The sequence below is a fragment of the Mauremys reevesii genome, linkage group 1 (genome assembly GCF_016161935.1).
Source record: "Mauremys reevesii isolate NIE-2019 linkage group 1, ASM1616193v1, whole genome shotgun sequence".
Taxonomy (NCBI): domain Eukaryota; kingdom Metazoa; phylum Chordata; order Testudines; family Geoemydidae; genus Mauremys; species Mauremys reevesii.
The window spans coordinates 71,668,941-71,741,029 of NC_052623.1; the positions used below are offsets into that span (position 1 = coordinate 71,668,941).

General features: G+C 42.6%; 1 long non-coding RNA gene across 1 annotated transcript; it reads right to left on the bottom strand.

Moving 5' to 3' along the window:
- Nucleotides 1-18,122: 18,122 nt before the first annotated feature.
- On the bottom strand, nucleotides 18,123-34,175 carry LOC120395359. The gene is made up of 3 exons (XR_005592617.1): nucleotides 34,086-34,175; nucleotides 26,398-26,525; nucleotides 18,123-18,390 (listed from the first exon to the last, which is right to left on the bottom strand). It is a non-coding gene; the product is annotated as an uncharacterized LOC120395359 (long non-coding RNA).
- Between the last annotated feature and the right edge of the window lie 37,914 nt (nucleotides 34,176-72,089).

Genomic DNA, 72,089 nt, shown 5'->3' on the forward strand with positions numbered 1-72,089 from the left:
AGTCTACTTTGAAATGGATTTTAATTCCATTTCTATTTTTTAATTTCATACATTCAAAATCCTGAACAGAAATAACAGGACAGCCATCCCTGGCAATACTGGCTTCTGGGGATATAGAGGGAGGGATAAACAGATACAAACACATTTACAAAGTGTTATAAACACACTGACTTTTGCAAGTGGTAACTATCAATAGGCAATGATGAGTTCCTTAAAACAAGTGCAGTGTATCTAAAAGTGAAACTATCAGAAGTGACACATTTCAGCATTAAAGATGCAAGGAAATCTGTATCAGTTGACTTCAGTTTGTAACTTATTGAATAAGGTGTCGGAAAGGTAACTTGACCAGCTATATGTGCTGGCATCAGATCTGTACAATTCAATCAAAGCTCTGCAAAGAAGTGTCTGCAAATATTTATTCAAGGATAGAAGTAAATTTGTTTTTTCACCATGTTTATCCACGTATTCGGCCAGATTCAGCAGTACTCTCTGGTTGCTGTAGCAAGGCAAGGCAGCCTAATAAAGCCAGTTTAACTGCCTGGTTAAGCCAAGCTACATGTGCTTTAACTGAGTGCTTGTGTACTGCAAAGCAGCTGGAGCACTGTGTGAATGGGGCCAATAGAGTTCAAATTTCTGTGTTTATTCTGGGAAACAAGGTTACTGACAGAAATTAGAGCTGGGCAAATAACCTATTTTTTTGTTTGCTGGCAGTTCTGAACCATCCCCTTGCCCCCCAAAATACCCATATCTGGCAAATCAAAAATATTAACAAAAAGTGAATTTCAGGTCAAACAAAACATTTAGTTCAACCCAAAATGTTTTGTTTCTAGGCATTTTTAAAGGGCTCGATTCACAACACATCCAGAGGAGGTGTCCCCACCATCACATTTAGCTCAGGATATGGGAAACCCTTAAATACTCACTCTGGAGCAGAACCTTTGTAATTACTAGAAACTTGAATGTAACAGTTCTATTCTTTGAATCAAACATTGCGTGTTTGAGCAAAACAGCCTGAATTTCAAATATTCAGAATGAACTGTTCACACCCCAACCAACAGAATGAGAATTGTTCTTGGGAATTATCTGCCTAGGAATTTCACATAAAAAATTGAGTTCTATAGACAGAAAAAGATGCAAAATGCATCATCTGGTAAATCATGTGTTATGCCTTATTTGTCCAGGAGTGCCGGTAACCTGTACACAAGGGCCACAGTTTGGGGACAATGTAATCAAACATTTTACTGCAAACACAATTCTAGTTATTGTATTTTGTAGCAACAGGAGCCCATTCATCATGTGAGTTAGAATGTCAATAAGTGGGCATATGAAAAAAGTTCAAAAGAAAGTGGTCAATAAACAGAATGAAAAACAAAACTTGCTGCTTCTCTAAAGTAGCAGGAGTACTAGCAAGTTAGATATTTTAATTTTAGTAAAGAGGAAGTTAATAGCATATGCTGAGGTAATCAGCTCTAACATACAAAACTCTTAAGGAAGCATGCATATCAACTTATTATGGAGACCTACTGTGATAAAGCGGTAACAAGCAGAAAGATATCTGCAAAGTTGTTGGCTTTATTTAAGTATGAGGTGGTTATAAACATTTCTAACTGCAAATGAAAGAAGGCCACTGACCCAGATGGGTTGCATTGGGGGGGGGAAAAAGAAAAAAAAAAGGATGTAAAGCTCTGCTGTACACATACTGATGCCAGTGCAGCCCACAATGCCTCACAATTAGAGCTGGGTGAAAATTTTCAGATAAATAATTTATTCAATGAAAAGTGCAGTTGTGGTCAACTTGAAATGGTTTGTCACTTTGACACAAATTTTGCAAATATTTTCTGCCCAAGTTTGTTGGGACTTAGGCACCATTTATAAAATAGCAGCAGCAATTACTCTAGCTGTCCATTTGATAGCTTGTAGCCCAATGGTTATGGCACTCACCTGGACCAGGGTTTAATTTCCCTAACTACTTCATTATAAAGTCAGACTCACTTTCTCTCTCTGGCCCAATGACTGTTAATGTATTTTAAACAAAGTGGAACAGCTTCAAGAGGAAAGCTTGAGAGAGCTCCCACCCCAGAATACATTGTAGCTTGCGGGCTAGGCCAGTCACCTGTGAGATTCAAGTTAATCTCCCTTGTCCATTTAATTATTTATTCTCAGTGGAACAGCTTCAACAGACAGACATACCATGCTATCCCATAACCCAGTGGCTAGGGCACTCTTTTGTACTCTGGGAGACCCACGTTCAAATCCCTGTTCCACAGTAGGCAGAGGGGGGACTTGAACCTGGGTCTCCCAGATCCCAGGTAAGAGCTCTAACCCCTGGGATAAAAATGATAAAGGTGGGGCAGAAACCCACACCTGTCATTTTATGAATGTAACCTTTTGTTTCCTTTGCCTACCTGTGAAGAAGTGTATCGACCAAAATGTTTAATTCAACAGGAAACTAATTTTTGTTGACTTTTTTGATTCACCAATATTTTTTCAGAATCGGTTCAACCTGAACGAGAGAGGTTTTTTTTCTTTTTGGAATTGCCAGCAGACCTATTTTCCCAGCTCTACTCATGAGCTTCCCCAGTAGTCTCTCACACACATTGCACAAGAGATGGGAACAGAATACAACTCTGCATGAATCTGCATAAGGGAGATTTTTGGGTACTAGATGAACAATCAACCCCAAATCACCCTCTGATAACTTCCTAAAATGAAAGAAGAGAACTAGAGCAGTGTGATCCCATCCACCCTGCCAGAGTCTGTAGGTAAGTTAACCTCCTGGTCAATTATAGCAAAATGCTGCAGATATGGAACTAATCTGGCTCCACTTGATTTTACCAACTATGAAGGGCATCAATCCAACTTACAAGCAGTAGCCAGAAGCACCCCCAAGTACATTTGATACCTTAGTGAGCAAAAGCAGATGAAATTCAACTCAGAACAATGTTGTATTAGTCACCGCTAGACTCAGAGCTACTCCAGAGAAGTATCCAATCCAGTCCAAAACAGATTGATGTTATCTGTACAAAGGGAGGAGGGGAAGGGATAGCTCAGTGGCTTGAGCATTGGCCTGCTAAACCCAGGGTTGTGAACTCAATCTTTGAGGGGGCCACTTAGAGATCTGGGGCAAAAATCAGTACATGGTCCTGCTAGTGAAGGCAGGGGGCTAGACTCAATGACCTTTCAGTTCTATGAGATAGGAATATCTCCACATATTATATTTGTATGGAAAACTCCTGGAAGCAAGAAACATTCAGTTAAGCTTCCAGGAAATGATGGCCTGGATTCAGCAAGGTATCCACCAGCCAGCACATGTCTTCTGGATGAAACTTCATGGATGATATTATGAAGTAAGAGAAAAGACACACTTCTTTTCATAGATGACAGTTATGTCACTTGCATTAATAAATGTACCATATAAAATTTCTAAAGATCCTTGAAATAATTCCTCAAAGCCAGTACGTAATAGTCATGATATCTTTGAAAGGAGGCTCTGCCCACCTTATTTTGCCATAAATGACCTCCTGGAAGACTGCCACCAAAGGCCCTGTGCTAAGGGTCAGCCCATGTTTCTGTCAGCAAAAATCATGGTGAAAACCCTGCTACATGTTGTCATCTGCCACCACGAGGTCAGAATTTTAAAAGGCACTTGCATCACTTTAAACTTTTAAAAAAATATAACAAAACCAACTGCAAAAGGAAACTCCATGTGCATTCGTGCTGAGCAAATGTATTGATCGCTTTCTGGGAAGAAATACTTTAGTAGGTTGTAAAACCTTGCTAATACTGGGCAATAAATAAAATGTTGGGATTGTTGGGGGTTTTAAGTGGATGATATTAGATCAGTATATTCTGGAGTAGAGATGTGAAATAGCTCGGGTCACTTGCTTCCTAAAGGAACATTAACTGGCCTTCATATGGTAGTCTGGTGATCAATAGTTCAATTCTCAAAGTTTCATTTAAGCTCTCAGTAATATGTAATGTGATATTATCCAATTCATGTCTCATGCTTTATCAGTAAAAATAAAGGCCAGACCCTCAGCTGGTGTAAACTGGCATAGTTCCATTGACTTCAGTGGAACTATGCCAATGTATACTAGCTGAGGTCTATTGTATCTGCTTCCCAAGTTCTTTCAGTGAGAATAGATTCCAATGCAACAGAGATGCTGAGAATACAAGGAGAACCAAGTGGATGCTATAGAAAACAGCTGGTCTAGAAGTGAGCTGAAATATATATTGTTTCTAGGGCTGTCAATTAATCACAGTTAATGCGTGCAATTAACGCAAAACAAATTAACTAGGTTAAAAAAATAGTCACGATTAATACCAGTTTTAATTGCACTGTTAAACAATAATAGAATACCAATTTACATTTATTATAAATATTTTTGGATGTTTTTCTACAATTTCAAATATATTGATTTCAATTACAACACAGAATACAAAGTGTACAGCACGCCCTTTATATTATTTTATTACAAATATCTGCACTATAAAAAAGAAGTAGTATTTTCAGTTTACCTCATACAAGTCCACTCAGTCCTACTTCTTGTTCAGCCAAATACTAAGACATAAGAACATAACATTAGAATGTAAGAATGGCCATATTGGGTCAGACTAAAAGTCCATCTAGCCCAGTATCCTGTCTTCCGCCAGGGGTCAATGCCAGGTGCTTCAGAGGGAATGAACAGAACAGGTAATTATCAAATGATCCATCCCCTGTCATCCATTCCTAGCTTTGAGCAAACAAGACTAACAAGTTTATTTACATTTATAGGAGATAATGCTGCCTGCTTCTTATTTACAATGGCCATGAAAGTGAAAGCATGGCCCGGTTGTAGCCAGTGTTCCAAGGTATCTAGATGCTAGATATGCTAAACATTTGCATGTCCCTTCAAAGTTTGTAGACTCTAAAGTTTTACTATTATTTTGTTTTTGAATGCAGTTATGTAAAAAAATATACATGTATAAGTTGCACTTTCACGATATAGATTCCACTATAGTACTTGTATGAAGTAAATTGAAAAAATACTATTGATTTTGTAGAAGCAGCAAAGAATCCTGTGGCACCTTATAGACTAACAGACGTTTTGCAGCATGAGCTTTCGTGGGTGAATACCCACTTCTTCGGATGCAAGCCACTTCTTCGGCTTGCATCCGAAGAAGTGGGTATTCACCCACGAAAGCTCATGCTGCAAAACGTCTGTTAGTCTATAAGGTGCCACAGGATTCTTTGCTGCTTCTACAGAACCAGACTAACACGGTGTCATAAGTAGTTAGTTAAGGGTTAAGTTCTACCTGTAAAGGGTTAACACAGACCTGGTGAAACACCTGACCAAAGGACCAATCAGGGAAGAGAATTTGAAAATCCCAGAGAGCGGGAACTTGGGTCTCTGTGTTCTTTGTTCTGTGTTCTTAGCCGTCTGGAACTACACCAGCCCAGACGCTTAACCAAGTCTGCTCATCTTTCTGAACTAATTTCTTCTATTCAAGCTAGTGAGTATTAGAAGTACTGGGTAATTTCATATAAGAATCCTGTGTCTGCAATTCTGTGTGTTTGTATTGATTATTCGTAATTTTGCCTGTATTGTTTGTACTGAGGAAAAGGGAGAAATTTCTCCAGGGATTAATAAGATTAGACCCTATGAATGTCTATCTTGGATTCATAGAGATTGTGTATTTTTTTCTTTTTTTTATTCTTTTAATAAACTCTTTTAGGTTCAGGACTTGGTTAAGTTCCTTACCTGTGGATTCAGGGGAAGGAAGCTAGGCGTCACTCTGTGGAGACAAGGGTTGTCTCCAAGCAGAGAAAGCAGGGAAGGGAGAGGGAAGTGAAAGGAATCTTTCTCCCTCTGTGATTTGATCTGTGCTTCCCCAGGAAAGTCTCTGGAAGGAGGAGGGGGGAACAGAGGGGTGTCTCGATTCACCGAATCAATCGAGTGGTGGCAGCGAAAAGGAAACCTACCCTAAGGGTTAGGGTGGGGGGAGAATACATGCGGGTCCCCATCTTTGAACCCAAAAGCTCAAAGTGGGGGTGAGACCCTATGACACATGGCTACCCCTCTGATATTGATTTTGTTTATATTTTACAGTGCAAATATTTGTAATAAAAAATAGTAATATAAAGGAAGCACTGTACACTTTCTATTCTGTGTTGTAATTGAAATCAATATATTTGAAAATGGAAAAACATCCCAAACTATTTATAATAAATTTGTTAATATTCTATTATTAACAGTGCAATTAAAACTTCGATTAATCTCAACTATCTTTTTAATCTCGCAGTTAATTGCAATTATTTTAATCGTTTGACAGCCCTAACTGTTTCTTCAAGCCATGTGAGTTCTATATCTTTTTATTATTATTATTTATTTATATTTTATTGTTTTTCCCCCCGAAAAATAAGGGGAGCAAAAAAAGACAGAAAGGAAAGGACAGGAAAGGAAAGAAGGCAGGGAAGGAAAAGGAGAACAACATTTCATTCTCCATCCACTACATATTAATCAAAGATTTCTAAAAAAGTCAAACCAAATATTTTCAAATTTGCCTGAGGTCTCTCTTTGAAATGTTACCCCTTCTTTTGCTTCCAGATCAACCAAGTTGATGTGCCAAGCTTCCCTGGAGTCATTCTGCTCTTCCATCTAAGCAATATAAGTCACTTGGTTACTCTAGAAAACTAAACTTTCCATGAGTTGGAGAGTTGGCAAGATGGTGGGATATATCCCAAAACACAGTTCTACTCTCTGTGTATGGAGCTTGTCGATCTAATATCTTAAGTTAGCAAGGGTCCATAGTTTCTCCAGGAAGGGGGCCAGAGCATACACCTCACCAAGAGCTTTGATTTCCACTGCTAGGGAGTCTAATTTAGCATTTTTTAAAGGATGTGTATCCAATAATATGCCCATGAATAAATGTCTTGGTGATTTCCCACAGAACTACAGAAGGCGGGGCTGTCAGAGCATTAGTCTTATAAAAACTCAAGCTTCTGTTGTATATACGCTATACATGCAGAATCAGAGAGTAAGAATGTACAAAGTTGCCAAGTAGGTAGGTAGGGTGTATCCAACAAGAGCCAAAGACATTAGCGTGATCTGACATGGCAATTTTTCAATCAATATGACAATCTACTACATTTTCAGTTAATTCATGGCTTACTAAAAAGTACTCTAGATGAGAGAAGCTGGAGAGTCCTGTAGAAAAGAAAGTTTAATCCCTGGCTCTCGGACAACACAACCTCCAAATAGCATGCAGACTCAACTCTCCCTATAAGCTTGGAATACCTATCTTGTGTTGGAATTCCTATGGAAGGAGGGCGCTCACCTGTTCAAAACAGGATCACATACATCATTAATGTCACCAGCAATAACAAGGGAGGAATTCTCATGTCACTCAGGTCAGCAAAAAAGGCATGAAAAAAAATCAGGATTGTCACAATTAGGGGCACAGACATTAGCAAAAACAACTAAGTTCTCAGCTTCAGTCTTGATGATAACATCATTAACTGTCCTAGTATCCATAATCTTCATATTACATTTTTTGTGCAATAGGATCGCTATGCCCCTTGCTTTTGAATTATAACATATATGGGCTACTGCCTTAACCCAGTCTCTGAAGTTTAGCAGCCTCAGTCTCTGTCAAGTGTGTCTCCTGGAGCATGGCCCCTTTAATCTTATCTCTTTTCAGTACTGAATATTTTTTCTGTTTTAATTGGATTATTTAATCCCTTCACATTCCCAGAGGCACACCTGATTGTCAGGAGCACTGGTTACTAGCAAAAGAACATTCAAGAATGTTGAATACAGTTAACTACCAACAAGCAAGAAGTACAGTGTCACATTTGTTCAGATACCCTTTGCCAGTCCTCCCCTACACAGCATCCTAAAGGCGAGGGAACTATGGATTTAGGTGAATTGCCAAGATCACCCATCATAATTCCAGAACTCCAACAGTTCAGGGCCAAGATACTCCTTTCCAGTGGACCGTGATAAAAGGTTAACAATGGGAAGAAAACGAAAACAGCTATGGGAAGAAAAAGGGAACATATATATTTTGAGAAAGGAAATAATAAAAATCAACAAACTAAATAATAACTAACAATTTATAATACAATATTTCAGGAGGGGTAGACAGGCTGATCTCTACCTTCAGGCCAAGTACCTCACCCCTATCCTGACTCATATAACAATATCCTTTCATCATGGTTGACCTCACAAAGGAAATAATCTCCCCTCTAAAAATAAGCCCAAGATTCAATAATAACATTCAGATTCGAGTCCTGCAGTCAGGCTACTGGAAGGTAAGTAATCTAATACTTGCATTGGTCAGCCCACTGATATTCCAAGCATGATCAGTAACGGCCCACATATTTGAGGATTTAAGCAACAATATATGAGGAGGATCTGTTAAGAGAGAGGGTTCAACAGATATACAATGAAGCCCCCAAAGCCCAACTATAACATGTGATTAAAAAAAAAGAAACAAGAACTAGATCCAGCAAATAGGTTGATGTCTAAATAGTATAGTGAGTCTAACTCATAGTGACCCTAACTCATAAGTCCATTTGGAGTTCGTTGAATTCAGTGTTTGCATCTGTGATTGGGGTATACAAACCTCACACTGGACCAGAAGGGATTAAAAGACAGAGCTTGCTCCAACTGGAAAAAGGATTGAAAAGGGAGCAACCCAGCTCAGAACGGAGGAGATGAGAGAGGAGGACAGACCTACCTTGACAAAGGCACCCAAGAAGCCTCCCTGAGGAAACTGGACTATATACTGAGACCAGCTGGGACTGATGGCTTGGTTTCCTTTTCTTTTTCTTTTCATCTTGGACCAGCAGCTGAGAGAGAAAAGCAGGTGGTAGGATGTTGGGGGTTTGTTTTGCTGTGGGTGGTGGTGTTTTGGGTTGGTTTGTGTTTCCTAGATTTACAGGATTTAGGTGAGAAGCCTATGACTGATACAGAGGCAGCAGTTGTAGTGACCCAAGCAGTGGAAGACACAATGAAGATGACTGGACATGGAAGCTGCAGCATGTACATGATCCTGGAGGGGGTACCTGAAAAGAGTTTTGTCTGCATGAAGTGCCGCCTGATAGAGCTGATGGAAGATAAGATCCAAGGACTGGAGATGCAGGTGGAAACTCTGGTCGAGTTTAGAAAGGGGTTCGAGCGGATGATGGAGCAAAGACATGATGAGGCCAAAGGGAAAAGCTCAGACTTGCAGATGAAGCAGGACCAAAGAATTCTGAGGGGAGACTGCTGGGTGAGGAAAGTGGACGGTGGAAGCATGTGACTAAGCGAACCAGGCAGAGGAAAAGGCGGGCTAGTGAAGGAGCAATAGAGCTCAGGAAAAGGTTTGTGGAGTTGGAAAATGAAGAAGGGGCACAGCAGGTGGTCACTGAAGGTGAGAGGGCAAGGGAGAAGAGAAGAGCAGCTAGCCCTATGAGGAGAGGGGAAGAGTCAATGGAGATGACACCAAACATGAGCCCCCAGAGGATATGGGAAGGGTTGCGGAGGATTGCAAGGGTGAATAGGAATCGAGAGGACTTGCAGCCAGAGGGAACAGGGAATAGACTGGAGAATCACACCGTCACCAGGAAAAGGCAGGTCTACATGACTGGGGACTCCTTACTGAGAAGAATATACAGGCCTGTAACCAGAGCTGATCCAGAGAACAAAAGGGTGTGCTGTCTGCCGGGTGCTAAGATACGGGATGTGGACCTGAGGCGGAAGAGGATCCTAATGGGAGCAGGAAAGAATCTGCTGATTGTCCTTCATGTGGGAACACATGATATGGCTAGATTCTCACTGGAACGTATCAAGGGAGACTATGCCAGGCTGGGGAAGACGCTTAAGGAAATCGAGGCTCAGGTGATCTTCAGTGGGATTCTGCCTGTTCCTAGAGAAGGGCAACAAAGGAGTGACAAGATTATGATGATCAAGAGATGGCTCAGGCAGTGGTGCTATAAGGAGGGCTTTGGGATGTATGGCCACTGGGAGGCATTCATGGACTGTTCTCTCGGGATGGACTTCACCTGAGTAGGGAGGGAAATAGACTTCTAGGATGGAGGCTGGCACAGCTGATTAAGAGCGCTTTAAACTAGGAATTGCGGGGAGTTGGTTGGGAGATGTCCAGGTAATCGCCACACCAGATTTTAACATTGAGAGGAAAGAAAATGAAGCAAGAAAGGATACTGTCGTGGGTAGGAGAATGGACATACGGAGGAAGGGTACTGTAGATACAATTCTAATAGGTGATACTGGCGGTAGAACGTCTGGGCCTAATTGGGTAAAGAATGTGAGTGAAGCCAAACAGCAAGAAATAAGATGTTTGTACACCAATGCAAGGAGCCTACGTAACAAAATGGAGGAACTAGAGTTACTGGTGCAGGAAGTGAAACCGGATATTATAGGGATAACAGAAACATGGTGGAATCGTAGTCATGACTGGAGTACAGGTATTGAAGGGTATGTGCTGTTTAGGAAAGACAGAAATAAAGGAAAAGGTGGTGGAGTAGCATTGTATATCAATGATGAGGTAGACTGTAAAGAAATAAGGACGGATGGAATGGATAAGACAGAGTCTGTCTGGGCAAAAATCGCATTGGGGAAGAAAGCTACTAGAGCCTCCCCTGAGATAGTGCTTGGAGTGTGCTATAGACCGCCGGGATCTGATTTGGAAATGGATAGAGATCTTTTTAATGTTTTTAATGAAGTAAATACTAATGGGAATTGTGTGATCATGGGAGATTTTAACTTCCCAGATATAGACTGGAGGACATGAGCTAGTAAGGGCTCAGATTTTCCTAGATGTGATAGCTGATGGATTCCTTCACCAAGTAGTTGCTGAACCAACAAGAGAGGATGCCATTTTAAATTTGGTTTTGGTGAGTAATGAGGACCTCATAGAAGAAATGGTTGTAGGGGACAACCTGGGTTTGAGTGATCATGAGCTAATTCAGTTTAAACTAAATGGAAGGATAAACAAAAATAGATCTGTGACTAAGGTTTTTCATTTAAAAAGGGCTAACTTTAAAGAATTAAGGAAATTAGTTAGGGAAGTGGATTGGACTGAAGAACTTGGGAATCTAAAGGTGGAGGAAGCCTGGAATTACTTCAAGTCAAAGTTGCAGAAACTATCAGAAGCCTGCATCCCAAGAAAGGGGAAAAAAATCATAGGCAGGAGTTGTAGACCAAGCTGGATGAGCAAGCATCTCAGAGAGGTGATTAAGAAAAAGCAGAAAGCCTACAAGGAATGGAAGATGGGAGTGATCAGCAAGGAAAATTACCTTATTGAGATCAGAACATGTAGGGATAAAGCTAGAAAGGTCAAAAGCCATGTAGAGTTGGACCTTGCAAAGGGAATTAAAACCAATAGTAAAAGGTTCTATCAGGGCCGCCCAGAGGATTCAGGGGGCCTGGGGTCTTCAGCAGTGGAGGGCCCTCGCCGCCGAATTGCCGACGAAGACCCGGCACTTTGGCAGTGGGTCCCAGGGTGGAAAGACCTCCCCTGCCGTCGAATTGCCACTGAAGACCCGGAGCGGAAGAAGCTCTGGGGGCCCGGGCCCTGCGAGAGTTTTCCGGGGCCCCAGGAGCTAGTAAAGGATCCCGCTCCAGGGGCCCCTGCGGGGCCTGGTGCAAATTGCCCCACTTGCTCCCCCCTCTGGGCGGCCCTGGGTTCTATAGCCATATAAATAAGAAGAAAACAAAAAAAGAAGTGGGACTGCTAAACACTGAGGATGGAGTGGAGGTTAAGGATAATCTAGGCATGGCCCAATATCTAAATAAATACTTTGCCTCAGTCTTTAATAAGGGTAATGAGGAGCTTAGGGATAATGGAAGGATGACAAATGGGAATGAGGATATGGAGGTAGATATTACCACATCCGAGGTAGAAACCAAACTCAAACAGCTTAATGGGATGAAATCAGGGGGCCCAGATAATCTTCATCCAAGAATATTAAAGGAACTGGCACATGAAATTGCAAGCCCATTAGCAAGAATTTTTAATGAATCTGTAAACTCAGGGGTTGTACCGTATGACTGGAGAATTGCTAACGTAGTTCCTATCTTTAAGAAAGGGAAAAAAAGTGATCCAGGCAAGTACAGACCTGTCAGTTTGACATATGTAGTATGTAAGGTCGTGGAAAAAATGTTGAAGGAAAAAGTAGTCAAGGACATGGAGGCCAATGGTAACTGGGACAAAATTCAACATGGTTTTACAAAAGGTAGATCATGCCAAACCAACCTGATCTCCTTCTTTGAGAAAGTAACAGATTTTTTAGGCAAAGGAAATGCAGTGGATCTAATTTACCTCAATTTCAGTAAGGCATTTCATATGGTTCCACATGGAGAATTATTAGCTAAATTGGAAAACATGGTGATCAATATGAAAATTGAAAGGTGGATAAGGAACTGGTTAAAGGGGAGACTACAATGGGTCATAATGAAAGGTGAATTGTCAGGCTGGAAGGAGGTTACTAGTGGAGTTCCTCAGGGATCGGTTTGGGGACCAATCTTATTTAATCTTTTTATTACTCACCTTGGCACAAAAAGTGGGAATGTGCTAATAAAGTTTGTGGATGACACAAAGCTGGGAGGTATTGCCAATACAGAGAAGGACCGGGATATCATACAGGAAGATCTGGATGACCTTGTAAGCTGGAGTAATAGTAATAGGATGAAATGTAATAGTGAAAAGTGCAAGGTCATGCATTTGGGGATTAATAACAAGAACTATTGTTACAAGCTAGGGAGGCATCAGTTAGAAGTAACAGAGGAGGAGAAGGACCTCGGAGTATTGGTTGATCAAAGGATGACTATGAGCCATCAATGTGATATGGCTGTGAAAAAAGCTAATGTGGTCTTGGGATGCATCAGGCGAGGTATTTCCAGTAGAGATAAGGACGTGTGAGTACCATTATACAAGGCACTGGTGAGACCTCATCTGGAATACTGTGTGCAGTTCTGGTCTCCCATGTTTAAAAAGGATGAATTCAAATTGCAACAGGTACAGAGAAGGGCTACTAGGATCATCCAAGGAATGGAAAACCTGTCTTATGAAAGGACACACAAAGAGCTTGGCTTGTTTAGCCTAACCAAAAGAAGGCTGAAGGGAGATATGATTGCTCTCTATAAATTTATCAGAGCGATAAATATCAGGGAGGGAGAGGAATTATTTAAGCTTAGTACCAATATGGACACAAGAACAAATGGATATAAACTGGCTATCAGGAAGTTTAGACTTGAAATTAGATGAAGGTTTCTAATCATCAGAGGAGTGAAGTTCTGGAACAGCCTTCCAAGGGGAGTAGTGGGGGCAAAAGACATATCTGGCTTCAAGACTAAGCTTGATAAGTTTATGGAGGGGATGATATAACGGGATAGCCTAATTTTGGAAATTAATTTGTCTTTGACTACTAGCTGTAAATATGCCCAATGGCTTGTGATGGGATGTTAGATGGGGTGGGATCTGAGTTACTACAGAGAATTCTTTCCTGGGTGTCTGGCTGGTGAGTCTTGCCCACATGCTCAGGGTTTAGCTGATCGCCATATTTGAGGAATTTTCCTCCAGGGCAGATTGGCAGAAGCCCTGGGGGGGTTTCGCCTTACTCTGCAGCGTGGGGCACGGGTCACTTGCTGGAAGATTCTCTGCACCTTGAAATCTTTAAACTGTGATTCGAGGACTTCAATGGCTCAGACACAGGTTTGATACAGGAGTGGGTCGGTGAGATTCTGTGGCCTGCATTGTGCAGGGGGTCAGACTAGATGATCACAATGATCCCTTCTGACCTTAAAGTCTACGATTCTATGATTCTAAGTGATCCAGGGAGGGTAACTCAGAGGGCATCTTTGGAGGCCAGACACTGTTGGCCCTCCTAGGGCCCTGGGTCGGACCCTGATGGAGTGGGTGGGACTGGATTCCCCTACCACTGCCCCTACTACAGGAAGGACTCAAACAACCTATCCACCTCACCACACCTTTGATTAAAGTAGAACTAGGACTGCAAGACTTACGCACCAGAAGGTGGCACTAGGGGATGCTAACCACTAGGACACCTAATCCACCAAGGCCCCTATTACACATGTCACATATTTTATTAATCTCCAACATCCCACCAACACTGCCCTGAGGTCCCCTACTCGACCTCTTCCTAAGAAGAAGGGGAATAAAAGGGAGCAGGGAGGAGGGAATGGGAGGGAAGCGAGGAAGGGTAAAGTGAACACATTTGAACACCATACAGAACAAAGCAGCCATTCAGGAGTATGTAGTCTGACTATACTCTCCATTATGATTATGGGGCATCATTTCAGCAAAATCTTAAATCTTTCAGACAGCACTGCCAGGAAATAAATCCATTCCAGGGATCCATTCAGCTAGTGTGGCACCGGAGCCTGGCTGCAGCCTGCTATATTGACAAGAGAATAGGTATGTTATCCTAGCAACAGTGAAGAAGAATGTCACAACCCAGAAGTTCTTTTCCTCCATTGAAAAAGTCCACTCCAGGATTTAGGTAGTGCTCAGTCGAGCAGCAGGGGAGATCTCACATAATCCCTGCCACATTTTACGTCCAGAGGGCACTGCACTTTCTGACAGCTTCCTGATGGAACAGCTGAAAATCAAAGTCCCCAGGATCCTCCTGAGGCAGTGACTTCTGCTGGTAGATATTTTTGAAGCAGGGCATTTTACCCTCCAGAAAGAACTAAAAGGATAAACACATGTGAATTGGAATGTGGTGCATAATGGATTATCTCTGGGGGATCAAGAAAATATCATCACCACCCTGGAAATACAGAAAGCTCAGCCCATAATTCTCAAGTTCTTATGCTATGATCTCCCTTCAAGGTCTTTAATTTTTGTTTTCAGGGAGTTGATCACATTGATATTATGCTGAATTTGAGTATGCAGACCTTGGATTTCATCTTCGGTGGCAGATACGTACCCTCCGTCTCTGTTACATGTAGGGTGACCAGATGTCCCAATTTTATAGGGACAGTCCCAATTTTGGGGTCTTTTTCTTATATAGGCTCCTATTACCCCCCAACCTGATTTTTCACCCTTGCTGTCTGATCACCCTAGTTACATGTCCAGACAGATTTAGTAAGGAAGAGCTAATAGATGTAATTGTAGCTTGCATTCTGGATTTAGTGGCTTTAATTGTCATCATGACATCTGCAGTCTTTTTCAATCAGGCTATAACAGCTCCACTCTCCTCCTCTGTGGGCATATTGTCTGAGAAGGGGATATCACAGCCTTTTTCAATGGTTTGCTGCCTGGGGAGCTTACAGACAATTTAGGGGGTCCTGATGGCATTTAGACAGCTTTGTATTTTAAAAGTAGTGGTCTTTGGGGTGGATGGATCTAGATGGTGCGGGGCAGCTCAGGAGCTCAAGGGAGCTGTGCCCTCATGTACCACAGAACCACCTGGAGTTCCTGTGTTCAACATTCATCAAAGGGCACAGGTCAGTGTACAGATTTCAATTCCTCTCATAACATGTATAAGAGAATTTTCTACATTTTTCCTTCCATCTTCCTTCCTCTTCTCCTTTTCCTCCACCTCCCCATCCCTGTGAATTCTGTACTTCCAGTTCTCTTCCTAGTCCAATTGCTCTCCTTCCCCCTCTCCAGTAACACCAGCTCCCCAAGGACCAGTTGCCTTTTTTGGTTAGTTGAATCTCATAACATGCATTTCTCTGGTTTAACATTACACCTGCAAATGGAATTGATGGATTCTGAAAAAAAATTACATAACCGATGCATGTAGCATCATGCAAATAAATTCTGATATTCTATTTACTCCTATTGTAGGGTACTTCACCCAGGCATTAGCCAGTATAGTGCTGCTATTAAATCAAGAGATGGTGAATGGCATACCATTGCTTGAAATCTAGATATTTCTACTAAAGCACATGATTACTTGCTGACTGTTACACACTTTAGGCAAGATTGTGAGGTGGGCTGTGCAGGTGCACCACTGGGAGTAAGGCATCCTTCCTTATGTTCCTCCATGGCCTCCCTTGAACGTGGGTCCAGCCTACAGAGGTAAGTGGACTTTCTCTCTCTGTCGTGTATGACATGTGCAGAGCAACATTCTATAGATGCAGTTTCAGTCCATAAGCCATTCCAAGATTTCTTCTGTGATGTTGTGGATATCATCCAATTAATCTTTAAATCCATATTTGGGTCACTGAGTTACGAGGTGTTTGATGGTTTAGATCTTCTAACTACAGTCGCAAGAAGAGGAGTCTTTGGTTTTCCACTTGTGCACCAAATAGCTGCATCTTTCATGGTTTGTTCAGATGAGGTTCAATGTGGTCCACAGTCTGCATGGCAGGTTGAAACCAGGAGGGCAGCTTGTTGGGTCAGTAATAATGTATTTGTTTGAAATAGTAGATGAGGCCAAGACACTTTGCCATTCCCTGGCTAGATCCAGGGATGGATCTGTGTTCCATCACGTGTGGTCCATTGTGGTTTTCACAATTTCAGGTGTTGTTGAGATGTGCTATCCATAAACTTGCCAGATGAGAAGTTCTGGGTAGTCTTCAGTGCCACAAAGTTTTCGTGCTGTGGCTATATCTTGATGGATAACTGGTGGTTTGAGGTTTGCTAATTCAGAAAGCCGCAATAGAAGTGTTGATTTTAAAGTTCCTGTGATGATCCACATGGTCTGATTCACCTTCCTGTCCACAAGCTGGGCACTGCACACCTTCTGCTCCCACACCCTGAGCAGGTGGAGACTTTACTCCCTAATGCACCAGCCAGAACAGCTGAGCCAGTACAGAGTTCAGGGAACCAGGAGAAGAGTTACTGCAGGGGTCAGCAGCCTCTGGCATGCAGCTCGCCAGGGTAAGCACCCTGGTGGGACGGGCCAGTTTGTTTACCTGCCGCGTCAGCAAGTTCAGCCAATCACGGCTCCCACTGGCCGCAGTCAATGGGGGCTGCGGGAAGTGGTGCGGGCGAGAGATGTGGCTTGGAGCTGTGAACCGTGGCTAGTGGGAGCCGTGATCAGCCGAACCAGCCAATGCGGCACGTAAACAAACTGGCTCAGTCCGCCAGGGTGCTTACCCTGGCAAGCTGCGTGCCAGAGGTTGCCGACCCCTGTGCTACTATTATAAAGCAGTAGCAAATTATTACCAAGAACCCCAAAGCAAGGGGCCAGCAGGGCGGGAATTGTGCCTTCAGTGCATGGCTACTGCACCACCATGCTGCCAATTACACTGCCAAGCCCTTTGAGTCCAAAGTCAAGGGGGACAAAAATCTAAAATCAAATTCTACCCTCAGACTCGGTGCTGTGCCTCTATGCAGTTAACAGTTTGCAATGAGCAAAAAAGGCCAGTTTCATTGATTCCACCAGAGTTACACCAATATGATCATACTGGTGTAACCAAGAGAAGCATCGGGCCCATGGAGCTTAGCCTGACATCAGAGTGAGTTGGCAAAATGAGGCTGTTTGAGGAGCTGGATGAGCATGCCACAAGAGCATGCTAGTTAAAACCCTAATCAAACATTCTGTGCAGACCAGCCATATAGCTCCAGTTTAAACGTCCTGTTTTTCCTGACAGCATAACTAAAGTAGCAATGTTTCAGGTTCTGAGCGCATTGTATTAACAATGTTTAAAGGCAGCAATCCCTCTCGCATCTCCAAAATACCAAGAAGAAAACAGACTGAGGATGTCTTCTTGACAATCCAAGCTTAAAAAAGACTTGCAAAGTAAGAAGGCAGAGACAAAAGGTGGTAAAATAAAACTATTAGGAAGCCTGAAAAAGTCTCACGCTTGCACAATTACTAGGTAGTGTTGCTGTGAATGAGATTAAATCAATAAAGAGAGAGAGGAGAGAACAAACATGGACTACATTTATTTCTGTCTCTATTGACGCCTGCATGGATAAAGCAGCAGCTAGGTCATTCCATGTGCTCAGCCACCTCTCACCAAATTATGTATACACACACACACACACACACACACACACACACACACACACATATACATATATATATATATAAAAGAGTAGGAATACATTTAATCTTTTTTTTTTTGCCAAAGCCACTTTATTTAGAAAGTTGTTTACCTTTCTGCAAAGCCTCATTACCCATAAAAACAAAGAATGAAGTTGATTAATGTGCTCTAAGTGTGATGTTCAAATTGTAATTTTAATATACATAAATGGATGCTTCTGCTGTATTTGTTTGATAATTTACAGAGTTAGCACCGTCCAAACCACTAATCAGTTTCTTTTTATGAAGACAGCTGCGGAAGATTCTTTTGGAATGCTAATTTTCATTAGCGCCTTCACTCACCGGGGCTGGGGGCCTTTTTCAAGCGTGATCTCATCTCTGCAAACTGGGGTTGAGGAAACTTGGCTCATGGACTATTCAATTGCTTTTTTACAGGGTAACTAAAGAAGAGAAGCAGTAACAACAAAATCAACTGGATGGATTTAAGAGAGCAGAGTGACTATGAATCAGGATTGAGATAGTTTCTCTTCTCTGCTCCCAGCTCCCCACTTTTTTTGGCATTGTCAGTCTGCTGAACTTGCAGAAAAAAAGAAAGCTACATAAATGTACTATTTCTCCAAATCCTGTATATTTAACAGGATGGTGACATTAATACAGATTAACTGTAACACACCATTTTACTAGTCATTTTGTTCTAATGCTCATTTCATGCAAAAAATAGCAGGGTAATCATGTGGCCTGTAATAGGAAACAGAAAAGACAAGTGGATTAATTCTCTGGCCTATCATGTATGAAGAATCAGAAGCAATAATATCAGGCACTGCATGTTTTTTCAAATTGCCTCAGTTTCTCACAGCAACACTAAAGCTAGCTCAATGGCAGCATTAGTTTCTGTTAATTTGGAATTTTCATGGTCTGGTGCCAGTATTAATGTTTTATGCCAGTGTAAATGTTAAGTAACCAATTGAAAGGTCTAAATATATTAACGTTCTGCCTCTGCGCATAGGTATGAGGAGATTAGAATAATTCTGCTGTACAAAGAAAACAGTCTCATGGAAATCTGTGAAATTATTTTTGCTGTTGTAAGGAAGAACTCTTTTCTTGAAATACTTTATGTGTTACACAACCAGTACACAAACATGCCTCTAGCTTCAATATTTAAAAGAGTAGAAAGACACAGCACAAGTAACTAACACAAATACAATTTCTAGGTAAAATGTTTGTGTGAGTTTTGCTTCAAAACCAGTCTAAGAACAGTGGCAGCATTTCCAGATGCCCCAGGAATATCCCAAGATGGGTTATAGTCTTTTTGAAAAGGGACTGCACAAGAATCACACTTTACTTATAGTACTGCAGGCTCAGAACATGCTGCTTTATTCAACTATATCAAACTATATACAAACTATATAGAGTGGGGGAGATGGGAAGGAACACACAATGAACAGGAGGTAAGTAATGGAGGGGTGGAGCCTGTTTCCTACCCATAATATTCTGAGTAACCATGTTGCGACAGAATACATTCCTGTATTCACACCTTACACCTTATTGTAATAATCTTTGGACAAAGTATGGCTTGTAAGGTACCATTTGAAAATTCATAATTTGCTGGTCAGTATTGTCTGGTAAAATATGTGGCAACATGGTGTGTGAAGTTACAAGATTCCCTGTATGATGTTATTAACACATGTTCTGAACCCCACAGACCTGCCCAGGCAGAAGTCATTGTCCTAAAGAAAGGAAGGAATGTGTGCTTGCCTTTAAGCATTAAACAGACTCATCCAGCAGGAAGGGAAAACAAAGCAAGTTCAAACAGGTGGAAAAAAACAGCAGGGAATTTCCTTCCACATAGACTCTTTGTCTCCTGGTTCTCAGCTGGAAATGTTTTTCAAGTGGGGAACTGAAACTATAAAAAGGAGGGAGAAACACCCTAAAGCACCCCTTCCTCTCTCTCCCTGGCTACCTCATTCTCTGTACCTGAGAAGACAAAAGGAAACAGCCATTGTAATTTGGGGGAGGGGTCTTGACCTGAAAGTTAGGTCAGTAATCTGCTAGAACATGTGGTGAGAAAGTTTGCTTTGTGACTAGGCTTGTTTCTTAAGTAGCTACTAGTACACATTTTATCTTTATTTTTCTTGTAATTATTTCTGACTTTTATCCCTCATTTATCCCTCCCTTAAAATCTCTCTCTTTGTAGTTAATAAACTTGTTTTATTGTTTTATCTAATCCAATGTGTTTAAATTGAAGTGTTTGGGTAACTCTATTTGACAACATAAACTGGCATATTATTCCCTTAAAGGAATAATAGACTTAATATATTTGTACTGTCGAGAAGAGGGCTGGACAATATACAACATACGTTCCTGGGGAAAGATCTGGGACTGGGGTGTGTTGCGGTTACCCTGCAGTAGAACCCAGGCTGGTGAGATCCTGGGTGTAGCTTGTATGCTGGAAGGCTGTTTGTGAGCAGCCCAGGTGGGAGCTACTACAGCAAGGGATTGTAAGGCACTCAAGTTTGCAGGGCAGGGGTGACACAAACCCCCACTAGTCTGGATTGTGCCCCAGTCTATAATACCAGTTAATCCCTTGATACCTAAGTATGATAATAGCTTAGCTGTGTTTTGAAGGATGAAGGCCTGTTCAATCGCCTTGACTTTGTCTGCCACAAGTGAATCCCTGCCTTGTCTATCCTATAGCCCAAGGACTTCTGGTCTCATAAAAAAGCATGTACTTTGTTTTTAGTGAAGTCCTGCTGCCTAAAATATTTGAAGTGCCTTCTCCAGAGCTGACAGATGTTCAGCATCACATCCACCTGAGATCAGGATATCATCATCCTCACTACAACACACAGGAAACTTTCAACAAACTTTCCATGACCATGCTGACAAAATGGCAATTGATTGTACTGGTATACGCTCGTGTGTGTGTTTATAGTGGTAAATTACTTACTGCCCTCCTCCAGGGTCATCTGTTGGTCGGTCTGCGAGATGGCTAGTTTACTACATTTTTGCCCCCCACCCAACATGGTCAGCAAGTTCTCTGTTTGTGGAATGGGGTACTTTTCTAACTTGGAGACCTGATTCACTGTTACTTTATTATCCCTGAAGAGGCAGATGATCTTATCTGGTTTAACCACAGGCATACTCTATTCAGATATGCCCTATTCAGAAAACTGCACTGGTGAAATGATGCCCTCCCTTTCTAGCCTGTCTCAATCTCAAACTTTCTCCGCAGGCATAAGGAATTGGTCTTGCTTAAAGTATTTTGACTTGACCATATCCTGGATATAAATCCTGGCCATTACGCCCCGCAAGGTCCCTGTAGCAAGTCACTCTGATGGCCTGTTGGTCTAGTGGCCATGCAGTGGCTTCATGGTCCTTTCCAGTTTGTTCATGCTGGAGAGGGCTCTGCCAGGTGGCATATGACAGGCCTCAGTCTCTCCTGTGTGTGTCCCCTCTTTGGGATTCTGTCACAACAGAATGGAGGAGGAGCAGGGGAGGGAAACCTTGGCCCTCGACTACACTGGATCCTGACACAGGGCCATAGGAGGGTGTTGTAGTGTCCAGACCACTCATTGGTCCACCCCGAGTTACACTCCCCCTAAGTCACTTCCATTTGCAGTGCAGTCACAGTCTTAGTTGCATTAGCTTTGGCTGCTAGGGGAACAACATCCCATTCTTCAGGACCTCTTGGGGGGTTCCTGACTCCAAAAGGGGGGAATATGGATCACCACTTCCAGAGTTGCATTACCAAGGCTGCAGTCACTCTGCTGACAGCTCCCAGCATCAGTTTTATTTCCATGTTCAGCCTGTAACTCCTTCCCTCCCTGTGTCAGCGCCCTTTTAAGCTGTCCCTCCCTGAGGTGCTGGGCCTCCCTGGTCCAGTACTGCTTGATGCTTTGCTCTAGTTTAGTGTGGCATCTGTAAACTCCATCATAGTCCTTACCCCTTTTTAAGAAATGTCTAGGTGAACATCTAGGACTTTGCAAATCTAAGATTGGATTTATGCTGGAGTCTAATTTGAAAATTTCCTCCCAATTCAGTTTTCATTCTTGGAACTGGTTTTGGCCTAACAGATTTTTGCCTTTGACCTCAGATCACTAGGTCTGGTAACTTTTCCTTTTGGCTTTTATATTTTACAGGGACAAATACAGAACCTACCTCCTGGACAGATTCTCCACTGGAGGTTCACAGGATCACTCCTTTATTCTCTATTGGGCTCAGTCCTCCTTTTGCACTACTAATACATATATTCATTGACCACAGTAATTCAAGTCCCTCTATCTACTTCCATTTGTACTGACTGTGTAACTCCACCATTACTTTGCAAGGTCCCACTTTTTGTCCTTTTAGACAGTACTTCCCCTCTCTGTCTTCTTTCCTCTCTGCTTTGTTCCTTTTTGTCTGGTCTTTTGGGATTTACCATTCTAGGTGTGGAATTCTGTTTGTTAGTCACCTTTACATTTTCTGGTGACATGTCCAATCCTGAAGAATTTATGACACTGGGATGTTCTTTACAAATTGATGCAAAGTGAGCTTTTTCACAGTGGAAACACCCCTCAGGGGCCCGAGTCCCTTGAGGCTGGCTTTGCATTTTGTTCATTGAGTCAGTTTGGTTGTCCCTGCATTCTAAGTACAAATCCTGTAAGTTTTTCAATGCTGCTTGCATTCCTGTTGCTAATTCTACTGCTTTTGGACCAGGTTAAGATCCTCTTTGCCAGCAATTTTCTTTGAATTCTCTCATTTTTAATAGCACAAACAAATCTGTCCTACAGCGTATCCTCTATGACATTTCCAAATAGCAATATTCCGTTAATCTTTTAGCTCTCCACATACCCAGGCAGATTTTCACCTTGCCTTCTTATTCTACCATGAAACCTGAAATGTTTCATAATGATGTTTGGCTGTGGAGTGAAGTGCTGCGTTAAGATATTTTGCAAGATTTTGAGGTTTTAACAAACCCTTTAAGAGGGAGTAAGTTTTACTGCCGCACACACTGAGGAAAAGGTCTCTCTGGTTGTCCTTATCTTGCAAATGAGATTATAGAAAATAGTGGCCCAGTCTCAATATATTTGTGATGGTGTTCAGGGAGCAATGCAGACCAATGAGGGGCTGCTTCACCATGTGCCCTGCAATCTTAGGTACCTTATAATGCTTTGCTGTTGTAGCTCCGAACCAGGGCTACTCATAACCAGCCCACCAGCATGTAGGTCACATCCTGGGTTTCTGTGTGCTAAGCAGTCCTAGTTCAGCAGCTCTGACTCCATCCAGCTTTAGAGAGCCCCACAGCCCCACTAGCCTTGCTTACAACCGGCAAGGTGACACCTAACACACTTGCAGTGCCACAGTTCCCCCAAACCATGTGATCTGCAATGTTCAGCCCTCTCCTAGACAGTTCAGAGAAATAATGTGGTTCATTTGTTCCTTTAAAGACACAAAAACACATCACAGCTTTTTAAATAGGGTAAATACACCCTTCCATTTAAACCTAGCACTGACTTGGTTTACAGCAAGAATAAAACAAATTTATTAACAAAAGGACATAGGTTATGTGATGCCAAGTAAAAGGAATACAGGTTACAAAAGGTGACAAGCAACTAAAAGTGAAAACGTGTCTCTAAAAGTCTAAAATGTAATCTAGCAAGGTACAGGCTTTGTTTAGGATGTTTCTCTCACATATATTCAGTTCCCAGAGACTTCAATCCCACTTTGGTCAAAGAACCCATCTTTCTGGGCTTGCAAGAGTTCTGTTCCCTTGTGTCTGTTTAGTGATAGATGGCTAGTCTTTGCTTATACCTTCCAAAGTTCAATGACTTTCTTTCAAGAGGCAGGATAACCTCATACTGTTCTTTCCTTCCTGTGGGCTTCCCATCCCCCTGTATGATCCTGTTTACTTCTTATATGTAATTTGAAGTGAACACCCATTCTTTTGTTTAGGATAGACCTTTTTAACAACCCATAACTCTAAATACACACCCTGGGTTACTCTAAATACAGACATCACTAATGTACAATCATCATTCAAGAACATTAATGATCAGTGAGTTACAAGTTTTCATATGATCCCTCACAAGGCATATTTTGTGCAAAGATTATTACAGTGGTGTGTACAGTGTGAATACAGGGGTGCTTAGTGTCACAATATTGCTGCTACTCCTCATTTTCTGCATTCAACTCAATTTTCCATAAATTTCCATTCTTATGGTTTTCATCACCAGTTTTGAAAGTGGACTGCTCAGTGCACAAGAAACATTTTACTTATAATACTGCAGGCTGGGAACTTGCTGCTTATTCAAGTGTGTGTGTGGGGGGAACATCCACTAGCTAAACAAAAAGTAAGGGAGGGAAGGAGCATGGTCCCAGCCCATAATACTCTGAGTAACCCAGTTAATCCCTTGATGACCACTTACGACAATTCTGAGTCCATAATCCAAAATGAATTTTTTCTCCATCACAATCTGAAAATAGGACTGCTAGCACTCAAGAGCTTACTCTTTTGTAATGTTATCTTTCAAAGCATCTCTCTAACTTGGATCTCCTCCCTTTTGCCTGCCCATCTTTTCTACCTACCCCACACACCCCCCACACTTGTTGCCTACATTCTTGCCTTCTCAGCAGAATACTAACTCATGTATTCCACACTAGAGAACCACTGCAACAAACTTTTTTGTCAAGCAGGTATATCTGAGATCCTTCTTTTGGGGAATGAATCATACTGATAGGATTATGCATACAGATTGGGATTTTCCAAGCAGTCTCAGGAAGTAATGCAGGATGGCTGCAAGGGAGCCTAGCACATCTGCTGGGAAATGAACTAGATGATCTATCAGGGCTCTCTATGATGCTATATGATATTTGTATAAGTGATTCTATGAAAGAGTTGAGGGAGATTACAGTTTACTGTTGAACTGAAGGGACATGCACTAAAAAAAGTTGACAGAAGTCAAGGAAAGAGGATTCTGTTAAACTTAGGAGAACATGAGGTACAATAAATGTAACTGACAAGGTGGAGAAAGCATAAATGAATGACTTAGGTTGACTACTAAACTGTAAAAATAGCACACTGTTTATGCAAAACTGCTTATTTAAGACAAATGAAGTGCCAAAGCAACTACGCTTTCTATGCATGGGAATGTCAGTCTTCAGCCTGGAAACGAGACTGTGTTATACTATATGTTATCTGTGGTAAAAACAGCAGTGCAGGCTGAATGGAGAGGAAATAGGGTCTGGGGAGAGGACTGAAAGCTGTACAGTGTCAGGAATGTTTAGAAAACATGAACATGGCTATGCTACAGAGATCTTCTCACCTGATTTCTACCAATTTTTTCTTATTTCAGTTATGTAAACAAGTGCAAAAGAGTAAGGGAAACTGATTACCAGAGAGTCTAATAATGTAGCCATACTACTGCCACTTTGTGGCTGTAGGACTAAGGCAAATTAACGAATGTGGCCAAAAAAGCAGAGAAAAGAAAACAAAGGGGAAGAGAAAGTGAGGATCAGGGCATAAAATTCCCCATTTTGAGTAATAATTATGTAGTTACCCCTCACCTTCTAGGAGCCCTAAACTGTTCTTTGCATCCAGAAAATTTCTCAAATGTTGGCAGCCGTAGAAAGCATAGACTTTTCACCCCATTTGGTTCTATTTGATATTGACACCTGAACTGAATTCAATGTCCTACACAATCCCCCAAAATAATGGTTGCCCATCTGTTCCTTAAGTTCCATAGACTTACCAAGCGCATTCGGTAAAAGTAGAAGCCTGGATTCTGATATGCTTTGGTAGCGTAAACATACATTTTAATTGGGCAGCTATTATTTTGGAAATCTAGAGTATTTGAAAAAACATATATTAGAGAATATATTTGATATGAACCAGGAACATAAAATAAATGGAGTATGTCAAAATGAAGATGGCTAATAGAATAAGGCCAAAAAGTTACTCCTTTGTTTCGATACATAGTGTCTTTTTAAAGCGTTTGTTGTTGAATTCCAAAATACCCAGTTCAGCTTCAAATCTTGCTCACTGGAAACTAATAAGGTGTGGAGAAATGAATTTTAAATTTGTCTCCTGCTATATCTCTAACTGAAATCTGAAATCTTATCTTTAGACCAGAACAACCCATGAGTGTTTAGTCAGAGGAAAAGATGTGTTACTTTAGAGTCAGCTCTTCCTTCTATCGATAACCAGATCCAGCTATGCAGATTCTTCTGTTAGCCATCCTTTGTGATATCTAGGGATGTAATTCTATCAGAGATCACTTTGATTCAATATGCTTGCCTATCATCTGCCTTTTAGCCTTGAATGTTTTTTCAAATACAACGTTGACAGAGAAAATTTGTTTTTACTAACAAAAATTTATGAATCTTTAAGGTGATTGCAGTATCTATATGACATACATATATGTAACCCCCCTTCTTCCCTGGGTTACTCAGGAGCAGGCAATACTCACCTGTGTTGTTGACATTACCTTTGTTGTACCTGATGTTGTTGATATTAAAGAAGATCCTGAGTATCCCAGTGGTTCTGTTGGATAGATAGGAATCCTCTATTCACCCCTCTGCTGCAGGCCCTTTACTCCTAAAGGAATTTAAAATTGGTGATGCCTCCACCTGGCTGGCCCCTGTACACTCAATGGTGCACCTTGGGAACCTCCAGGAATAAAGCTGTCCTAATAATAAATAATAATATAATCTGTGGCATGGGTGTAACTCAAAAATTCAATTATAAATAAACTGACATCCAATATACTTAAATTAGAGTTAACATACCTTTACTTAACTTAAAAAAAAATCAGGGTATAACAGACCAAGATTAAATATCACTACTAATTTAAATCCACTGGGGGAAATTGAATAAAATCAGTTACCAAATATAATATACAGCAGGGATCGGCAACCTTTGGCACATGGGCCAGTTTGTTTACCTGCTAGTGGGCGCCGCGATCGGCCAAACCTGCAGATGCGGCAGGTAAACAGGTAAACTGGCCCGGCCCACCAGGGGACTTATCCTGGCAGGCCACATACCAAAGGTTGCCAATCCCTGATATACAGTAATAAATGAAACTTAAGTGGCATTTATACTGCAACCATTGATCCAACCACGGAGTGTACACTCCTCTGGATTTCAGAGTCCTAGACACTTGCTTGCATGGGCGCGCTTGAAGATCTGAAGCTGGAGACAGCACTCTGTTGGTTCTGTTCATCAGTCCAGCCAAGGCAACAAGATGCACAACCCCTCTGATGATTGGAGCTGGCTCCACCAAATATCAGCAGCTCTGGGTCCTGGGTCAATGGGAAGATCACTATGCCTCTTCTCAGACTCAGTCTCTGTACTGTGCCCCTTCCCTTGCAAGTACTTTCCCAAACCAGAGTAGGGGTTACTCTCAGTTCCTTTACTGCAGGCCCACCTCAGTCATCTCTAGGCACAGCAACAGTCTCTGCCCTGGCTCCTCTAAAGCCACCAACAGCCTCTGAGGCTCCCTGCTTGATCAAAGCCCCAGCAGGCTCTCAGCAGCTTCTGGCTTCCTGGCAGCAGCTCCTGGTATGGACAGAGCTCCACAGGAGCAATCTCACTCCTTTTCCCAAAATGGAGTCCATCGCCTGCTCTCCCTGCATGAGGAAGTCGCCCCATCTTTCCCCAAGACATCATGAGAGTTGTAGTCTCTAAGGCTAGATTGCAGCACAAGAGCTTTTCCCCTGGAACACTTCCAATAAAGTTCAGAGGCCTCTCTATTAAAGGGTGCCTACATATGCATTATACAAAACTATGTAACACAGCTCTTTTTACACAGATCAAGACGGAAATACAAACATCCTTCTTATTTCTAGCCTGCTCCATTCTTGAGCATGGATCATTTTTGGGGTATTTTGTGGTATAGGCAAATGTCTACCCTGAATGGCTCATTTCACTTGTGAGACTAAAACTTAACTGTCCATAGCCAAAACCAGGATCCATTATACCACAAAATGTGTAGTGAGGCATATATGGTTGAGAATAAGTTCATATTAATTTAGTTTTATAACATTTTAAAGGCCCCATCCTTCTTCCTCTCCCACCCACCAAAAGGAGAGACTATGTGTGCCATGGAAAGGAGTATCTCAGCTAGTGATAGGGAAAACACACACACACCACCATTCCCCTGTCTAGGTGCCTGGAAAAGACATACAGGGTTAACCTTTTGTATGGAAGGTCCCCTATGATAAAGAGCCACCACTGTCTGGCTCTGGCCTCAGAAAACCTCCTCCAGTGGCTCCCAATGTAAAAGCAAAAGGCCTGCAGGCAGATGGCTTGTGGATCCACTAGTTTTGGGGCCAGGTCTTGCCAGCTGGGTTTTTTAAAATTGGGATAGAAGTAGGAGGATGGGAATAGCCCAACTGTGGGAGGTACTAAAGGGAAGGAAGGACAGTCACAGCTTGTCCATCTGCCCTGCTATGATCAGCATTGCAAAGGTGAATCTTGAGAATTGGAGAGAAGATAAGGTAGTGGCATTATGGGTGGTTGTTTTTTTTTAAATCAGGGAGCATGAGGCAGCCTGGGAGAAAGCACAAAGACATTTGAAGGAGAAGCTGTCCAGGATAATATAGATTTGGCTACAGATTGTCTTTGCGATGAGAGGGGGCAAAGAAGGTGAGGGTAGAGGAGAGAGAGTGGTGTGGAGGGAACAATAGCCATCATTTAACATTAGAACCATTAGAAAGGCATGGCCAAGACAAAATCTGACAGCTAGAGAGGGTTAACTGAAGGCCCAGGTTAGGGCAAAAAAAAAAAAAAAAAAAGGCAAACAAAACCAAAGGAAACTGAGTCTTTGGCCTATTTATTTTATACAACTTAATAGCTTGAACTCAGAAACAGACAGAGCAGCTCTATTATCTCCTTATACTGGTTTCCTAGTCAACAATCTCCTCCATCCTTCTCATGAGAGTAATGAGATCTTTTTACCTAGACTCAGCTCCAACTAATTGCTTGAGCTCAAAGAGACACTAAGCTGGATATAACTCCCCCACCCCATTCATCCTCTTTCCAAATAAAAACCAACTATGGTCTGACTCAGTGTCACCTGGCACCATTTGCTTTACTCTTAATGATACTAAGAGAGATACACAGGCAGATGCAATATATACATTGCAAGTTTCTCTAATACTTCATTTATTGGCCTCCCACATCTTATCTCTAGGCACCAAGTAATCCAGAAATCTGCTACTACGATGCAATACTACTTGCTATTTACCATATTGCTTTACCTTATTCTTAATGAATCACAATAACTTCCTGTCAGGCATTCGCTACATGTTGATTTTTAAAGTCATACTTGTCTGTTACAGCTCCATTTTGTTTCTTAAAGCTGTCCCCTTACTCCATTTTGTTCTTGTTCTCCTCTGTGGCCGCCCCTCCCTGGCTGTTAAGTTGTTTACCAGGGCCTCTGCCCTTCTCAAAGGGAGGGCCCCTTAAGTTGTTTAACAAAAGCTATTGCCCTTCTCAAAGGGATGGCCACTTGTGCTAGGACCACTGCCCTGTTCAAAGGGTTAGTCCTGTTATCACCTTGTTAAAACCTGGGCTTGGTGTAGGGTGGGCTCTATCCAGAGCTGCAAGACTATTGTGTTTTTAAGATCCTGGGCATGAGTCATACCTCTGGGCTCAGGACTAGTCCAAACATGTCTTGGTGGCTGCCTGCAGTTTTTTTTTTCTCTGCCTTCTCTCCTACCTGTAAGAGGGGGAGTCAATCAGAGTTACTGGCAGGAAGCTGCCAGGGTTTGCCTTTATAAACAGACATTTTTTGAACAGACTTCAGAAAGGTTCTTGCATTGCTGCCTGGTCTGATCAACCAGGGGTTCTGGGGGTCCTTTCTCCGCTCTTGTTTTATTTTTGAGCGTACCCCCGTTTTTGAACTCCCCCCCCCAAAGAATGAATTGCTGCCTGAGAGATCTCCTGATTATCAAGACTGTACCAAGCCTTCTGATGTTCTTGCTGCTTCTGCCTCTGTTGCTGCCTTGGGGAATGGTAAGAATCCCTCTGTGAAACTTTCTATACTTTTATTTTATTATTTTAGGTGCTGGCTCTGTCTCCCCAGCACACAGACTCAAGCTAAACCTTGGTCTGTGTCCTAAAACCTCTCTTACCGCCCCTCTTGTCCTGGCTGCTGGCTCTGTCTCCCCAACACACAGACTCAAGCTAAACCTTGGTCTGTGTTTTAAAACCTCTCTCTTAAACTCTGTGGCACTCTGCCACTAAAAGTAAGTTGGTGCTGCTGCTAAGTTCTGCTCCTGTGGGCTTTGCCTTGGACTGTTTTCAGCTGTATCCACTGCTGCAGCCACCTCCCTTAGCTTCCTTGGGGGCTGCCTTGGGAGCTGTATTCTGGGCACATACCACTCTGCCCTCTGTAACTTCCCCATAGCATAAGGTGCACCATAGGTTTTTTTTTTTTCTTAGTTTGATAAGTCATAGTTTGTTAAGATTGTAAAGCTTGTAAGTCTCACCTGCCTTGCTATAGTTCGTTGTTTTGTTGCTCCACATAAGCTGCTTGTCATTTTATATAAGTTTGATTAAGTTAGAAGATAAGGTTTTTCCTGCCTTTTCCCCAACGTCTGCATCACCCTCTGAACTTCTCAGAAGTCCTTGCTGCTTAAACTTACAGCCTGCGTGTTCTCTGTGTCTTCCTAGCCTGCCTGTTCTCTGTGTGTCTGTGTTTCCGTGCTCCTACTGCCAAACCTCAGTTGTATTGCTGAAGTCTAGCACAAAAACCCCATTGGTTACTTTTTCCTCTCTGATAAACCTCACATTCTACATTTACACCACTGTGACACATTTTACCTAAGATTGTTATTTAACATATTTTTCCATAACTGTTAGTTGGTTATATGCTGCTGTGATACACCTTTTTACATAGAAATCGCTAGCTACCTGTTACAATTATACCTCAGTGTTAACTGATTACCCACTGTATTGTATCCTACTGTGTTGTACCCCACTATTGAAACCCCCTTACTGTTCACCAAAAAGGAACCCCTCCCCAATTGTCTACCTTAACAATCCATACCCCTCACTATTGAATTTTCCCTGTTTTTGTATTTTCTTAATAAAGTTTATTTTGCACCCCACCCGTGTGGTAATTGTTCCCCAAGATCCCATATACCTGCTGGCAGGGACAATACTGTTTGGCTTTAAGATACTGAAATTTGCCAGGCCAGTCAGTCACAAAGTTGGTTTACTCACAACTTTGTGTACCTAAATACGGCAGAGCCTACGTGTGTGGAACTCTGTGGTAGTTCTGCACATGGGCGGCTTGAAATATTGAGCCCTTGGGCTTGTTTGCAAAGGTGCAACAGTGAGTTTGTGTGAACAGGTAAAAGTTCCTCTATAAAAAGGTGCCCATGTCAATTACCCAGTGGTTCTCAAACTGTCCAGAGGTTCTCAAACTGGGGTCCATGAACCCAAAGGGGTCCTCAGACACTGCACATGAGGTCTGCAAAATACAATGAAAAATTTAAAAAATAATCTCACTGCACGTTCTGAAGCCATGGGCAATGCAGAGTCAAGTAGCAAGAAGCAAATGAAGAACAAAAAGTTTGACAAAAGTTATATTGATTTTGGTTTTATGGAATTTAGTGATGGATGACTGCAAAGCATTGTTTGCTTGCAAATCTTATCAAACGAAGCAATGAAACCTGCAAAGTTGAAACGACACCTCACAACAAGACACCTGGAGTATAAAGATAAATCCAGCAACTTTTTTTAATGAAAGAATACCATCGACAGAAAACTCAAATGACAAACATATCAGTTCCAGAAAAGGCTCTGAAAGTGCTTCAGATTGCAAAGAGTAAAAAATCCCATGCCATTAAAGAAGCTGATTCTTCCAGCTGCTGTAGAAATATGCAAGGTGATGGTAAGCAAAGATGAAGAAAGAAACTTAAGGCCAGGCCACTTTCTTGAATATCTCATGGTAGAGTGTTGGAAAGATTTTGAGCTTCGCTAAGAGCTGCTGGGTTTTCTTTCTGTGCACAGTCCCAAGATCTCTGCAAACTTTTCTGTCCTGATATGGATCATGAAGCTTGAATACTTTGCAGACATTTTTAAATTTTTGAACGTGCTGAACCTGTCCCCACAAAGGGGTGATGCAACCATACTTGAAGTGGGTGACAAGATGGCAGCATTTCAGACTAAAATAGAGATTTGGAAAACTAGACTGAGCAGTGGAACCTCAGATATGTTTCCACTGTTGGCAGAATTTCTGGATATTAACAGCATGACAATTGACTGCATGTGAGACAGGATCCTTGCTCACCTTTCAACTTTGGCAGAGTACTTCACTGTTTACTTTAAATATATCAACATGAAGGAATATGATTGGGTTCAGGAGCCGTTCTCAACTTTTGCTGTCATCTTGCCATTTGAGTGGAAAAGCAGAACAGGAGCTGCTTAAACTATCATGTGACCGCACACTGTAAATTAAGTTTCAGGAACAGACACCTTGCCAGTTTTAGCCAATTGTTTCTGCCGAGTACACAGTTTTAGTTACAGAAACAATGAAAGTGTTGCTATCTTTCCCAACAACATATATACGTGAAGCATCATTATCTGCCTTGACAGCTGTGAAGACAAAGTTCAGGTCCCGACTGAAAGTGGAGAATGATTTACGAGTTTGCATGTCAACCATCACACCAAGGATAAACAGACTCTGCAATAAGAAGCAGGCACACCCATCTCATTGATATCTGTAACTACTCATACTCTTTCTTAAAGCATTACTAACAGGATGTGTTTATATGAAGTACACATACACTTTTGTCAATCAGTTTCTCAGCTGGGGGTCCATGATCAACATTGAATTCGAAAAGGGGTCCATCAACAAAAAAGGTTGAGAACCTCTGATCTGGTACACATTATTACTAGACTACATTTTTAGGAACAGATGGGAAATTTAGGGAGGCAGAATGTAATTATCCAAATTGGAATTTCACCAGAACACCAGGGCTAACATCCCTATTCTTATGAAAAGAGCAGTGGAATCTCTAATGGCCACAAGTGGTGAAAATATTGGTTTTAGTCAGCTTCTGTCAGCAGAGTGCTCTCCAATATCCTCCTAGGGCATTGGTTTAATACTGACTTAGAGGGAAGAGTGCCACCTATTGAATCCCCAACAGACCAGGGAGAATATGGCAAAAATATATTCAGTATCATTAATTCAAAGATAGCCATTAGAATTCACAACCCTTTTCATTCATTTTCCTTAAATATTCATACAAGTGTTGTTTGCCAGACTGTTCACAAAAAGCTAAAGTCTCATAAATATTCTGCAAAAATACATTTATACACAAGTTCACACCAGACTTGTGATTTGCCTCTTCCAATTTAAGAATTTCAGCCATTCAAACAAGGAGCAGAAACAATAAACACACACTACAGTCAGTCAGAGACATAGGCAAATAGGCTGAAACATGTTGACATTAATTGAATCAAATGATTTTGAACACTCAAATTCCTAAAAATCGAAGTCTGGCTGTGGATAATTTACAAGTAGAAGAAAAGGTCTAGGGGCAATTAGTAAACGATTATGATAATTCATTCCCTTAATAAAGGGAATAGCTTTTTTTAAACTTGTTTTATATTCACCCTTCCAGATCTCTGGGTTTTAGTATATAGTTTCAGAACAGTTCATAGCTATAAATTGGATTGGTGTCCAACATTCAAAAGTCTCCTAAATCCCCAACACCACTTAAATCTGAGATTGTTCCCCTATCTCCAGCCATTCACTTTATTCTTTCCTAGACTAGAAAAAGGTCAATGAAAGTTGAAGCTCTGCTGTACCAGCCAGGGAAGCAATTTCCAAACCTAAGGATCCCCTCACTGTAAATGCTCTTCCTCCAGCCCCTTTTCATTCAAACCCAAGAGTTATTAGCTTGAGTGCCTTATCTGATCACAACTGATGCAGTATCACACAGGAACAAAGGTGGACTTGGATATACTTTGTATCACTTGCCTTTAGGCTTAATCCTGCAGCCACCAAAGCCTACAGAAACACTTCTGTTGACTTTAATAGATGGAGGGTCAAGCTCATACTGCTTTAAAAGTTAGAGGTAATTTTAAGTTACATTTAGAAATGTAGCAGTGCCAGAGCTTTTTGCAAGAAACACCACTTACCAAGTGGGCAGCTGGGTTCTGCACCAGATGAAGTTTGAGTAGTTTTAAGATGCGGCCCCATGTAGAGCCTATTACCGTAATCCAATCTTGATGAATGAAATCCATGCTTTCCTGGAGATTTCCATTAATTTCCTGCCCTGAAAATATTTAAATACAATGAAAAAATTAGAGTATTAAACAAATTTCCTTTTTGGCTTTCAAAAGCCATTGAAATAGGAAAGTCATGAGTGCATGGCAGGGCCCTTACGTTTTAAATAAGTGGTACAGTCTCTAAGCATAAGTAGCACAACACCAATTAGATTTAACAAAGTTATTCCTTAATACCCAACATTGAGTGCTTTGCTTTCATCAAAGGCAGGCTACTTTCTTCCTTACAATCAGCATTTATGGATGGCATGCTGCTCTGCACCCTCTACACCACTTCTGTGCTTTATACATGAAAGGCCACCACAGTTCTTACTTTCTGGAAATTCATCTGAAGTAACTGGGCAATTATGTGGAATATTCTCTGTATAACGAAGTAAATCCTGTTACCAGCTCAGTGTTCAGAAATTACCAAGCTTCATTTTAATGAACTCCAGATGCATTATACCATACTGGGTTTATTTCAGGAAAATAAAAATGGAATAACAATGCACTAGGGTGCTAGCATGACGATTTTACTATTCTTCAAGACTTCAGTCTCTCTACCCTACCCCACCCCACTCCAATTACAAGTGGTCAGGGATGAGCTACACGTTTTGGAAAAGCATCAGAGATCTCACCTAGTGTTTACCTTTTGGAGAAAGGGGAACCCAGAGAAAGATAAATTGTGTTTTACTGATCTTTTTCCACTGATAATGGTTGGCATTTCAGTATGCACATGGGGCCAAGTTTTGCCCTCATGCAACTCCACTGAAATCAATATCCTGTAATGCAGGATTTGTGATAGAGTTGTTTACTTGACTTTTATAGGGCTGTTTTAAGTAATCCCAATAAATCCCATTTTAAACCTCAGTCAGGGAGTAAAAGGAGAGGCAGATGAACTAAAAAGGAACTAACTTCCCATTTAATTATGTGGGGAATACCACTAAGTCATACGGAGTGCTAGAGTTTGATAAGCATCTTGTAATGAACCTAGAATTTTCTCTCTACACACAGAAAACCATCTTCATGCCAAATTTTCATGAATGTCCTGACCCACAAACTATAAAGGCTCTTATGAGTTAATGAAACTGTTAATATGCCTTATATTTTAATGCAATACGTAGACAAATTTTAAGATGATTATAATTATACAATACCCAGACAGTGTACAAAAGTACATTAGTCGATTTAAATACCAGATAGAAAGCTGAGAGATGAGCTCTCATTCTGCTATTTACAATGCATGGGTGGACCTTTGTGCCCCCACAGAGTACTAGTTAAGTTGCTAGGTCTCAGCGTTGGTGCAGGGGTCTGCTCACATTGTAAGTTGCAGACTCAAGATCGTGATCCCTAACGTGAAGAGCTTACAGTCAGATTTTAGATGTGATGCAGAGAGTAAGAATAACAAACAGCTGAGTCTTGGAATATGCACATCTTGAGGCTTCCATGACATTTATAATAAAATATACATATATTTTAATATATTAACTCTTCTTCTATGTGACATGGAAAAGCAGGGTTTTAGGAAAGACTTATTTAGACACCTGTCTGTCCCCTGACTCCCTTCTGCTTCTAATATATCATTGATGATGCTGTTCATGGAGTTTTATAAACATATATTCTGGGATTATTTCCCTAAGTGAACACAACATTTGAAAAATAGCCTAGAAAAAACACCTGGCTGTATTTAAGGAATACTGGCATGATCAGAACTGAAAGTAGGTGAATACTGCAAAGAAATTTCCACTAATTCCAGTGCAGCTTTTAAAATGTGTTCTTTGGCTATGCTCTAGGTCATGTTGTGTTTGCTAGCACAAATTTGCTAACAAAGATTTTTACTGGGTAAAATATTCACTGAAATGTACCTTTTGTATTGTACATATTCCTACTGGAAATCTGATTCTAAAAGTTATGCTTCTGATCCCTGATTGGATGAGAACAACATGTGGCCAATCAAAACAGCTTGGATTATATCAGATATTCACAAAAATCTGTGCCAAAATAAACTACAAAACAAATTGGAGTCATTACTCAATTAATATATTTTAAATGACAAAAAATTATATAGTTTGATTCTGAACAACTCGCAAACAGAAGATGTGATATAAATTAAACTAGTTACAAGTTATTCATCCACATGAGTGATGATTTTACACACATGGAGTTACAAGATATTCATTGTCTGAAAAACACCCATTCAACTCCCCACCCCATCCTCTCCCTGACAAAAAACATACTTTATCCCAGAGTTTTTACTCCTACAAGGGAGCAGAGACAGATACTCCATGAAGTCCCTTAGAGAGTTCATTATTATTAATGATTTATGTGAAAGGTGCCTCAAATACTACAGTGATGGGTAGCAGTATAACACCATAAGATAGATAGACCAATCACCTGGATTAATATGAATATAATGAGCAAGATTCATATGGAGATGTCCAAGGCTGAGGAAGCTATCCAGCTAGAGAGGACTGCTCTCACACCCCTGGGGGAGAATGACATGGCTCTGTCACAGGGAGGACACTGACTGATGGTTACTTCTGGCAGCAGGCAGTGCCTCACCCCTACTCCCAACCTATTGCCCATAGCGATGAAGAACTGTTATGCTGCCCTGGCAACAACCAGTAAGGAATAGCCTCCAAAGGTGGAGAAGGATAAGCGATTAACCCCCAAGGCTAGGAGAATCACAGTCACCACTCCCAGGAGGAAACGTAGGATCATGGTGACTGGTGACTCCTCTGAGGGGGAGAGAGGCACCCACCTGTCAGCATGACATGGCATTCCAGGAGATATGCTGCCTGCCAGGACCCATATAGAAGAGGTTATGGAGGCATTGTCGAGGATCATCCAGACCTCTAACTACTACCCCATGCTACTCATCCATGTAGGGGCCCAAGCAGAGACAGATGCATCCTGGAGATGAATGCCTGGCTGTGAGGATTCAGTTGCTAAGAAGGCTTTGGCTTCCTTGAGCACAGGATGCTGTTCTGGGAAGAAGGACTGCTAAGCAGAGATTGGGTCCACCTATCAAGAAAGGGGAAGAGCATATTTGGATACAGACTAGCTAATAAGATGGGCTTTAAACTTGGTTTGATGAGGGCAGAAGACAAAAGCCCACAGATAAGTCAAAAACATGGAGAGCTGGGAGAAGAGTTGGCATCTGGGGGGATGATGGACCGTTATAGGAGGGATAGGGGAGAGACAAGAGAGAACACAGAGGGGAAATCATATCAGAATCTTAGATGTCTGTATACTGGTACAAGAAGTATGGGGAATAAGCAGGAAGAACTAGAAAGGCTAGTCAGTAAACACAACTATGACACGGGGTGGTTAAGTACTGGAATAAATTGCCAACGGAGTTGTGGAATCTCCATTATTAGAGATTTTTAAGAGCAGGTTAGACAAACACCTGTCAGGGATGGTCTAGATAATACTTAGTTCTGCCATGAATGCAGGGGACTGGATTAGATGATCTCTCGAGGTCCCTTCCAGTCCTGCAATTCTATGAAAGCTCAGTCATTGTCAATATGATTCTTTCCATTAACTTCAATGTGCTATGAATCCAGCAGGCTCTATGCTAGCAAGACACTGACATAAAAATTGGGACCCTTAAACAAAATCAACCCTAGGGAATGGATTATGGGTAACATTTTAGAAAGTGCCTAAGTCACTTTTGGAAATGGGACTTAGATATTCAAGAGCCTAAGGGTATGTCTACACTACCAAAGTAGTTCGATTTAAGTTAACTTGAATTTGTGGAATCGACCTTACAAAGTCAAATGTGTGTATCCACACTAAGGACAGTAATTCGACTTTCTGAGTCCACACTAACGGGGCAAGCGTCGACATTGGAAGCGGTGCACTGTGGGCAGCTATCCCACAGTTCCCGCAGTCACCGCTGCCCATTGGAATTCTGGGGCGAGCCCCCAATGCCTGCTGGGGGAAAAAATGTGTCGAGGGTGGTTTTGGGTAACAGTCATCATTCAACCATCACTCCCGCCCTCCCTCCCTGAAAGCGCCGGTGGGAAATCTGTTCACGCACTTTTCTGGTCAGTGACAGCGCGGACGCCACAGCACTGCGAGCATAGAGCCCACTGCGATCATCACTGCACTTATGGCCGTTGTCAACTCCTCGCACCTTATCGTCCACCTCTTCCACAGTCAGATGCTGAGAAATCGGGCGAGGAGGCTCCGGCAGCGCGGTGAAGACATCAAGTGTGAGAGTGGCACAGACCTCTCACAAAGCACGGGTCCCCGCGCTGTGGACATCATGGTGGCAATGGGTCATGTTCATGCTGTGGAACGGCGATTCTGGGCCCGGGAAACAAGCACGGACTGGTGGGACTGCATAGTGCTGCAGGTCTGGGATGAATCACAGTGGCTGCGAAACTTTCGCATGCATAAGGGCACTTTCCTTGAACTGTGTGACTTGCTGTCCCCTGCCCTGAAGCGCAAGGACACCCGGATGCGAGCAGCCCTGACTGTGCAGAAGCGAGTGGCCACAGCTCTCTGGAAACTTGCAATGCCAGACAGCTACCGGTCAGTAGCGAACCACTTTGGTGTGGGCAAATCTACCGTGGGGGTTGCTGTGATGCAAGTAGCCCACGCAATCGTTGAGCTACTGCTCTCAAAGGTAGTGACCCTGGGAAACGTCCAGGTCATCATAAATGGGTTCGTCGCGATGGGATTCCCAAACTGCGGTGGGGCTATAGATGGAACTCACATCCCTATCCTGGGACCGGGCCACCAGGCCAGCCAGTATATTAACCAAAAGGGCTACTTTTCAATGGTGCTGCAAGCACTGGTGGACCATAGGGGACGCTTTACCAACATCTACGTCGGGTGGCCGGGCAAGGTTCATGACGCGCGTGTGTTCAGGAACTCTGGTCTGTTTAAACGCCTCCAGGCAGGTAGTTTCTTCCCAGACCACAAAATAACTGTTGGGGATGTGCAGATGCCTATAATGATCCTCGGGGACCCAGCCTACCCGCTAATGCCCTGGCTCATGAAGCCCTATACAGGCGCCTTGGACAGTGACAAGGAACTCTTCAACTACCGGCTGAGCAAGTGCAGAATGGTGGTGGAGTGTGCTTTCGGGCGTCTCAAGGGGAGATGGAGGAACTTACTGACTCGCTCGGATCTCAGTGAAACCAATATCCCCATTGTTATTGCAGCTTGCTGTGTGCTCCACAATCTCTGTGAGAACAAGGGGGAGACCTTTATGGCGAGATGGGAGGTTGAGGCAAATCGCCTGGCTGCTGATTACGCTCAGCCAGACAGCCATGCGATTAGAAGAGCCCAGCGGGAAGCGCTGTGCATCCGGAAGGCTTTGAAAGCTAGGTTCCTCAGCGAGCAGCGTGACCTGTGACTGTTCAGTTTCTTTACAGAGAAGCTGAACCTGCCCCTGTTTCTTTACCCAGTTACTATTGACTATCCTCTGCAGTTACATACCCCGTTCTCCCCGTTTCCCCCCTTCCAACACACGTTTAAAAATAAAATACATGGAACATTGTTAATTAACAACGATTTCTCTATTAATGACTTCGCGTTAAAGGGTTGAAACTGGGACGCAGACTGTGCTGGGTAGGGTGTGTAGTGATGTAAAGACCGCTTCTAAACTCGAGGAATGACAGGCTCCTGCTCCTAGAGCGGTCTGCAGTGCCGGACTGGTTGTTTCAACGGAGCCTGCCATCCCTCCTTTTCAGGACTCTGTGTGTGGGGGCTATGTGACCTTGTGGCGGGGGAGGACGGTTACAGATTCCCCTGCTGCGTGGCTCTGTGGTCCAGGACAAGGACCGCTGCATAAGATCTGTAACCACCCTCCCCCGCCTCAAAGTCACGTACCCCCCACCCACACAGAACATGAAAACCACCTCCCAGACCGACCAGGGTGCCTACTGACTGCACTGTGTGTGTGACCTGCTGCTGATCCTGCCCCCATGTCTGTACCCTGGTAAAGGTGACTGTCCTATGCAATTACCAACCCCCTTCCTCCCCTTCAAACACAGTCTTCTGTACAAGAACATGACGGAAGCAGTAATTAACAGCAAAGTATTTTTAATAATCAACTAGACAGTTAGGGGATGAAACTGGGATTGGGGCTTGGGTGAGTCAGGAAGGGAAGGACTTCTCAAAATTTAGGGAATGAGAGTTTTTTGCTAATTGAGCACTCTGCAGGGGTGGAGTGACAGTTTTCACGGCCCCTGGCGCCCCTCCTTCTTGTTACTTTGGGTGAGGGGGGTATGGGACTTTGTGGCGGGGGAGGGCGGTTGCAGATACACTGCAGGGGGGCTCTGTCCTCCTGCCTGCGGTCCTGCAGAACATCCACAAGGCGCCGGAGCGTGTCCGTTTGCTCCCTCATTAGTTCAAGCAGCGTTTGAGTCGCCTGCTGGTCCTCCAGACGCCACCTGTCCTCCCATTCGCTGTGTGAGCGCTGGTACTGAGAGAGGTTCTCCCTCCATTGGCTCTGCTGGGCCGCCTCTGCTCGGGAGCAGCCCATAAGTTCAGCGAACATCTCGTCCCGTGTCCTTTTCTTTTGCCGCCTAATCTGCGCCAGCCTCTGTGAGGGGGATGCTGGGGCAGGTCGGGAGACAGTCGCAGCTGTGTGATGGGAAAAAGGGAGTGAATTCCTTACAAAGATACATTTTTGCGAACAATGAACATAGTCTAGTCTGTCTCTGTGAACAAGACCATGCACAGCACCTATCTCATGTGCACTCAGGACAAATTCGAATTTTCGGCCTTCGCATTCATTGCCTGGGGGATTGCACTGGAGATCAGACAAGCGGGGCAGGACAGCAGAATCCGTGGAGCAGGCAGGCATGGTAAGCCGTAGACTTTTGGCTGCTTAAAACTTAATGTATAGCAGTGCCCTCCTGCTGCAGGCAGTCCGGAAAGCATGAACTCTGCCCCTGTTCTACCCGCTCGCAGCTGTCCCCGGGAAAGATCCCTGTATGCTGCCCCTCTGCAGCCTCCACCACGTGGCTGTAAACCGACGCTTATTGTTATGCAAAGGAAGAGTGAAGCATTCCCAATACTAACATTATCCTAATTACCCTAATTCAATGCAGGAGTCGCCGAGCGAGATCACCCTGAGGAGGATCACTGACAGCGATAGAAAGCGCATGCTGTGTGAAAGCCAGCACAAACCAGGGGCCTATGCTGCCATGCTCGTGGAGGCAATGCTCCCAGAGTACCTGATGATAGCCTGGCGCGGAAAATTGTCCTACCACGGAGAACCCGATAAGGCAGCTCTCCCCAGGAACCTCATGCGTAGGCTTTTCAATTACCTCCAGGAGAGCTTCGTGGAGATCTCCCAAGAGGATTTCTGTTCTATCCCCATATATATTGACCTTCTTTTCACATAGTTCAGATTCCTGTTCCATTAAAAATAAATGCTTACATGTTTAAAGCACTTACCGACTGATCCTTCCCCTGATTCAGGGTCCGGGTTAACGGCCGGGGAGGGTTGGTAGGGGATCTCTGTGAGGGTGATGAAGAGATCCTCGCTGTCGGGGAAATCAGCATTGTAAGTGCTGTCGACTGCCTCGTCATCCTCATCTGCTTCCTCATCTTCTCCGTCCGCAAACGTCTCAGAGGAACTGGCCGTCGACACTATCCCATCGTCAGAGTCCACGGTCAGTGGTGGGGTAGTGATGGCGGCCGCACCTAGAATGGCATGCAGTGCCTCGTAGAAGTGGCATGTCTGGGGCTGGGATCCGGAGCGTCTGTTTGCCGCTTTGATTTTTTGGTAGCCTTGTCTCAGGTCCTTGATTTTCACGTGGCACTGCGTTGCATCCCAGCTGTATCTTCTGTCTGCCATGGCTTTGGAGACCTTCTCGTAGGTCTTTGCATTCCATTTTTTGGAGCGCAGCTCCGAAAGCACAGACTCATCGCCCCACACAGCGATCAGATCCAAGACTTCCCGGTCAGTCCATGCTGGGGCCCTCTTTCTATTCTGAGATTGCATGGACTCCTCTGCTGGAGAGCTCTGCATCGCTGCCGGTGCTGCTGAGCTTGCCCCGATGTCCAAACAGGAAATGAGATTCAAACTGGCCAGACAGGAAAAGGAATTCAAATTTTCCCAGGGCTTTTCCTGTGTGGCTGGTCAGAGCATCCGAGCTCGGACTGCTGTCCAGAACGTCAACAGAGTGGTGCACTGTGGGATAGCTCCTGGAGCTATTAACGTCGAATTCCATCCACACCTAGCTTAATTCAACATGGCCATGTCAAATTTAGTGCTACTCCCCTCGTCGGGGAGGAGTACAGAAATCGAACTAAAGAGACCTCTGTGTCGAACTAAATAGCTTCGTTGTGTGGACAGGTGCAGGGTTAATTCGAATTAATGCTGCTAAATTCAACATAAACTCCTAGTGTAGACCAGGAGTAAGTATCACAAAAAAGTCAAATGGGACTCAGGTTCCTAAGATTTGAAAAATTGGACTTTGATTCCAAAGTAGTGTGACAAAGTTCTGTCCTTGACTCCATTGGTCCTGCATTTTCTGGCAGATTTTGCTAGCCTTAGAGGCTCACTGTGACCCTCCACATAGCCCTTCTCTCTCTAGAGGCAAGGGTCACAGCTTACTGAGCCATTTTCATCATAAGCCTACCAGAGAGGTGAGGAGAAGCAAGCCTCCTTCACACAGTCTCTCTTAACTCCCAGTCTCAGTGATTAATCAGGGAGGGGGGCCCACCCTCTAGTCCAGGCTCCAGCCCAGGGACCCTAAAATTAGCAGCTATGGTAGCTGACTTTTTGGAAATAGGACATGTACAATTCCCTGGGCCACTTCCCCACAGTAGCCTCCACTTAATATCTCCTTCACCATTACCTCAGGACCTCCTTCCTTGCACCTGATATGGATTTGTACTGCTTCATTCCTCCAGCAGCACAGCTCCATCCTATAGCTCTTGGCATCCACACCTCACTGACTAACTGGGAGGCTTTTAACTAGTTCCAGCCAGCCCTTGATTGGCTTCAGGCATCCCAATCAATGTAGCTATCTCCACTGCCTTCTAGAAGGATCTTAATTGGCCCCAGGTGTCTTGATTAACCTGGAGCAACTGCCATTTGGTTACCATGGTACCCGGGATTTGTTTAGCCTGGGGCTAACATACCTGTTTCTCACTACTTTACTGTAGCCATCTGGCCTTGCCCCATCACAGTAGTTAGTGGCTTTTGAAAATTTTACCCTACATTACAAGCTGAAATAGTATCATACAACACTAGTATATAAACTGTAAAGAGAATGGGGACAAATTTCAGAGCATAAAAGGAACTTTGATAAATCAAGTCCAGAATTTTACAATGTTTCCCTTTATTGTTCTCATCATCTTAATCTTAAGATTTAGGACTTTAGACTTAGTAAATGAAATTTGTCACAACTGTATTGAAGTCAATATAGCCACACTGACTTATACCAACTGAAGATCAGTCTTGTTTTTTAAGTATGTTTTTACTGTTGATTTTAAATAACCCTATCAATGTTAATTAACATGCACGCATGAGATGAGTCAAAAGATTTATGTACATTTAATAAATAATGATGGTGTATCTTTTTCATGTCATAAAGGGTTCCTTCCTTCAAAATATCTGGTGCTGGTTACTGTCAGGTAAGACACCAAACTTAATGGACCATTGGCTGATCCAGTATGGTCGTTCCCTCCTAACCACTCTGAAAACATAGCTGGTTTTGTCTCATTGGTTCCTGCCACCTACCTACTTTATTTTGGTCTCCAAGAACAATCCATAGCCATTTTAAATGTTAATTTACCAAATTCAGTAATCTCTGACAACATAATGTTAGATATTAAATAGAAATACTAAATAGGCAACAAAACTCCTTTAATACGGGGGGAGGAGGGGTTGTGCTCTCTTAGGGTATGTCTACACTACAAGACTATTTCGAATCAACTTAAGTCGAATTTGTGGAATCGACCTTATGAAGTCGAATTTGTGTATCCACACTAAATACACTAATTCGACTGTGTGAGTCCACAGTAACAGGGCCAGCGTCGACTTTGGAAGCGGTGCACTGTGGGAAGCTATCCCACAGTTCCCGCACTCCCCGCTGCACATTGGAATTCTGGGATTTCCCCCCAATGCATGCTGGGGGAAAAATGTGTCGAGGGTGGTTTTGGGTAACTGTCATCATTGAACCGTCAATCACGCCCTCCCTCCCTCCCCGAAAGCGCCTGTGGGCAATCTGTTCGTGCACTTTTCTGCTCAGTGACAGCGCGGGCACCACAGCACTGCGAGCACGGAGCCCGCTGCAGTTATGGCCGTTGTCAACTCTTCGCACTTTATCGTTCACCTCTTCTACAGTCAGCTGCTGAGAAATAGGGCTACTTTTCAATGGTGCTGCGAGCACTGGTGGACCATGGGGGACGTTTTACCAACATCAACATCGGGTGGCCAGGCAAAGTTCATGACACGCGTGTTTTCAGGAACTCTGCTCTGTTTAGACGCCTGCAGGAAGGTAGTTTCTTCCCGGACCACAAAATAACTCTTGGGGATGTGCAGATGCCTATAGTGATCGTCGGGGACCCAGTCTACCCGCTAATGCCCTGGCTCGTGAAGCCCTATGCAGGCGCCTTGCACAGTGACAAGGAACTCTACAAGTACCAGCGAGCAGTGAGCAGCGTGACCTGTGACTGTTCAGTTTCTTTACAGAGAAGCTGAACCTGCCCCTGTTTCTTTACCAAGTTACTGTTGACTAGCATCTGCACTTACATACCCCGTCCACCCCGCTTCCCCCACTTCCAACACACGTTTAAAAATAAAATACATGTTCCACTGTAACTGTACAAAGGTTTCTTTATTGATGACTTTGCGTTAAAGAGTTGAAACTGGGACGTGGACTGTGCTGGATAGGGTGTGCGGTGATGTAAAGACCGCCTCTAAACTCGAGGAATGACAGGCTCCTGCTCCCAGAGCAGTCTGCAGTGCCGGACTGGTTGTTTCAACGGAGCCTGCCATCCCTCCTTTTTGGGACTCTGTGTGCGGGGGCTATGTGGCCTTGCGGCGGGGGAGGACGGATACAGATTCCTCTGCTGCGTGGCTCTGTGGTCCAGGACAGGGACCGTTGCATGAGATCTGTAACCCCCCTCCCCCACTACAAAGTCACGTACCCCCCCCACCCACACAGAACCTGCAAACCACCTCCCATACCGACCAGGGTGCCTACTGACTGCACTGTGTGTGTGACCTGCTGCTGATCCTGCCCCCGTGTCTGTACCCTGGTAAAGGTGATTGTCCTGTCCAATTACCAACCCCCTTCCCCCCCTTCAAACACAGTCTCCTCTAAAAGAACATGACGGAAACAGTAATTAACAGAAAAGTATTTTTTTATTATCAACTAGACAGTTAGGGGATGAAACTGGGACGGGGGTTTGGGTGAGGCGGGAAAGAAAGGACTTTTCAAAATTTAGGGTATGAGAGCTTTTGGGTACTTGAGCACTCTGCTGGGGTGCAGTGACAGTTTTCACGGCCCCTGGGGCCCCTCCTTCTGGTTATTTTGGGTGAGGGGGGTATGGGACTTTGTGGCGGGGGAGGGCGGTTGCAGATACACTGCAGGGGGGCTCTGTCCTCCTGCCTGCGGTCCTGCAGAACATGCACAAGGCGCCGGAGCGTGTCCGTTTGCTCCCTCATTAGTCCAAGCAGCGTTTGAGTCGCCTGCTTGTCTTCCTCATGCCACCTCTCCTCCTGTTCGCTGTGTGAGCGCTGGTACAGAGAGAGGGTCTCCCTCCACTGGCTCTGCTGGTCCGCCTTGTCTCGGGAGCACCCCATAAGTTCAGCGAACATCTCGTCCCGTGTCTTTTTCTTTCGCCGCCTAATCTTTGCCAGCCTCTGTGAGGGGGATGCTGTGGCAGGTCTGGAGACAGTCGAAGCTGTGTGATGGGAAAAAGGGAGTGAATTCCTTGCAAAGATACATTTTTGTGAACAATGAACACAGTCTAGTCTGTCTCTGTGAATTCTGGGTTGAGATCCCAGAGCCTGATGGGGCAAAAACCATTTTCGCGGGTGGTTCTGGGTAAATGTCGTCAGTCATCCCTTCCTCAGGGAAAGCAACGGCAGACTATCATTTCGAGCCCGTTTTCCCTGGATTGCCCTGGCAGACGCCACAGCGTGGCAACCCTGGAGCCTGTTTTGCCTTTTGTGCCTGTCACCGTATGTGTACTAGATGCCGCTGACAGAGGCGGTCCAGCAGCGCTACACAGCAGCATGCTTTTGCTTTTCCATGACAGCAGAGATGGTTACCAGCCATACTGTACCATCTACCATACCATAAATTGGTAATAAGATGATCATGGTTACCAGTCCTTTTGCACTGCACCATTTGCTGCTGTCATAAGTGCCCCTGGCTGAGATCAGCCAGGGGCGCAAAAGCCAAAATTGGGAATGACTCCCTGAGTCAATCCCTCCTTTTTGGTATCTAAAAATAGAATCAGTCCTGCCTAGAATATGGGCAAGTGTACTAGAGAACCACTATATCAGAGAACCAGAGAGCACAGCTGCTCTGTGTCACATCCTGCATAGATTATGAGCTGTATGCTATTCACAGGGGGTGCTCCTGCAACAACCCCACCTGTTCATTCCGTTCTTCCCCCAGCCTTCCTTTGCTACCATAGCATTGTCCCCCCACTTGTGTGATGAAGTAATAAAGAATGCAGGAATAAGACACAGTGACTTGTTAGTGAGAAATGAGTGGAAGGCAGCCTCCAGCTGCTATGATAGTCCAGACAGGACATTAAGGAGTGTGGAGGAGAGGAGCCCAGCATCCCTCTGCTAGTCCAGGGGCAACTGAATCTTTTCTTTACACATGAAGGGTGGGGGCTGATGGAGCTCAGCCCCCTGTTGCTATGATGAGGACGGTTACCAGCCATACTGCACCATCTACCAGGAAAAATTAGGAGCAGGCGCCCTTGATCGACCTAACGGATGCTAGTCGGCATGGTTACCAGTCCTTTTGCACTGCCCCATGTGCCAATAGGCTGATGATGACGATGGATATCAGTCATATTGTACCGTCAGCCACCCATGGCTGGGGGGGGGAAGCAAGGATATTAGTGTTGAGTGCTGCAGCATCGAATCTATCTGCAGCATTCAGTAAAGATAGGGTGACATGTAAAAGAGTCAACAGAGAATTGTTTTCCCTTTCACTTCTGGGGGTCGGTGGGGGCTGCGTAAATTGCCGAGCTATGCCCTGACCCCCCGCGGACACTGTGTTTGACCCTAGAAGCATTTGGAGCTCAGCCAAGAATGCAAATGCTTTTCGGAGACAGCAGGAACTGTGGGATACCTTGCGTCCTCAGTCCCCCCTCCCTCCATGAGCGTCCACTTGATTCTTTGGCTTTCCATTACGCTTGTCACGCAGCAGCATGCTGAGTCTCTGCTACGCCGTCTGTCCGGAGATTTTTTAAAAATACTTTGGACCAGGCGTAACATTACAGTAATTCCCCTAATTAGATGCAGGAGTCTCCAAGCGAGATCACCCTGAGGACGGTCAATGAAGGAGATAGAGAGCGCATGCTGCGTGAAAGCCAGCACAAACCAGGGCCCTATGCAGCCATGCTCAGGGAGGCAATGCTCCCTGAGTACCTCATGAAAGCCTGGCGCGGAAAAGTGTGCTACCACAGAGCACCTAATAAGGCAGCTCTCCCCAGGAACCTCCTGCGGAGGCTTTTCGATTACCTCCAAGAGAACTTCGTGGAGATCTCTCAGGAGGATTTCTGTTCTATCCCCATATATATAGAGACCTCCTTTTCACATACTTCAGATTCCTGTTATATTAGAAATAAAAGTTTACATGTTTAAAGCACTTACCGACTGCTCCTTCCCCTGATTCAGGGTCCGGGTTAACGGCCGGGGAGGGTTGGTAGGGGATCTCCGTGACGGTGATGAAGAGATCCTGGCTGTCGGGGAAACCAGCGTTGTAAGTGCTGTCGCCTGCCTCGTCCCCCACAAACCCTTCCTCATCTTCCCCGTCCACGAACATCGCCGAGGAACTGGCCGTTGATACTGTCCCATCGTCAGAGTCCATGGTCACTGGTGGGACAGTGGTGGCAGGTTCCATAGCGTCCGTTTGCCGCTTTGATATTTTGGTAGCCTTGTCTGGGGTCCTTGATTTTCACGCGGCGCTGCGTTGCATCCCGCCTGTATCCTCTGTCTCTCATGGCTTTGGAGACCTTCTCGTAGGTCTTTGCATTCCATTTTTTGGAGCGCAGCTCCGAAAGCACAGACTCCTTGCCCCACACACCGAACAGATCCAAGACTTCCTGGTCAGTCTATGCTGGGTCCCTCTTTCTATTCAGAGATTACCTGAACTCCTCTGCTGGAGAGCTCTGCATTGCTGCCAGTGTTGCTGAGCTCGCCCCGATGTCCAACCACGAAATGAGATTCAAACTGTCCAGACAGGAAAAGGAATTCAAATTTTCCCGGGGCTTTTCCTGTGTGGCTGGTCAGAACATCGAAGCTCGGACTGCTGTCCAGAGCGTCAACAGAGTGGTGCACTGTGGGATAGCTCCCGGAGCTACTAAGTTCGATTTGCATCCACACCTAGCCTAATTCGACATAGCCATGTCGAATTTAGCGCTACTCCCCTCGTCGGGGAGGAGTACAGAATTCGAACTAAAGAGCCCTCTAGGTCGAATTAAATGGCTTCGTGGTGTGGACGGGTGCGCGGTTAATTCGAATTAACGCTGCTAAATTCGAATTAAAGTCCTAGTGTAGACCAGGCCTTAAATGTTTTAATTGCATGAAGTGGGGTGGAGTGAGAAAGAACTAACGATTTCAATGAACTAAGTATGATATAAAGACATATTCATCATGACATTAAAATAATATTTTTAATTTGTTCACTGCATTGTGTTGTAAGACAACTCCTAGGAAGAACCATATAGAAGAGCAAAGAGAATAGTAGCTGCTCTCATTTAGTAGCCATACCTCTATCATGCAAGTCACAGGGGACAGTAATTAAATTTAATACAAACCACCCTGGGTTTGACACTGTCCTCATTTTAAAACAGCAAGGGCAAATAATTCAATGTACAGTTCATCTTCAATTATCCAAATTGTTCATTGTCCCCCCATGATAATCAGATAAAAGTGATTGTACTGTGTTAGAAGTAACAGCTTTTAAGAGAAAATATAGACTATTATATACACACACACACACACACACACACACACACACACACACACACACACACACACACACACACACCACAGAAAGGCTAACAGATCAGAGAAGCTTTGATGTTCAACATTGCTGCATTCTGCAGCAAAATATAATGAGTGGTTCATTATAGTATGAAAATGAGGACATGGATAAAATTGATGTTTGGATCAAAATATTTGTGGATCATTGCTCTTGTCAGAGCAGTGACATCTTGGGATACTAAACATTCTAGCTTTTACTATTCCATCCTGAATATGGGAAAGTTACCTTTAGGTCCGTTTGTTTGGTGACAATGTGTCAGAGTATCATGCACATGGTGAGCTGAAATAACCACGCAATGTCACCCAGTGGACAAGAAAGACACAGAATGTGTGAGAATGCTGTTCTTGCCTCTTGAGGATAAAGCAAAGTTATAGGCTTGTGTCCACCATCCTACTTCAACACTGGAAAGTGTCTTTCAGGTATCTTTTCTCTCTGCTTTGGCTGTGACCTGTTGTTCTTATGACCCAGATATGACATACAAATTTGATGGAGAGCTCCAAAGCTATCAGTATTTGCTATAGTGATCACTCAGGAGCTCACTAGAAGCATATCTTCTCTCCTGAATGCAAGATTCCTCCTCTGCAACTCAGTCTTGCCTGATTTTTAAACTAACTGCTAAAATAAATACCACATCCATTAATTATTCTTTATTAATGAACAACAAGAATTAGCTGAGATTATATGTCAGTGAGCCCCCAAAGAGAGAGAGAACAGATGGCTCATCTCAAATTCTGGTAAAAATTTGTCTAAAATGGGAGTAGTTACTCAAAGTAGAGAATTATCCATGTTATTTCAAACTATTATTTCAAACACTGATCTTGCACAACATGGTCAACTTAAGTAGAGGGCTTTGACAGTGGACTTCATTCATTGTACAACAAAGAGTTCAGACAGAGTAAATCTGCAAGTAAATAGTCTGACTGAGAATTCTTTCAGAAAGATGGCTAGGAAAGATTGTTGAGATATTGGCATCTTGGAATACAAAAATATCATACACCCTGGGAAGGACTTGGCGTACCAGGTGACAACTCTAAATTACCTTGTTTAAAACAAATGCGTATATAAAAGACACATAAGACTTGAAATTCATGATCAAATAAAAGCAAATAGACAAATCCAGAAGATGCATTGTGTCAGACCTGCAAGAGTGCATCCAAAGTTAACTATGTGACTGTTCATATACATAGAAATTTAGAAGGAAATGGAAAGTAGTTACAAAGTCAATATGCCAGATGCATATATATATGAAATACTTGATGGTAATTTTTTCAAGTGCACTAGACAAGAGAAAATAAAAAAGACAGGACACAAAACTATGAGAACTATAGAAAAGGATTCAAGGCAAAACGCATACATCCAAGTTACTGGAAGAATAAACAGTAAAAATAACCCAGCAGAAGAAAAAGCATCAAGTGGAAGAGTAACATGTAACCCACCGAAATACAGAGGCCATATAACTGTTGACTAGGTGTGGGTAAAACAACAGACCCACTAAGAGAGCTATGAAGTATGAATGAAACTTGTGCACCGGAAAGATAAACTATATTGTTTTAATGCTGTTATATGATTATATTAATTAGTATAGGGTGAAAGCTACGTAATGAAAATCCAAGCTTAGGGTTGTGGATATTTTAATACTATAGACATCAAGCAGCAATATCACATAAAAAGGCAAAAACATCAATGAAGTAGAACAGTTCACTTACCCTGTCATCACCATACTAGCCAATGGAGAACTCAAGAAGGAAGAGACATCAAGGACTCAAAATTATATACAGCGCCAGAACAAAACTGAGAATTTTCACCTCAAATGGTGCTAAAATAGGTTATGAGAGCTGGCGATCTACTACTACATTAGGGAGAAAACTAGAAATCTTCAGAAATAAGTGCCTATGAAAGAACCTGGGCATTGGCTGGAAAGACTTCATCACCAATGAAGAGATCAGAGAAATCAACAACCAGCAGATTGTCTCCGTTAGAATCAGGAGGACATATTTGGGGCATGTATTCCAAATGCCAGCACACAGACTCCCCCATGAAGTCATTAAGTGGAAATCAACTGGTGTGAGGAAACGAGGGTGCCCAAGAGAAACCTTAAGAAGAACCCATAGTAGGGAGATCATAACAGTTGATCTCAACACCACAGAGCAGATGTAAGCAGCAGCAAATGACAGACAGGAATGGAAGAGACTTGTTTCCATACTGTGCATCAGTATTGGCACTGGAAGGATGTTACATAATAATATGTCCAAATTTAGTAACTATAAGCATGAAAAAAATTGTTTCAAAAGCCATACCACCAAATTTCATTTAAAAAAAAACTAGGGATCTATAATGATACATGGAATGGTTCTTGTTTGACCGGAAGTACTGGTAGTCTGGGAAGCAACAGAATTACAGTGGATTGAAACTCAGAAATTCCCTTTCATGGGAAATTTTGACATTTAAAAATTTGTTTTCATTTTGAATAGGAACAATACAACTATTTTCAAGATTTCCTACAAAAAAAATTCTGAAAAAAATTGGGTTCAGGATATTTCAGTCTGGAATTTAATTTATTGTATTTTTTTCATTTTTATATTTTTATTTTAGTTCATGACATGTCAGTAGTAGCAGTGTATATTAGGTCATAATATGACATGATATAGGATATTTCAATTATTGTATTATGTCATTTTAAAAATCATAAGGCAGCTGCTACTTCATAGTGATTGAAACATCTTTTCTTCTTTTTTTAGATCAAAGCATCTCTCTGCGTTGTAACAAAACAGTTTGACACTTTGACAATCAGGAGTCCCTTTAATCTAGAGAAGGAGAGGAGATGTCTCAAATGGGTCAGAGTAGCATCTGCCCTTATGATTTTTAAAATAAAATGAAAGTAATTTTTTTCAACAATACAATTATCATATTATGCACTGTCAGTAGCTATAGTGTATAATACTACTACTGACATCATGAAATAATTTAAATGAAACACTGAAAAAAAGTAAAATGAATTCTGAAATGAAATTTCAAAATTCTGAAACAAATATACAAAATTTTCCAAAACTTTTTTTTTGTTTTGAAATAAGTGTCTTTTTATTAGGAATTTTCATCAAAACTAATATGATTTCATGAAAAGAATCTTTTTTTCCAAAACAGTTTTTTTTCTTACAAGAAACCATTTTGATAACAAACTTCCAATCCAGGTCTAAGCAGAATGAGCAGTGAATGTGTGTTACTAAGTATGCAATGATTTGAGGCAGATTTTTCCATTGCTTTGTACCTTTATGCTACGGTTATCTTCCCACCTTATCTGACTTTATGCATCAATTATGTGCAGATCAAGTTAAAGATGGTGGTGCAATGTTATCATTCCATTTTATATCTATTTACACAAGTGTAAATGACAACAAAAGTAGCAAGGCAATGGAGAGTTGGGCCCATTGTACAGAGGGCTGGGAAAGGTTTCTGATATTCCAATCCATCTATCCCTTCCATGGTCTCAATAGAAAGGAATTAGTACAAATGGTTCAAGAAATTTCAGACCATATGTTCAGTTAATTTTGTTAGCCTATCATATTATTGGTTCCTTTGTTAAGCAAATTTCTATTAAATTATATATTTATCCTGTTTTAAGTAATTGTTTTATTTTAAAGTCTACAAAGACACTCTACCTTGAGGACACAATTGTCCTGGACCCATTTTTGCAACATCGTTGTCCTTTCCAATTGCTTCTCTTGAAAAGTTTTGGCTTCTGTTTCTTTTATCATGGAGCTGCATCATGATCACAAAGGCTGTTTAAATGAGTTTTCTTTGCTGCAGTACCCATATTAGAACAAATTCACTGCAATAGAGATTTCAGACTCCTGTGCAATGACTACCAGGACAAAGCAACACTCATGCTGCTTTAGTGGTGAACTTCTTTCATCTGGCAGCATGTACAAGATTGATCTTCATGATATGTTCCATGTTTTATGCAAGCTTCTGATTCTCATTCTTAGAAATCCAAAGGTCCTTTTAATGAAAGATCTAGTTGGATTTGTTTTGTTTGTTTTAATGAGCCTCATTACACCCAAATCGGGTATTGCCATATGGCATCAACAAATGTCAACAGTGGGAATCCACTATTACTTGAAAGATATTTAGCTATCAGTGCATCAATTAACCTTAATTAAATAAATATCATCTATTTGGAACCATAGCTTTGCCAGTCAAGTACTCACAGTTTGTTGGCCAAGTCTTTATCAATTGACTGATTGCTTACATCTCAGTGGTACATGAATCATGAGCCAGGATGTAGTCAGGGGAGCTGGAACAATTTGTATAGTATGGGTGCTGACAGACATTTAACCAAACTGTAAACCCTGTATATAATGAAAACTACTTCAAGCCATGGTGTGCGGCAGCATCCCCAGCACCTCTAGTTCGAGCACCTATGGATGCAGTTTGCTAACACGTCGAGGAAATTATTTCCGGCATTAAGGCTACCTGCATATTGTAAGAAAACTTCTCTATACCTCTTCACATTCTCAGCACATATAATCCAACAGAGTGTTGTTGTGAAGTATTGTATTATATTACTGTTTTAATTATGGCAATCAAAATATATATTTGATAGTATCTTTAAATGAGCCTGTATCCATAAATATTCCAACAGCATCACAAGGTTTGTTTGAAAGACAGTGGATAACATTTTCAAAAGTGCTTAACATAACAACCTAAGCCCCATTTTCAAAACAGACATCCCATTGATGTAGGAACCTAAAGGCTAAATTTTCATTGGGAATTAGGTGTCTAACTGCCCCTTTTGGGCACTTAACTTCAACATTTAGGTGAAAACGACATTCACAAAACTCCTATTCAACTGCCACCTAACCCTGCAAGTGCCTACATTTCCGCTGGTGGGCATGTGCAAAGCCACCTAAGTCCTACCACCCACAGTTAACAAGCTACTCTGCACCTTCGCTCACATGTAGACACCGGTGGGATTCTCAGACTAGGTGTTCCACTGCCAAACTTGCTTGAGGGGCCTAACTTTCCCCATACAATGCATAGGGAGCCAGGCGTGCCTAACTCAGCAAATTTCACTGGGCAGCCAGATATTGAGGAATTAGTCATTGCAATACTGAGCCTAAATCCTCTTTCTGACTCTAGCCCTAAGTGTCTAAGCAACTTTTGCAAATGGGATTTCAATTCATATGTCATAGGACCTTTTGAAAATTTTACCCAGTGTTCTCCAACTGCCTTATGTCTCTCTGTAGCATGGAGCCATCTTAACATTAATACAATTATATATATTAAAATTATTTGAATAAAGCTAATGTTCATCTGCAATGAACTGTTCTGAAATACTAATTAACTCACATTTTATAATATAAATGTCCATAGTTAGGATGAACGCTTACATTTTTTTTTTTTGGATAAAATACCATCAGAGTTGTACAAATGCCAAAAAAGCACTAAAACACTAGGAATGCATTATTTTAATTTGCTTTTGCACTTAAAGAACTTTAAAATGGCCAGTTTCTTTTTAATGTGGTTCCATACTGGACCTCAGAAACTAAGGGTACGTCTATACTACCCACCTGATTGGCGGGTAGTGTTCGATGTGTCGGGGATCAATTTATCGCGTCTCGTTTGGACGCGATAAAATCGACCCACTATTCTGTGGCTGAATTATGAACTTTTGGAATTAAGGAAATAATTGAAACACTAGCATACCTTCCTCTGCAGAATGACAAGCAAATATTACTATAATGACACATAACATACATAGGTCTAACACTATTGACACAATTTGTATTTGAGGACGATAATGGGCATAATTAGTGACTTCAGCTTTTATTAGTGTTAAGTTTGTAGAAATGCTGTAGGAAGATGTATGAATTACAAACACAATATGTTATATGTCATAAAGTTCTTTACTGCAATAAAGCGGTATAGGAGAAGAGATTCTTACTTCTTTTAAAAATTTTCTAACTAAACTTGGCACTTGCGAAAGATGAAGGACTGAGACCATGGAGACCAAGTTATTTCTGATATCTATAGCCTATGTAGTGGCAGAATGAACTTCTTTCGTCTCTTGACCAACGTGCCATAGTCCTGACCTGTAGAGACACTCTCTAGGGAGGGATCAGAAGTCTCAGTCTCCTGAGGCCACCAGTAAGATTATTTACTCATTTCAAATAGTCACATCACTAATTTATTTTACAAAATAAAATTTCACACATTAAAAGAATCAGTCTCATCTACCAGCGCAGGTTTCTCAGGGAGCTTGGCAAATTATTAAGAGCCAGTCATAATAAAATAGAGGAAAGAACAGGTTCAGATATCAATTCAAAACTCAAAAAATAAGAGAACAATACCACAGAACACTTAGACAGTCAATGACCTTTAGTCACTGCTAACCTAGGCTAGATTTGAACTCTCAAGTCTCAAATGTCTCTGTATTCCAATCTCAGCAGGGCCTAAACTGTCATGTAACTTGGCTTATTAGAGTCTAGAAGTTGGATATCCCTAGCCCCTTATTGGCCTCAGACTATGTAAAATATCCTTAGTTGACTTGAAATGGCTAAGAGACAGAAAACCGCTCTAGCATTTACTCTGTCTGAAGGGAGGCAAGCATGTCCCATGAGACAAGCAGGTAATTTATAGTTAAATATTTTCCTTTGATCTGTATATCACTTTTTCTATTTCAAGTTAATTTGATTAAGTGAGCACAAAGGGGGAAACCAAGGGAGAATATTTTTTTTCTTTAGGCAGCCAGCCAGGAAGCACAGTGGTAGAGACCTAATTTTTTTATTATTGATTGAGCTACTACTGATACACATAACTGACTCAAAATTAAAGATGGGCTATATGGAGTCTGAAACATTTGAGCAGTCCAAGAAAGGGGAGGGATAGCCACCACTGGCAGGTTGGATGAGCATATAGGAGATAGAATAAGATTCAATGCATTTGTATCTTATTCTTTCTCTTCCTCTTTTTATATAGAAACAAATGTCTGCCCTTGCTCTTTCATTATCTCGTATATGCTCATCACTTTTATGCCATCTTGACTGCAATACATGGCAACATAAGGCATCTTGGTATGGATATAACAGTAGCTACAGAACCAACCATCATCACTCCCCTCATGTCGTTCAGATGTTCAGAGGTTATACAGACTTATGCCTGGTATGATCATTACTCTCTGTTGCACATCAGGAGGCTCTATTTTAAAATCATCTTCATAAATGCGTTGAGAGCTTTTCTTCCAGTTTTGGTCTGGCTCCTATGAGACATTATAATTTGATAGACACCCCAGGGCTTTAAGCTGAAATATTGTTTTTCATAGAGCCAAAAATTCAAAGTGTGTGGCTGCTGCTCCATCTTTAATTGACACCTGCATGAAAATAAAATGACACCAAGATGGGAGTGTAACTAATTCTAACCTTGCTGAACCATCAACTAAACATAATTTTGTCCTGAATTTCCTTGGTCTTTGAAGATTTTATGAAAGTTTACAGATCAGAATGGCTTCCTCAAAATAGTCCAATCTTTTCCAGGAAACACATATGGTAGGATTACATGTGAAGTAGAGGTCCTGCTCCTGTTCTTTTAACTAGAGTTAATTAATTGCTAGTTAGCTCAAGTTAGCTGACACTTTTGTAAATGCTAATTTAGACATATTAAAATATTTGTTTTAGTACACAAATGCTTGTGGTTTAACCTTAGGACTCAGCTTAGGATAAACAACCAACATCAATGACAGGTACACAAGTTTATGGAGAGTCTAGACTGGCATTTTACAGTCTTGTGTTAATTCAAGTTAACAGACACAATCAATTAAGTCTTGATAAAACAGGAGCACAAATTCTCACCTAGACATACCCATAGTCATATCCAGACCTGAATAAGAGGTCTGTGGGGTTTCTCTCACCAACCAAAGTTGGTCCAATAAAATATATTACCTCACACACCTGACAGTCTATAAAGTGTTTATGTATCCCCAAAATAGGAAAATGCTACATTTTGGTGTACCAGATAAAGGTAGACTTTTACAGCTTTTTAGAAATACATACTGTATTTTAGCTGAGAAATTAAAATAGCCCCATCAATGCCAAGCAAAAACTGCTACAGTTACTTTATGGAGAACTATGATGATCTGTTTAAAACCCTTACTACTAGGGTGGCCAGACAGCAAGTGTGAAAAATCAGGATTGGGGGTGGGGTGGGGGGTAATAGGCACCTATATAAGAAAAAGCCCTGAATATTGGGACTGTCCCTATGAAATCAGGACATCTGGTCACCTTACTTACTACTGATGTATTATATATTTTGCAGGGTGGATTTTAGTTACTGAGGTTATCTGCCAATTGCTATTCATTTGAATTCAAAGTAGCAATGGTTTAGTTATATTTGAGGGGGCACTTCATTATAACCCCATGTTTTTAGAGGTTTATAACTCTAAATAGATTATCATATAGTTATTCTGAGCTCAAAGATAACACTTTGGAACAGCCTGGTATCATAGCATTCGACTGCTTATGATTTACAAGTGTGATAATATGTTGTTTTGTCTTTTTTTGGAAAACACATTAATAAGTTTGTCGCTTCATGGTGCTCAAAGAACTCCAACACAGTTTATTTTTTCGACATTGAACTTGCTATGATTTAGTTCCCAAGGAAAATAAATGCCTCTGATATGAATGGGAGACTTTGTTTAGCAATGGCAAGGTTGTAAGAGTTTGAAATTGTTCACAGTACGGCATGTTCTCATCTGCTACATTAAAAAAATAATGCAGAGGGGAAAACACAAGGTATATCCAGGTGTAAAAACACAAACGTATATCTACAATATAGCAGAAGCACCACATACTGAAATAAATGTAGCTACATTTATTTCACTGATTATATGCTGTATTTACAGTATTTTAAGGTGTGATCCTAGGTACATTCAAGGTCATTCAAATTAATGTACAACAAACAGAAGATGACAAGATTAACTGACAACACTCCTATCAAATTGAAGAAAAGAACTAGAAAGGAAGTATATACAGAAGAATCATAGAACCATAAAATATCAGGGTTGGAAGGGACCTCAGGAGTTCATCTAGTCCAACCCTCTGCTCAAAACAGGACCAATCCCCAACTAAATCATCCCACCCAGGGCTTTGTCAAGCCTGACCTTAAAAACCTCTAAGGAAGGAGATTCCACCACCTTCCTAAGTGCCCCCTCAAATATAACTAAACCATTGCTACATTCCAGTGCTTCACCAACCTCCTAATGAAAAAGTTTTTCTTAATATCCAACCTAAACCTCCCCGACTGCAACTTGAGACCATTACTCCTTGTTTTGTCATCAGGTACCACTGAGAATGGTATAGAGCCCACTTTCAGGTAGTTGAAAGCATCTATCAAATCCCCCCTCATTCTTCTCTTCTGCAGACTAAACAATCCCAGTTCCCTCAGCCTCTCCTCATAAGTCATGTGCTCCAGCCCCCTAATTATTTTGGTTGCCCTCCACCGGACTCTTTCCAATGCAGCAAGTAAACATCCTTCTTGTAGTGTGCGGCCCAAAACTGGACACACTACTCCAGATGAGGCCTCACCAATGTCAAATAGAGGGGAATGATCACGTCCCTCGATCTGCTGGCAATGCCCCTACTTATACAGCCCAAAATGCCGTTAGCCTTCTTGGCAACAAGGGCACACTGTTGACTCATTTCCAGCTTCTCGTCCACTGTAACCCCTAGATCCTTTTCTGCAGAACTGCTGTCTAGCCACTCAGTCTGTAGTCTGTAGCAATGCTACAGATAGAAGAAATAGATAGATAAGAAATTCAACTTAAAAACTCTATGATAAACACTAGGGAAATGTGGGCACAGAAATATCAGGCAAGATGTGGCCTATAGCCTAAAACAGGGATCAGCAACCTTTGGCGTGAGGCTCGCCAGGATAAGCACCCTGGTGGGTTGGGCAGGTTTGTTTACCTGCTGCGTCCGCAGGTTCGGCCGACCACAGCTCCCACTGGCCGTGGTTCGCTGCTCCAGGCCAATAGGGGTTGCGGGAACCGGCGTCCAGCACATCCCTCGGCCCGCGCTGCTTCCCGCAGCCCCCATTGGCTTGGAGCGGCGAACCGCGGCCAGTGGGAGCCACAATCGGCTGAACCTGCGGACACAGCAAGTAAACAAACCGGCCCAGCCTGCCAGGGTGCTTACTCTGGAGAGCTGCGTGCCAAAGGTTGCCGATCCCTGGCCTAAAATAATCAAATAAAATTATGATATCAACATAATATATGCAGCGTACAACTTATGTTATGGTTACAGTATTTTATTTGCTTTCTGGCATTATATAAATGAATTCTTATCCCAAGTAACTTACAAAAAATATTATTGTTCCACACTTTGAAGGCATTCCTAATTGTTCCTGCAATATTTGTTATATTTGTAAAACCCTCATCTGGGACTTTGAAATGCAGAATTTAAACTTGATTCCTCATGTAACATGAGGTTCAAAGCCTAGACTAAACTCTGTCCAAAAGCAGAACTGAGCACCCATCCTGGTACATATTTAGTAATAACTTGGACATAGTAGTAAATTCGGGGAGAGGACTAGTAGAAGGAAGAAGAGGATTGCATAATTTTTAATATGTGTGATCTGTAATGCATGTGAAGAGCACTGAATTGACAGCACTGGAGGGGGAAATGCTCCATATATCCACAGGACAACTACAGCATGAGCAGTTCCCCCACACTGTCCCACCAACGTACTTTAGTTCTGATCTGGATGGATGACACAGGTATAATAAGAGGAACTGTCAATCAAGAGAAAGAAATAAAGAACCCATGCATAGTCTGAAAAGTTTACCAAAATCGAACGTTGTGGAATTGTGCTATTATGAAAGCCATAGAGTAATGTCTGAAAGTAGCAGAAAAGCAAAGTATGGATTTTGTTTGCTTCTTTGGTTGGGTTTTGATGCATTTTACAGCATAATATGACACTTAGAAGCATGTTATAGCACTTAGAAGTGGAATGTAAGGATTCTTAAGTATCTATGTTTTGCATAAAGCTATTGGCTGAAGCTGTGCTTTCTGGCATAACATACCATTGTTTGATGACTTTCTAAAAGTCATACTGTGCTTGAACTATCAACACAACATATTTGTTAGTTTTATGCTCCACAAGTTACTTTGCAATGTGCAGTGGGGTTATTACCATGAAGTTTTGTACTGTGACATTTTTGGCACTGTTATTTATTAGCATCATGGGCTGGCTGGTTCTTTGAGGCAAGCTGGGCTCAGCCTTGCCCAGGATTTAGCAACTATCCCTCAGCCTCAGATGAGCTGGCAACATGAGGGCTAATTAGTGACCCCAGCTGGGTGTAATGGAGCTTAATTAAAAAGACTGATCCTAGTAGTGGTGGTGCAGCAGGGGAGAACACTGCTTAAATAGGGCTGGGAACTCAAAAAAGGGAGGAAGACCCTGGAGAGAGTAACAAGGGGAGTTTCTCTCTGGAAAGAGTGTGAGGAAGTCAGGCTGTCACCCACAGGAAGGAGAGCAGACTCCTGTGGTGGAGCCCTGAGATAAGGCCTACAGGGAACAGGGAGATCATCAGAGGTAAACTGCTGGAGTCCCTGGCAAAGGGAAGTAGTGGGGGAATCCTGCTGGGGAAGAACCAGTTCAAGAGAATTTTTGCAGAGAACAGGAGAAGGATAGGAAGCAGAGTTTTTCAGTCAAGCCTGAGAGAGTCAGAAGAACTGTAAGTCTATACATTGTTGATAAATTTTAAGTTGGACCTTTAGATACATTGGAAAGGGAGCAAACTGTTATATGACTTGTCCAGAAGATCAAGCCACAGAAGACCCTCAGAGGGAGTCAGGAGAAGATGCTGGCTGGGACTGGCCATTGCAGGGCCAAGGAAAAGGCCACCAGGGAGGGTACAAGAGGTAAAGTCTCATGCAATGCTGCATCTAGGCATGAGGGGATGCCCTAAGGCAGGGGTCCACAGCCTCTGGTATGCAGCTTGCCAGGGTAAGCACCCTAGTGGTCCAAGCCAGTTTGTTTACCTGCCGCATCGGCATGTTCAGTCAATTGCAGCTCCCACTGGCTGCGGTTCACCATCCCAGGCCAATGGGGGCAGCGGGAAGCCGTGGCCAGCACATCCCTCGCCTGTGCCGCTTCCCGCAGCCCCCATTGGCCTGGGACAGTGAACTGCAGTCAGTAGGAGCCACTATCGACCGAACCTGCTGACACGATAAGTAAACAAACTGGTGTGGCCAGGCCCATCAGGGTGCTTACCCTGGCGAGCCGCATGCTAGAGGTTGCCGACCCGTGCCCTAAGGCAAAGATGCATTCTTACTATGAGATTTGAACTTTTGATTTGCTTTTTACACCGTCATATTTACAGCCTTTGTAATATACTGTGATTTAATGAGAAATTGAGTCAGATAACATTAGAGAAGAAAACTTTGATTCCAATAATTAAAGATTTTTCACTTGCTAGCATGTAGTGAGATTCTTAACAAGGTGCTTGCTTATTTGTTTCCTTTGTACTGAAAGGATATGTACGTATCTAAATAGATTTTCATAAAACAAAAGCACTGGGCAATATGTCTGGGGGAACAAAAGAAGAACCTACTGGCTTTTCCCTGCACCCATTGCAAAGTATTGCAAATTCTTCTAAAATTGCAGCCAAAAAAAGGATGGGCCACTGAGATTGTCAGCCTCACTATTTGTGATCGCAGAAGAGAGTTACTCCAATAGGCAGATTTTTGCAGCATAGACAAGGGTGTGGAGATAAGATCTGTAGGACCAGATTCAGGAAAGGTTTCTTATTTATGACAGGATTTAAGTAAGCATGTGCTTTTTAAAGTCAAGAGGACTTAAGTTCAAGCGCATGCTTAAAGTTAAGCTTAAGTCAGTGCTTTGTTGACTGGGGCCTTAACATATCAAAAATGGAGTGGGGGGAGAGGGAGAGAAGAGGTTATTCTGAGGAACTATTCCACTTAGTTAGATCTACCATAGAGATATTTATTTCTGTTGGGTTATGAGCTATTATGGCAGGCCACACATCCTGCTGCATTGGCTGGCCTCCCATAGAGCCATGATCTGTACCTTTCCAGATACTTCATGGTCCAAAAGGTAACTGATACTGTCTTCTGAACATGATTTCCTTCCTCTCTATTTCTGAACAACAACTTCTTTATAGTCCATTTAGTGATCTAAATCCCATCGGTGAAATAAAAGTGAACTCTTGTTTGGACTAGCCAGTAGATGTAGGTACAGAATTGTATTTAATGCACTTTGCAAGCAAGGTAGGTTGTGATTAAAATGGTTTTCAACTTTTTTCCTTTTCATTCATTTTTCAAAAGCACTTTTTTGGTTATTAATTTCCCTTCTGATCTTAATAGTTGAAAGTTTTAATTTTACAGGAACATTTTTTTCCCACAACATATTCAGACCCTGGAACTCCAGGTTCTCCTTTCCCTAGTGAGACTCTTGGAGAAATATAAATTAAAATTAGTTTCAGTGCATTGAATTAATTATTCCATTTATTGCTTATTATCTTGCTTTGTGGCTTTACGTGCCTCTGAACTGTAGATGGGATTAGAAAGGAAGACAAGAAAATCAACTAATTAAACTTAGGCCTCCAGAAGAGACAAGAAGGCTTGAAAGCCTGGGAAGAAAGTAGAGTAAAAACTTTTTGAAAAAACAAGTTTCAGAGCATATAGCATCATGGAATATATATTTGGTTTACGTATTGCAATTATTCAGCAAAAAAGTGCAATGTGTTAGCAGCAAGTCTTTATGTTTTTAGGATCTCTAGAGATAAAAAGTAAAATGTTAGGAGAAGCAACCACATGTAGTTGAAACCAAATAAATTGGTAAATCATTTCACTACCTCTTTTCCACAGCGTGCACATAACATGCCCTCAGTCCATAGTGTCTCGATCAGTACAGCGAGAAAGCAACGGCATTTGTCAGTCACTGAGGGGAAAGATGAAGGACCAGTGGGAGGAGCTATTAAAATGTATGGGGGATAGACGGTTAGGATTGACAACTTTGGCCACAGCGCCAATAAAATAATGAGAGTTACAGAGTTGGCATTTAATAGTATGTGGATGAACATTACTTTTTACGTGTATTTACAAACTTTAAAAAACAGACAATTTAACTAGAGATGGTGGGTGGGGGGGAAGAATAGAGTCACCCTGCACATAATTCCGGCAATGCAAATAGAATTGACCCAGAATTAATTTGACCGAAACTGATTTATGGAAAGTGACATTGGCTTAAACACCCTTTTTACACATTAGCTGAGGCTAAAATGTAGACTTTAGCTATTGAGTTTGCAGATGATTATTATTAACACTTGCAAATATACTAGTTTGTTGTTAAAAAACAATATTTACTTTCTGTAATGATCTTGGGGGTTACTTAAATAACAAACCAGTGAATGAGAAAAGAATAAAACAAACTGGAGAACATTGCTGGTGAACTGCAGCACACAGCCGTGCTGTGTTCCCAACCCCCGCCTCCAAGGCACATCTCCAGATTCCTATGTTCAAAATATAGTGCCTTATGAGGGACCGTCTCTAAATTACAATCTTCTACAAACATAGCTCTACATCTTCCCTTTTAAAACCACTGTGTCAACTACCTAGAAAGGAGAGGTTACCAGCATATCACTCTTGAGTGAGTCGTTACCACTCACTTTCCTCAAATATTCCTTCTCCAGGCAGGTTAGGAAGCCTCTCAGTCTTTCAGGAAGTTTAATATCCTGCTCTGATCCTCTCAGTGTCAGCCTTTCATTAGAGTCTGAGTTGTTCTCTTGTTCCTTGACAGTTTCTCTTTTGTGCATTGATAAAGGATGGAAAATGCCAGAGTCCACATCAGCTGTCAATTTGTTGGAACTTTCTGGGGTTACTTATAAATCCCTTGGATTACGTCAACATGTGTCCCCCGGTCTGTCTAGATTACATAAAACTTTGGATGCTGTTGTTCTTTAATGGTATCCTTTTGGTACCAAGTATTAGAGGTGTGATTCCTCAGGCACACTCTATGACCTGGGTTAAGAGATGGGAGATCCTGGGCCCTTTTGTCAAAATAATATATTTGCTTCCACTTCTGATTTCCTTTCATCTTCCACATGGTTTCATTGTTGTGAGTTTTCAGCAGATTATCAGTAATGGGTAAATTAGATCTGAGCCTTCTTCCTGTTAACAGCTGAGCTGGAGAAGCGCCATTCTCCAGGGGTGCACTTCAGTAAACCAGTACTGCTTTCTACAAATCACCCCCACTGTCAAAAGTCTTCTTCATAAGGTTCTTTACTGTCCGTATAGACCTTTCCACAAGTCCATTTGATTGGAGGTAATTTGGACTTTGAGATTTTCATCACAAAACATCATCTATGGCAAATTGCCTAAAATCTGCACTAGAAAATTGCAGCCCATTATCACTAACAACTTCATCTGAAATTCCATGTCTGGAAAAGATTCCCTTCATGCTGTCTGTCACTGACTTACTGTAAGTACTATGCAGTATGCAAGTTTCTGGATACAGAGAATAATCTGTGATCACTAAATAATCATTTGATTGCTAGGTAAATAAATCAATGCCGACCTTTTCATAAGGCCTTTGTGGAACTGGATGAGGTCTCAGTGGCTCTGCCTGTTGGCATGTCTTGTATTTAAGCATGAAGAGCAGTTTCCTATCACATTAGTAATGTCATGCTTGGTCCATGGCCAATACAGCATCTCTCATGCTTGTTGTTTGCACTTCTCTATTCCTCATGGCTCTTCTGTAGCATTTCCTTTCAGAGGCTCATTGGAATTACCTTACTGGCCTTGAAAACCACCACAAGTTCATGTCTGAAGTTCCAATAGTCTCTTATACTTGGATAGCAACTGCTTATTTCTTCAGGCCACTTGTTAAATACCATTTCTTTAAAAGCAGCAAAGAATCCTGTGGCACCTTATAGACTAACAGACGTTTTGCAGCATGAGCTTTCGTGGGTGAAACCCACTTCGTCGGATGCTGCTTTTACAGATCCAGACTAACACGGCTACCCCTCTGATACTTGACACTTCTTTAAAGATTCCCAATTATTCAACTTTCTCTGTTTCCTCTCTTATTTGTTGTAGTTTCCTGTTAGCTATGGCAATTGATTTTACAATCTACTCTGCATGGGCTTGCATCTCCATCTCTAAAGTCTTCTCTGATTTTATTGGAGTCACTGCTTTGGAAAGTACATCTGCAGTGAACATGAATTTACTGGGAGTGTAGCTCACAACCAAATCATACTTTTTCAGGATTATCATCATTCTTTGAATCCTTAAGATACAATCATTTAGTGGTTTGCTAAATGATACTACCAAGGGCTTGTAGTCCATTTCAACTTCCACTGTATGTCCATAAATACATAGATTGAATCTCTCACAGGCAAACAATATTCCTAAAAATGCCTTCTTGACCTATGCATATCTGGTTTCTGCCTCAGTCAGTGATTTGGATGCATATGCCACTAGTTGCCAACAATCCTCATGCTTCTGTAAAATCACTGCACCTAATCCAGACTCTGAACTATCCACTGAAATTTTAATAGGCCTTCCTGGTGCATAAAACTTCAACACTGGTTCTTGTATTAATAGTTGTTTTCAACTTTCCCATGATTTCTCCTGTTCTGCACCCCAATACCATTCAATTTTATTCTCTAGAGTTTACTCAAAGTCACTGCTTTGGTAATTAGATGTGAATTTTCCAAGATAATTAACCATTCCCAGGAACTGTTAAACATCTTTCTTTGATTAGGAATGTGGCATCATTTCAATGGCTGAAATCTTCATTGGAAAAAATGTCCCCAACAAAAAAAGTCAGTTTGGTAACCCCTAAAACAGGGGTCGGCAACCTCTGGCACGTGGCTCGCCAGGGTAAGCACCCTGGCAGGCCGGGCCAGTTTGTTTACCATCTGCGTCGGCAGGTTTGGCGGACCGTGGCTCCCACTGGCTGCGGTTCACCGTCCCAGGCCAATGAGGGTGGCGGGAAGTGCTACGGGCCAAGGGATGTGCTGGCTGCGGCTTCCCACCTCTCGCAGCCAGTGAACCGCAGCCAGTGAGAGCCACGATCGGCCGAACCTGTCAACGCGGCAGGTAAACAAACCGGCCCGGCCTGCCAGGATGCTTACCCTGGCGAGCCACGTGCCAGAGGTTGCCGACCCCTGCCCTAAAACATGTTTATCCATATTTAATTAGGATTTTCAGCTCTAGTTGCATCTAGGACTTCCCAAAAATCTATGCTCATGCTCATCTTTCGTTGAGCCCCAGATGATGATGTCATCCATGGAGGTGTCAACACCATTAATATGTTCATAGATAATATGTGTGGTTTTATGGTACACTTCTGGGGCTGAAGCTATGATCAAGGGTAAGCTAAGAATTTATATATTCCCAATTGGGTATTATAAATTCCCAATTGGGCATAGCACTGAGCTTTCTTCAGTTAATTTTAGCTGCCAAAAACCTGAGGATGAATCCAAATTACTGAAATAATTAGTATTTGCAAATTGAGCCATAATCTCTTCTCTGGTTGGTAGTTTGAAATGTTCTCTTTTTACAGCCTCCTTGAGGTTTCTGGGATCTAAGCATATGCATAGCTGGCCAGTACTTTTCTCCACAATGACAAGGGAACACACCCATTCTGTTGGCTTCTCAATTTTTTTGTATTAATTGCATTGCTTCCAGGCTTGCAAGCTCAGCCTTGAGTTTATCATGGAGTGCAAATGGCAACTTTCTACATGGATGGATAACTGAAGGGACCTGCTTGTTTATCCAGATTTTATGTTCACCTTGCAAGCAAGTTAATCCTTGAAATAGGTCCTGATATTCCTGAAAGAGTGCCTCATGGACAGGGCCGGTGCAACCATTTAGGCAAACTAGGAGGCCACCTAAGGCGCCTAGTGGTTGGGGGCGCCTAAAAGCCTGCTCAGGCAAGGAGGTGGAGTGGAGGTGAGTTGGGGCGGGGGGAGGGAGGGCCACCTGCAGTAATGGGGGGGGCACAGGGGAACGCTCCCCGCCCCAGATCACCTCCACTCTGCCTCCTCCTCTGAGCATGCAGCCCCCGCTCTAAGTCTCCCCCAATTGGCACCACAAGCCTGGGAGGGGAGGAGAATTAGAGCGGCGGTGGCGTGCTCAGTGGAGGAGAGCTGGGGCTGGCTCCCCAGGCAGGGTTAGCTGCCGCGGGGGGGGGCTCCCCAAGCGGGGGGCTTGGTTAGCTGCCACGGGGGGTGGAGTTAGTGGGGCGCAAGGTGGAAGTTTCACCTAGGGCGTGAAACTTCCTTGCAGCGGCCCTGCTCATGGACAGGATCAGTATGATCTTGCAGTGAGAGCACCTCTTTTACCAAATTTAGTTTCTCACATGCAGTCAAGCCTCAAATTGATGTCACCTCCTTTGGCACTACAATGAAAGGGAGCCTGTACATGGTGTTTTTATGGTGGATGATAGCAATGCACCTCCCCTTCCCTGGTATGGTTGTTCCAGAATAACCAGTTACTTTGATTTTTGTTGGTCCCAATTTTAACCTTATTTTCAATCTCTCATAATCTTGTGCAGACAGAATATTAACCTTAGTTCCTGTGTCCAGTTTCAGTGGAATAATTGTTCCATTCAGTGTCATAGGCAGTATCCAATCCCTGTCATCAGGCTTGCTAAATTCCAGGATGTCTATGAAAAACTCCTCCACCAGATTGTTTTTAACTGAATACACTTGATTTTTCTGCATTTGGGATTTGCAGCATTTTGCAAAGTGATCATTGTTCCCACATGTACGACCACGTTTCCCAAAGACAACACACTGCTTGGGGAAATGCCATGATCCACATGACCTTCCACATGAGCATATTTACCCAGTCGTCCCCCTAGCTGTGGTTTTCATAGCGAGTGGTTCCACTCTTTGGTTTGACCAATTCTGGCTATATTCTTTTGTACTTTAGTACATGGATAACCCCTTCTGGTGAATTCAGCTTTTTGGCTTGTGCTTTCATAATTTCTGCTGCCCTGCATATTTGGAGAGCAGTCTCTATCTTAACACATTGTCTTTAATGCCACAAATGATTCTATCTTTGACCAGAGACTCTGTCAGCTCCCCAAAGTCACAGGGTTTACTGAATTTCTTAAATTCTGTGACATGGTGTCATCAGTTTTTTACATACAGGTAAAAAAATTGTGTCTCTCAAAGGTTTCATTCCTTTTTGGCATGCAATGTTTGTCAAATTTAGTAAGTATTTTATTTAACTTCATGCTTTCACCATCTTCAAACTTAAAATTGTTAAATATCCAATGCTTCCTCTCCAACAACATGCAAAATGATTTAAAATTTCAGTTTATCATTTTTTTCTCCTTTACCTCTATGGCTGCTAAATACAATTCAAATCTCTGTCTGAATTGTTTCCAGTTCTCTGCAACATTGCCTAACAATTTCAGACTGGAAGGAGATTGCAACACATCCATTTTTGGCTTTTTCCCACTTCTTAAGCTAGTCAAGCTGCTGTTGTACTCACCAAATACACACAAAAACCTCTGCAGCTGGTGCTTTACGTACTTCTCTGGTGCCTCCCTTTGAGTTGCAAAGGCAGGAGTTAACTTCAAAATGACTGCAGTTTCCTTCTCATTCAGCATTTCTGACACCATGGCATGATCTTGGGGTTCATTAAATAACAAACCAATGAATATAACTTTAGTAAAACAAACTGGAGAGTGTCTCTGGTGAACTGCTACACACAGCCATGTAGTTCTCCCAACCCCACCTTCAGGGCACATCTCCAAATTCCCATATTCATAACACTGTCCTTTATGGGAGAGCATCTCTAAATTATAATAGTCTACAAACATATCTCTACACTATAAAGCATGATTTTTTTCCCCTAAGGCTCATGAAAAAGTGTGGTTCAACAGTGTTCAGTGCTAGGATCAGTTGCATCAAAACTCAGACCAAGTAAAATTTTGTATTCTCTGAAAGTTGGCTGCAATATAAAAAAACTGTCACAATCTTCATCATATTAATACAAACAAATGAAGCTGTATCTGGATGACTTGAGGATTCGGTCACAGTAGTGCAAGATAAGATTTAAGGGAGCATGAGATAATACACAGATCTGATACAAACAAGGGGTAATCTCTAAAAAGACAAAGATTTATGAGGGATGTAATTATTAATAAATCAAATGAGCTGTCAGTACAGTGTCCTTGCAGGGCCATTCCGTTCCAGCACACATACATACAGAGAAATTTGTTGGAGGACAAGAGAAGTTATGCTGTAGTCTCACTTCACAATCCTCAGTGGGACTGCTCCTGTAACCACTTAAGCATGCAACTAACTGTACTCACACAAGCAGTTCTGTAAAAGTCAATGTTGTTATGTCTGCAATATCAGAGCCTGTTTGCACCACATGGAGTATATTGTGTATACTTTGGTTTCCAGGCTGGAAAAGAGATATTGGCAGGGGAATGGAGGGGCTGGGAAAAACAGTTTGTACATCTGACATCTATGATGATACAAGGATTTCAGGGTGATTAATTGTGCCCAGTCAGATAAAGTCATCTTACCCAATCGAGCTTCAGGCATGTCCATTGCCTCAAACTACTTTCTCCCCAGTAACACACAGCAGGGAGTTCAAACTATGTCTCTCTTCCTGGGTCTGGTTTATTCATGTAAAGGTAGTTCTCTCTCAATCTTCCACCAAACCTCCTTCTGGGTCATCTCTTAATGCAGGGTTTTCCACAGCTCTCCTTTTAGGGTGTGGCAACTAATAGACTTTTTACCCTATTCTTTGGTCTCAAATTCTTTCTTCCATGCTTGATGAAGGATTTACCCAAAGCTCTCCATCTAGGGGCCCTATCTAATAGATTTTATCAGGGGTGGCTTTAGCTGGGGCCCATGAGAAATCAGGCCCAGATTACCCAAAATCTACTGTATGCACTTGCACAGGGTCCCCATCTCAGGTTTGGTGTTGCTGGCCAGCCAGCCATCATGGAGGAGGAGTGGATGGGCCAAATTTGAGTGAGTGATGTTGTAATCTAGCACCCAGGATTGCAGTGATGCTGAAATCTGGCCCAGATGCCCTATGACAGGTTACGTTGCAGTGCCTGGAGTGGGGAGCTGGACCAGCCCCACAGGACAGGAGGCACCACTGTGGGGTAACTGTTGAGCAGGATTGTTCTCCAGTCCCATCTCTATCCATCAGGACTTCCCATCCTACCCTGGCCAGGATTAGGGTTGTGGTGCCAGGGTAAAGGGTGCTGCTGCAGGTGGTATAGTGCATCCATTGACTCACCCCTCTTTTATAGCCCTCTTGGCAAGACTTCTTCCTCAGGTCTCTCAGCCAACTTGTCTCCTCAGATAGTCTGTTTGGGAGAGCTGACTCCAACTTGCTGTCCCCCACCAAGCTCTCTGACTCTAGGTTTTCCATGCTGAGCTGGGAGCACTCTTTTATGAAAGTCACATGACTCAAACACCTGCCCCTTTCTCTCCCCCATCTTGGGCTGGTGATCCTTCCAGGAATTACCAGTCCCAAAATACATGTTCTTAAATAGGCTGCACAATGGAACAGGGTTGGCTAGCATTGGAACCCCCCACTCAAGGGGACAGATCACCACATTACAATTACTTTTCCCAGAATGGGTACTTTAGATATGTAGCCCGTAGTGAAATAGAATCATGAAATTATAGAAACATAGGGCTGGAAGGGACCTTCAGAGGTCATCTAGTCCAGCCCCCTGCACTGATGCTGGACCAAATATATTAGACAATCCCTAAGAGGTCTGTCTAACCTATCCCCAAGGACAGGGATTCCTCCCTTGGGAGCCTGTTCCACTGCTTAACTACCTTTACAGTTAATTTTTTTTCCTATCTAACCTACATCTCCCTTGCTGCAGATTAAGTTAATTACCTCTTGTCCTGTCATTAGTGGACATGGAAAACATTTGATCGCCATCCTCTTTATAATAGTCCTTAACATATCTGAAGACTATCAGGTCCCTCTCAGTCTTCTTTTCTCAAGACTAAACATGTCCACTATTTGTTTAGCTTTTCCTTATAGTTCAGGTTTTCTAAATTTGGTACCATTCTTGTTGCTCACCTCTGGACGCTCTCCAATTTGTCCACATCTTTCCTAAAGTGGTGCCCAGATCTGGACACAGTACTCCAGCTGAGGCCTCATCAGTGCCAAGTAGAGTGAGACAATTTCTTCCTGTGTCTTACATATATCACTCCTGTAATACACACCCAAATGATATTATCCTTTTTCACAACTGCACCCCATTCATAGATTCATAGGGTATGTCTACACTATGGAAAAAGCCCACAGTACTCTAAATCAGAGCCTGAGTCATTTGGGCTCACGGGGCTTGGGCTGCAGGGCTATAAAATTGCAGAGTAGGCATTCAGGCTCAGGCTGGAGCCCAGGCTCTGAGACCATCTCTTCTCAAGAGGTCTGTAAGCCTGGGCTCCAGCCCAAGCCCGAACATCCATACTGCAATATTATAGCTCTGCAGGCCAAACCCCAAGAGCCTGAGTCAGCTGATTTAGGCTAGCCATAGCTGTGCTGTGGGTCTTCTATTACAGTGTAGACATACCATAGATTCCAAAACCAGAAGGGACTATTGTGATCAGCTTATCTGACCTTCTATATGGCAGAGGCCA